Source organism: Diadema antillarum, unplaced genomic scaffold, assembly GCF_040938485.1.
Source record: "Diadema antillarum isolate AM-2024a unplaced genomic scaffold, OU_Dant_1.0 seq00000029_RagTag, whole genome shotgun sequence".
Classification (NCBI taxonomy): Eukaryota; Metazoa; Echinodermata; class Echinoidea; order Diadematoida; family Diadematidae; genus Diadema; species Diadema antillarum.
In genome coordinates this window covers 511030-569582 of record NW_027271145.1, presented here as the reverse complement: position 1 = coordinate 569582, position 58553 = coordinate 511030, and the positions used below count along the sequence as shown (strand labels likewise).

At 38.1% G+C, this 58553-nt stretch overlaps 3 protein-coding genes across 3 annotated transcripts in view; 1 reads left to right on the top strand and 2 right to left on the bottom strand.

Annotated features, from left to right (window-relative positions):
• Positions 1 to 4604: 4604 nt before the first annotated feature.
• LOC139725252 (pancreatic lipase-related protein 2-like) lies at positions 4605 to 23333 on the bottom strand. The gene is made up of 8 exons (XM_071636344.1): positions 23140 to 23333; positions 22154 to 22730; positions 15258 to 15312; positions 11381 to 11676; positions 8423 to 8544; positions 6313 to 6419; positions 5758 to 5888; positions 4605 to 4910 (listed from the first exon to the last, which is right to left on the bottom strand). The coding sequence occupies exons 1-8, from the start codon at positions 23331 to 23333 to the stop codon at positions 4605 to 4607; spliced, it is 1788 nt and encodes a 595-aa protein (XP_071492445.1).
• An 8115-nt stretch (positions 23334 to 31448) lies between these two features.
• Positions 31449 to 50372, bottom strand: LOC139725243 (peroxisomal N(1)-acetyl-spermine/spermidine oxidase-like). Its single transcript, XM_071636337.1, has 6 exons — positions 50034 to 50372; positions 48536 to 49099; positions 47502 to 47791; positions 46233 to 46368; positions 41086 to 41276; positions 31449 to 31935 (listed from the first exon to the last, which is right to left on the bottom strand). The coding sequence occupies exons 1-6, from the start codon at positions 50263 to 50265 to the stop codon at positions 31750 to 31752; spliced, it is 1599 nt and encodes a 532-aa protein (XP_071492438.1). The 5' UTR covers positions 50266 to 50372; the 3' UTR covers positions 31449 to 31749.
• Positions 50373 to 54555: 4183 nt separating this feature from the next.
• LOC139725242 (mitotic checkpoint protein BUB3-like) overlaps positions 54556 to 58553 on the top strand; it is a 17550-nt gene continuing 13552 nt past the window's right edge. Inside the window, exons 1-2 of the mRNA XM_071636336.1 lie at positions 54556 to 54583; positions 57673 to 57910. Coding sequence (XP_071492437.1) covers positions 57713 to 57910 — 198 coding nt within the window. The 5' untranslated portion in view covers positions 54556 to 54583; positions 57673 to 57712. The remainder of the gene's footprint in view (positions 54584 to 57672; positions 57911 to 58553) is intronic.

Genomic DNA, 58553 nt, shown 5'->3' with positions numbered 1-58553 from the left:
CAATATTATTACAGCGACATGCTCATACCCGTGGCTACACTGGCGTCGTAAATAGGTAGTTCATAACTACAATCAAACTGAAGCTTACTAAAGTACTAGTATACCACCCACAAAATCTTGCGATATTCCTCTGAAACTCACAGAACTTGGATTTACTTATGTTACCTCAACCTCGGTATGCGCAGCTTGATTTTCCTCCCTTTGGAGTTGAATGTGGAGGTTTTGTGTTTCTCTGAAGGAAGAAGAGCGTGTTCGAAAGAAAAAAATAATCCGGTAAGTCCATTTTCCTTGAAAATCAATCGATTAATGATTTACACTGTCAATCTGAATATAATCTGTATGTAAAAATAAAAAATAAAAAAAAAACAAACACGTAACTCGGATTATTTTCAGTCTAAAATCATGTTTTGGGGCCAATAGGCCACTTATCATAGGCCTACTATAATGCACCATCTGCATAATGAAAACATCAACGTAACTTTGAAATACAAAAAAAAAAAAAAAATAAATAAATGAATAAATTAGTGCAGGCCGAACTAAAGGCCAAAGAGTGACCTACATATCCTAAGCCCGCCGCACACTATTGGAATACGACTCACGACTATGACTGACCGACTTTGGATTTGAAAAAACAGAACAAAACAAAAAACAACTCGTTTATGCTGAAGCTGCTGTGACTTGTTCAGGACAGGGAGGTGAGAGGATCCAAACTCTGTCAGTCCTATAGTCGTGAGTATGGGATGGGCTTTATTCCATCAAGGAGCTTCAAGCTCTGATTCCATCGTCGACTGTATCATGGAGCTACTGGCACTGTTCTCCACGATTGCGTCATAACGAGGCAGGTTTGTGAAAATGTGTCTTTCCCTCTTCCTCTCTCTCCCTGCAATCTGATCACTCCATCTCTGGCGTGGTTTCTTCTTCCTCTTTTTTTGTGAGTCTGACCCGACTCAAGGTCAATAAACGTTCGATCTATTTCTGTACCCGTGTCAAGACAGGTGGACTGGAACACTCCCTGGTGTCAGTGTGCTTGTGAGTATGTGTGTGTGAGTGTGTGTGTACTGTGTGTGTATGTGAGTGTGTGTATGTGAGTGTGTGTGTGTGTGTGTGTGTGTGTGTTGCTGTTCCAAACGTAAACCAGCGCGAACGGGTATTGCATTCATGCATGCATCTGGTCGGGCTGGGAGCTGGTTGAGGTAATGTCTTCCTTCATGTACAGTACTGAATGAATAGAGAGTTCCCGTCTCCCCGGTAAACCACCTCCCTGGTAAAACGATCGACTGCTGAACAGGGCATGCTAAGGCTGCTTACAAGGTAGATGTCATCTATCTCATAGCAAGTCCGCGTGATAGTCTAGCACTGTGGTGGAGCCTCTAAAATCACGAGAGTTTACCAACATATGAATTCAGACAATATTAAAAATATCTAACTACATTAAAATATCATGTAGGAACTACTGTCTTATTTGGCAGCACAGCAAGTCACTTCTCACCACCGCAGTGTTGTCAAGTTGTGTGCGCGTACAATCTGTATGTATAATCCGTGCTTCGCTGCATAACGAGCCTCGATCTAACCAGGGTGGCCGGTGGTGAGTAAAACGCAGCGCCTAGTAGTATACAAAGTATACTGATGCATATCTGATCGCCTCAAAGTTGCCGCAGCTATACTCGTCTTTTTTTCCCCTCCGGCAGGATTGACCACTGTTTATGGTCTTCGTATTTGTTTTTGTTTCCCTCCTGCAATGGCTGCTCTATGTCAAACCCGTCTTCGTGTACCATACTACTAGTCCTAGTACACACAAGTCGTACATCCTCGCCTCATGTACCATAATCTGTGATCACGCATTGTCGGCACTGTACATACCGCTCGCATGCATGCACGCATTACCGCATCGCACAAACAGCTTCAGAGGAGTGTTAGCGCTGCGGCACTGCCCGGATAACTGGCGGTCACAGAACTCTACACAAGTTCTGTGCTGGCGATCCGGTTCTCACGAGTTACACGCAGAATGATCGTTGAGGGAGCTATATAAAGATTCGAACGATTCGAACGAGCCGTTAGTATTTATTGACGTTGTACAGCGTCGATAATATCCGAAACCATTATTGCGTGATTACTAAGATATGAGAGCACTTTGGGGCGAGTAAGTCTCACTGTGTTGGTTATATGAAAGGTACTTTAACCTGAAACACAAACTAAGACAAGGCAATCTCAGGGAAACTTTGTAAAGGTACCAAAACTTCATATTATCTTTAAAACCGTACAGGTTTCAGGGGCTAATATCAAAGTCGAATACAAAATTCTAGCCTCTTTCTTTTGAATTCATTGTTTGTAACAGTGATGATTCTGATAATGATATCGATATTTATAGATATAAAAATTATTATGAATGATAAGTAATAAAGATGATTATGATGACAATAATAATAATAATAATAATAATAGTAATAATGATAATAATAATAATAATAATAATAATAATAATAATAGTGGTTTTCTTTATCCAGGGTATAGCCTCTTTGGTGTTGCCACTGTGCTTTGCCAGAGGGCCACACCATTATTCATACTGCACAGCGCCATACGATGGAATTGAGTACGTCATAGGAAACCAAAGCAAACAGAAAAAGAAAATTCCACATGCTTTGACTTTTATAGTGTAATGAAAGAGCACTTCACTAATCGCTTTCAGAAACAGGGGAAATAATCACTATCCTGAACATATGTCAGTATCAAGTTGATGGAATGTGTAATTTTCATGAAAATTAGTTTTTGTGGAATTCTCTTATATCATATTGTTGTCCACACATGACGTCCTGAACTCTAGGAGTCTCCTAATCCAGTCATTACAACAGCAAAACTTTAAAAATTAATAACTTTTGCATCGATTGTCTGATTTGCCTCAAACTTTCACTGATGTTGCTGCTTTCACCCAATCCACATTGCTCTTTGGGTTTTGGTTTCTTTTAACGAATTTACTGTAGTGAATTCTATGAATTTTTCATGCATGTGTGATTATTTATTTCATTCATGAAAACATCGAATTTAGATGACAGCTAGTATACTGGAGTATTTACTGGTGGATTTTGAGGATTTTCTTTTGTGCATGACCCACACTGTATAAAGATAACATTGATTAACGAAGTAACAATAATCCATACACGTTTCATCCAGGTTAACTATAAACATGGACACACTGGTTTAGCTCTGTTTTATAGAATATTGGCGTACTAATTTTTATTCTTCTTCTCACCCGGATACCTGTAGGCCAGTTGGCCTGTCAGTTGACAGCCTCCGTATGAGTCCTCGCCAAGTTTGTCTGTCTTGAGCCATGGTTTTGTAACTGTGTTAAAATCCAATTGGCGTACTAATCTTTATTATTATCATTTCTATATCCTTTTGTCCCATGGACATAACTCAGTGGAAATACATACAACTCATGTGCATGGCGTACTAATTTTTATTATTATCATTTCTATATCCTTTTGTCCCATGAACATAACTCAGTGGAAATACATACAACTCATGTGCATGAATGAAATCGATGTTTCTTCAACGGCAACGTATAACAGGAGCAAAACATGCTTAAGTGATAACCAATGTCGCATATCAATTATGTATACAACTACGGCATGTATTAGAAAATCAAAATCATCATTGAGACATGGTATGAAATATCATTCTCACGAGAGTCGAATCCACTAGAATTGATAACGATTTCTGCTACAGGGCATCGAGCTCCACTCATCACGCCATATGATTTGTATTGTTTGCTGCATAATAATACGCTCTATCATTATGTACACGTATATAATTATGTATGATGTTGTGTATGTGTCTGTTTGTCTGTCTGCCAATCTGTCTGTCTGTCTGTAGTCTGTGTTTGAACTGTACAATGTAAGAGTCGCCCTAGTGATACATGTCACACACAGTGTGATAGATTACAATAGGCCTTTAGATGTATAATTATATAAGATTACGGAAAGGTTTTGGCGCGTGAACAGGATATAATCTGACATTGCTGCTTTGATAGAAGATCGTCATCCCCTGATAAGCGGGTCCCTGATCTTAACCTCCCTATTAGTTTTATGTTTTTTTCTTCTCATAGATAATGCATGATTCACTGTCTTCAAAGTTCATCTGGTAGTGTGGACCACATGCGCAAGTAGAATACACTGTAGTTAATTCCAATGTAATGATGTATTCTTATAGCATGCAATGTGACAACTCGATATCTCGGAGGCCAACGATCGACACTGTGCGTTGAGTACTAATTAGTATTATAGATGTCCTCGAGCTCCCGTAACATTTATACTAACTCTAAAACTTGGTGAGTTGTTAGTGCAAATCTTCATACATGTTTTATTCAATCAAAAACTGTACGAACTGTCACTCTTACTCATTTACTCATATCAAACCAATCTGACTAGATTTGGCACACTAGACCATGTATGCATTTACATTCATCGATCCCTGCTAGCTCGATCTTTACTAGAGGTGAGGGGATCAATCCTCAGACATACAATAATAATGATTCCCTACCAAATTTGACTATTCAAATACACTGTATTGATTTTTTCCCGACTGAAACTCAAAATATCCTTTCGTTCTTATTTCATCCGCTGTGTTTGACAATACTCCTCTTTACTGTTGGTAGCAAGGTAAAATGTCCCTGTGGCCTGGCTTTGATCTGCGTTGTAACCCATTTCCGGACAGCCTGCCAACCCGCACTTGGCGCAAAAGCCCAACATGTAGCGGTTCCATGAATCGCATGGGTAAGCAGAGAACTGACAATTACTAGAACGAATGCTTTCCTCGAAGTAATACACGGCGCGGAAATGATCGCAAGTTACGTCGAAGAGGGCGCAACCCGGCATGTCCACACCACCATTCGGGTAGAAATCAACATGGCCAATCTGAGTGAGAAGAAAACGAATTCTGATTTCATAATCTACTCGGTCGAATGTCCTCGCATTTACAAGTACACCCCAGTCCCGGAAATCGACATTAAGATATTCCCAGTATAATAATAATCACGAAACCAATAATTCTGATTATACATTGTATTTTGACGTGATAGTTAGTGAAAGATGCAGCCAAATAACACATAGGCCCCTACATGATTCTTCTTTGTGACCTTACTCTGACGATACATATGATAAAAACATTGGGTATTGTCAATGTTTCCCATTTTCTTGAAACACAAAACAACTGAGGTATCAAATCAATACATTTCCTTCAATTAAAGAAATTGTGCTGTGCACTTAATGTATATAGGGCCTACATGTTCATTTTTATAGAATTTACATATCTTTCTTTTTTTCACGGAAAATGCGAAAATAAAATCAAACATGAACGGAAAACTGAATATATATTATACCCATTCAATTTCCAGCTGACACTGTCGATACCTTTCTAGCAGAAATGCAATATAATTTTACAACATGTGCGAACACAAAATGACTTTGGTCGTGTGCACTTCAACACGTTTGGTTTTCTTTTAGTTTTGGTTGATTCAACTGTACTTTAATGTTGACAATGATAAACAAAGTAGACCCAGACGGATAAATGTTTCTGTAAAGAAAGTGAAAAGACACGATTGCACAGACGGTTCAACAGTTGATTGTCAAAGTGGTTTATGTAGCAAAGTCAAGCAAACAGAGTGAGCTGATGATTATTATGAGGAGACAATTACTTAAAAAGTGATCTATTTAATTTTAGCCTCGAAGACTGTTTAAGATGGCTGTATTTCTCAATAATTACCGGGTCCATGAGTCCCATTCCAACAACGTCATCAGAATCTGTGTGAATGTTGTCAACAAAGAGGGCGTCTGATGGGTCCAGGCTGCATTGCCTCTCAACGCCTCGGAATCCAGGCCCGGCTGGATCTAAACCTGTCAATTGCCACGGTTTGTAGGAAAACGGATGCATGTAGTGACGAAATAATTTTATCAAAGATTTCCTTAAATGTATTACCAATGATTGGTCCAACTTTTTTGATCTATGTTTCACCGTTTCTTCTGTGTCTCAGCATGACGACAATGGTCGTTTATCAAACCTTTTCACTAAAAGACCGTGAGTCAGATACTAGTATACTCTGGGATAAAGACATTTTGCTATAACCACACCACTCCCCGTTATCAATCTGATCAGCAAAGGATCATTGCCATCAAATTTTACTCCAACATGATGCATAAGAGTCCTAAACTATCATAAACAGCACTGAGTGTTTATTCTAGCTTACACGCGTACGCGCTCCACTGTTGCAATTTACCTATTCTGGCACACTAGGTAATTGCTGGAGAGCAGCATTATCACCTGTAATGCGACCAAATCCCGGCTGATAGGCTCCGGCGTAGCCAGCTGTATGCGCTCCCAGGCTGTGACCAATCAAGTGCATATCCTCGTAGGCGGCTCCGGCTTCTCTGTATGACGTCATAAGACAGTCAATACAATGAATTTGTTAGTGTAGAAATCAGAGGGATTCGATCAGCCAGCGGTTACAACATCAAGGAGACCTGGGCTTATAAAAGATGTGATTAAGATTAGCCTCAAGCATCATAAACTTGCAATTGATTTCAACTTGCGATTAATTAAAAATATCCGACTTGATATCTATGCCAAACTCAAGTTGCGATCAACCTATAATAAGACAATTTTACAACACCTATAAATTTGCGATATTTGTTTCATAACACAAACAAGTTATACAAAAAATTGTTATCTTTATACAAGTACAAAACTGAATTCCTATGTTCACCTTGAAATTACCTTAGTGGTTGAGAGTGTTATCACCTTTTCTAATGATGCTTTTTCAGAAGTTTGATGTAAGAAATGACTGATTAATTGAAAATTACATGGCAGTTTAAAATTTGCTATTGATTTAGAACAAATTGCAACATAGGAAAGATTTGCGATCACTTCAGTCTTAAAAGTTGTGATTAATATCAATCGTCACTTATAATCACAAGATAATTATTTTCATGTCAACATCGCTTATACCACATGACGCAATATCCACAGAGCGCATGCAGATTTGCTACACAGGTAATGGCTAGGCCTAATACATGGAATGCGGTTTTATTCACGATGAACAATAATTTTGGAGATTGAGTACCATACGCAGTAATAAAGTAAGCGTACATATAACGAGATGCATTTAGTATGTTAGGTAAATAGATATATGAGAGGGACGGACGGGTTCTCAATATGATAACTCTGTTCGAGAGAAATTATTGAAAAATTTATTCGACTTCATATCGTTTTCAATACTCTTCACTATGTGTATGACAACGTGCATTCTCTTGTATTGTATTTGCATGATTTCGTAAAATGAACGTATCCATAACTTCACATTTGTTAAACTTAAAAATCAGGTTCGACCTGCATAGAGGACATTATGGCTTGATTTATGATGTACTTACGTACAGAATATGGTTATCGTTATTCTACCTTGATCGGGTAAAGCTACTTAGGAGTAATTTCGCTAATACTGTATTGCAAGTACAGGATCAAGACGAATTTGTATTAATGGCGTATTTCACCCATTGGCATTTCTCCCATAGAGAGAAGCGCATGTCGCATGAATTTTCGTCGTTTGTTAAGCTCTATTTTACGAGCGCTACTTAAAGATTGCATAAAATAAAGCAAACAGAATTTCATTTTTTTTGTTTCATAATTCATAAACAATTTCATAGATTCGCACCTAATCCAAGGGAGTTATGAAAGTATTTTAAGACTCACATATTCTCATAAAACAATCGTGTCCGATATATCCAAAGATTCTAATTACATGTGGCGATTATACAGCACTCATACTTTCTCGCTGGTTGTGATCACTAACAAACCCAGGTCTAAAAAAAAATGATAATAGTAAACAAAAGATAAGAAAATAAAAAGAATTTAAAAAGTCTTAACCCTGAGTTACAGCAATTGGATGAAAAGAGTGAAATAAATTCTATTTTAATTCATTCTATTCTCTAATAGTTACTTTTCAGTATACCGGTGGAAGATTTGTGAACAGGTCAATGGGAGACTTGCGAGGCAGTGATAAAATCATCATATTCAAATTGCTTTATACAGTGTATTTGTGATCAATATCACTTCGAAACATTGTATAGGGAAATTACAAATCCAATTCCTTTTCTTCGTTGGTGTTTGAATTCTAAGTTCAATTGTTTGATTTATCAAAGTCAATTTTTAAAGGTGCCCCTCTTAAGAATGTAAATGTGTGCTATGATAGTTTTAGGCTAATCACAATTAAAAAAGAGTAATTGAATTGACTGGCGTAAAAGATTAAGATATGTCGTGATAATTTCTAGCAGTTTGTTATTTGATTATGTTCTTCCCCAACCTCGCTAGGAGATAAATGACCACATACAGGTTTGGTTTCTTTAAGTGGTATAATTTGTAGAAATGAGACATATACCTGTTGAGTAGACGGGCAAGCATTGCAATCTCCCGGCCAACCACACGGATATTTTGGCGACAAAGATTGTAGCCACCCCTCGCTCCAGGCTGCCAGTCCACCATGATAACATTCATGTTGCCCTGTTGAAATTAAGTTTGACATAACCTTCAAACTATGTAGGACCTATCTAACGTTAAATTCTTAAAGGTTTGGTGTTACTTCTCTCCCTCTCTCTCTCTCTCTCCCTCTCTCTCTCTCTCTCTCTCTCTCTCTCCATCTCTATCTTTCATTCGCACCCCTCACTCTCTCACTGGTCTGCTGTCTTTCTTCGATCTCTGTAATGTTCGTTTGATACAAGCAGTGTTAAAATTAGTGTATTAGAATTAGTATCAATATAAGTATTAGTATTAGTATTAGTATTGGTATTAAGTATTAGTACTAATATTAGTATCAGTATTAGTATTTGTATATATTAGTATTAGTATATATTAGTATTAGTACATATAAGTATTAGTATAGTATAGTATTAGTATCAGTATAAATATTAATGGCGGTGATTGAAGTATAACAGGGGATGTGAAGATGTCGTGGGTTGATTGCAATAAAATTAAAGGAGCAACATCAAATTGAGCGGCAAGTGGGTAACAACATTCTCCTAAATCCTAAATGTGAATACCTTCCTGTACAAAATGTGTTCTGTGAGTCAGACTGTGACTCATCAGCGTCACGGAACGTTTTGATCGTGTTTATACTTTCAATTTCAATTTCAATTTCAATTTCAATTTATTTTCATATTTCTCGATGAAAAATTACATCAAATATAACAAAATTAAATGAAATACATGACATACATAGAATATTGCAAATATATATAACATAATAGTGGTCGATCTGTTAAGTTTGGAATCTGTGAATGAATGCTAAAGAAATATGAAGGAACCTACTTAAAAGCGAGCTTGTTGAGCGTAGGTCCCAGTTAAAAACGAGTTTAAGATTGAGAAGGGGAGCACGGGTACAATAATGACCGGAACATAAGAGAAAAACAAAATAAAAAAGTACAATTATACAGTTATATAGCAAATTCTTCTCTAGTGCAGGTTAGGGGTCGGAAAAGCCACATGCTGTAGGCGGATGAACCATTGTCGTTCTGGCAATACAATATGACTTAATATATAATAACATTGATACCGTTTAGACAGTATTAGAAATGTGTACATTGCGTGTATTAAGAAGGGAACACATGCACCTGCAAAGGGAACACATGCACCTACTTGAGTCTCAATCGCCCCTCCCCCTTCGAATGGCAGAATTCGATTACAATTTTTCTTTGTTTTTGTTTTTATTTGTGGAGTGGGGAAATGAGAGAAGCTAAAAGTGGTAGAGCTCGATCGTCTTCTGTCAATTATTCACCAAGATACAAATTGCAAGTTTGAGATTCTGTGTTTTCTGAGCTGACTAGTTAAAAAATGATAATAAAAAATTTACAAAGTTCTATGACAGGTGAACAACACTTTTGTATCTATATATATATATATATATTCCTATATAACAGACAATTTGCGACGGTCACTCGTGCAAGGAAAAAAGTGATGAAAACAATGATGTTGACACAGATAGTTAATATAAATAGTTCTGTCCATTGTTGTGCAACCATTCGATGATAATGAGAAACTTTATTTGAATTACAAGTACAACTTATCAGCGTGTAACCCCAAACCGTCTTTGATTCTTAAACACACACACACACACACACATACACATAACACATTATGCTCTTCTTCTTTTCCTACGATTACAGAATGATTATCATTAGCAGAGGTATTATGGACATTTAAGAATTATCGATTAAGAAGTTAGTGAAAACAGATATGCACTGGAGCTAAACAGAACAACGTAGATTAATGGTAAGAGCTTTGCTTTAAAAAATGGCATAACGCTAAAAAAAAAAGATTGTTTCACATATCAACGTCTATTAAAAAAGGGGGTCATTTATTATGCTCCAATGCTGTATATGGCCCATGATCACCAATACTCATGCAAATCTTTAAAAGAACTCATGTGAAATACATCATGTACATCCATATCCATGGTTCCTCACTACAGCAGTGATATTTCATCTACGTGTAGTATGTTTTACATTCTTCTATAACATTCTTCTATTTTGTTTGAACATTCTTTTCAATGTGGCTGGAAAAGTTACTTGCACACATTGATCAATATTTTAGGACGTAATGCATAGTGCTGCTTTTATATATTGATATTGATATAGATATTGATACTGATATTAACATTGATTATTATGAATCTATATTCCTATGAATTATACTGAAATATAATGGTACTCATAATGATAACGATAGTGTTCATTTTTATATAAACTCATATTAACTACAGCTTTAAATTTGGTTCCATAATTATTCGAAATCTATTGTATACAGTTCAGCAACTGATGACTTAATTTCAAAGTAGTGGTGTTCTGGTGGTGTTTCTTTTTATTGTGTGTGTGTGTGTTTGTGTGTGTGTGTGTTTTTGTGGGTTTTTTCGATAAGGTATTTACTCAAGACTCGACAACAAATATAAATGGATAAAGTAAGTGTTTCTATTTTCACTGACTTCTTGGAAAGGTGGCTAGCGCCACCAACAGTCCAGACGTCGGGCATAATAGGGAAGGTTTAGCACCGCTATTTCGGTTCAGAGTGATGATATAGGAAGAGTTTAGGTACTTCAGTGAGAATAGAATGTTCGTATCTGGTATGCAGACAGTTTATGTGTGTATAATGTGCATGAACATGCATCAAAGACTGATAACTACATAATAAAGCTCATGTAGTAAGGAGACTGAAGACTATCATACATTTATCTCACACAATACGGTGTAAGGAATATGCGAGTGAAAACAGCGACTGTTTTTTCTAGACCAGATTTCACGGATTTAAAAAAAGCAAAAAACAAACAAAAAGTAATAGAGAAACGCACCTCTACTAGAAGCGAATTTTTGATGTCTTGAAAATAGTCGGAGAAGATGGTGTCGGTATACCCGTGGATGATAAACTTAGTGGGAAGACGTCCGTCAAATTCTGAAGCAATGATACTGTTACTATCTAAACGATTTAAAGACTGGTAGGAATCCGGTGAAGAGCCAAGCGGTCGTTTATAGAGGAAGAATCGCGTTCCAATCTGCTCGGGACTTTCGGGTGGAAAACGAAGTGAATGACATGACGAACTGTCGTCAAAACATCCAAGATCGTCATAGCACACCTCGGATCCTAGTGCTGCAGTTGGAAACGGATGGATATCAAAGGGATACAATTATTTTGTTTCCTTTCTTTCTTTCGAAATGAAGTCATTGAATGTAAAAACAGAGCATATTATATTGCCAAAGGTGCAAGGAAAACACGAAACAGCAGACTTACCCAGGTTTACGCTAATTGCCGCCAAAACGGGAAAGAAAAGCATTCCCAACGTCATTTCGTCTCCTGTAAAAGCGTTGCAGGCTTGGTCCCGTAAAGTATGATTGCTTTGTGATGAAACAGGCGTCTGTCTTCGTAAGATGTCTAGCTATCAGGTGATAGAGTGTGAATGCGGGACAGATGCTAACTCGGATTAAATACTATGATTATCTCTTACAGTTAACGCATCTGTAATTCAAATTGTTGCGAGTGTACCTATTTAACCAATGTTTTGGCTTGGAAAAGTAAGCTTCTTGCACTCACTATCTGATAAACATTGATAACTGATAGCTAATCTTACCGCTTCTCCTTCATTAAGATAACCCAGGATATCCTATACGCGCAAAGGCGATTGTCAACAAAGTAATACTTTAGCGGTTTTTGTATACTTGGAAAGCTTGTTTGCACTCTAGTAATATCAAACTTGGATCTGCAGAAGTAACACCGGAAAATGCGGAATATGGATAGAGGAGCTTAGAATTAGGAACAGCAGGCTAATTACGTTCATCGATATAGATCAAAATCAAATATGGCAGATGAGGAAAAGAGAAAAACAAATGGGAACATTTAAGATAAGTTCATTTCAAAAGCGTGACTGGGAATACATACAATGCATAGCATTCTCGAATATCAGTAACCAAAATTATTACAGTGAATGTTAAGATAAACCAGAGAAAGTGTGAATAGGAATTCAGAGGCAGAATATGCTTAACCTATAATAATACCTAATGACCAACTTTATTTGGCTTCGCCTTGTATCCTGAAGCCTACAGGTCTTATTTACTTGAATTTCTTCACACAGTATACCCCCCCCCCCTCCGTCTTGTTTAGTGTTGAATTATAGGCCATTTCCGCTTTTTTTTTCTGCAAATCTTCTGTTTGTTACTTTGTGGTTTGTTTTTCCTGTTTCTCATTCTACAGCTGTAAGAATTGCGGAATGAAAAGCATCCGGGATGTAACCTTTTTTTAGGGTTATCTTTAAAATGTTCCAAAGATTATTTTCCGATTGATTTCTAGCAAGTATCATCAGGAAAAACAAAACAAAACAAAACATAGAGAGCCGACCAGAGCGCCACAGACTTATACACCAGAAACATTGTTCATTTGAGAATTTTACCTATATACATACATTAGTAAAACCAATGTTTCCAATACACAGATAATTTCAAAGTGATTCCATGCAATACGAGCCCTCAGGTAATAAGCTGGGAGCTAGATGAATACATTTGCGCCTCTGCTTACCCAAAATGTACAAAATATGGAAATGATATTACGTGCAGCACGAGATGCAGGATGAGCGATGCCGGAAAGGGACGTTCGTTAGTCGATCAGGGGCCAACGAAAAATTAGGGTTTTTTTGACAATTTAATTTTGTCTATCTCTACGTTATGATTTACTTTAGATAGAACGCGTGTTTTTTATGATTTAAACTGCAACGGAAGCCCTTTTGCGTATTATTATGATACTAGCAAGTGAGTCTTTGTGATTGTATGTATATCAAAACGACCCAAACGTCTCAATAACGCTGATAAGTTTCAGGTTTCATTTAAAAAAAAAAAAAAGATTTAAAAAATCTGGAGGAGCATAGCACCAACAAAGCGCAATAGCAAGTCAAAGAACTGACCAACGCAAACAAAGGCGAACCATCACCATTCTGGTCAAATTAAGACGCAATAAAAGCAAAACAGGACATCCTATAGCTGAAGAAGTGGACAGGATACTGCTCAGAGGAGTAAACTACAGCATTATGACTACGGAGTTACAGGTTTTCAGGAGGTTTTAAAGGATGTGTACAGTTCTGGTTTAGGTGAGGATTTAGCTTTTAACGTTTTGCGAGATATTCAGAAACCACTCTATATAATGAGATGTCAAAGAGCATGCAATTCTAAGGGATGTCAAACGTTTATTTGACGAAAATCGGTTTTGAAATGGCTGAGATATCCAAAAACAAGGTGAGACAAAGAGATCCTAATAAAAGGCGTGGCCTGTCGCCTTTTATTACTATTATCACTTTTTTTTGGGGGGGGGGGATATCTCAGCCATTTGAAAACCGATTTTCATCAAATAAACGTTGAATCCATCTTAAAATTACATGCTCTTTCATATTTCATCAGAGGTTTCTCATTATCTCACTTAGGAATGTTCAAAACACGATTCCCCGCCTCAACCAGTACTGTGTGGTCCCTTTGAATGTCTCCATATATAGTAACAATGGCAGCCATCCTATGGAAGCCACTTTAATCCCTGAAAAGAGAGAACTCAGGAGGGCGAACTACACGTCCTATCGCAGCGAAGGTATAGCATGCAGGGGGAGCCGTTATAAGCGCCTACACTGCATGGTTTACTGCAATAGGATCTGGTAAACATGAACAGGGTAGTGGCTAGTCCCGATGGACTCTCGGGACTCTTTTCTTTTTCTTTTCTGTTCTTTTTTTTTTTTTCATTTCCGCAGATTTGCGCCCTCATTGGCCGATAGCGGAAGCCTTTTAATCGCGACGGTCCACCCACAGAACTCTTACTGTGGGTCCACCACATACCCACCGCCAGTCGACAAACCGCTGCCTCCCGACAAACCGCATTCCTACGACGCCATCAGCTACGAAATATTGGCATTATAATGTATATCAGAGCGAAGACAGTCCAGACTGTGGACGATAGGAAGTGGCTCACGACTTCAACCCACTCCCGCATAATACTCTCCTGAAGATAAGCAGCCAACCTGGCTGCAGACTATGCCAGAATCACCGCACCACCAGTCTCAGCAAACCCCAAAGCTATTAAAAGGCTATGCTGAAGACCCTATACTACATCATCTGAAGTCAAAAGCGGAGGAGACCAACATGATGATAGGCCTACATACCGTGAGAGGCCCCTTCGTGTGTGAGCTTCAAGAAGGCACGCGGACACGTTGTTGCACACAGTGTTTATTTAGATATACCATGAAGCTGTATACCATCATTGTCACAAGCTGATCAGAATGGTACAGAACATCTGCGTGCAGCAATAAAAGCGACTGATTCAGGACTATAGGCTTACAGTCGGATTAAGACAAGGCTGCGTTCTCTTCCAGAAGTTCAACATCATAACTCTTCAGCATCTTCTTGGAACAAAATGGTTTTTGCTCCAGAAGACCAAGGAGGACAGTCCGTATTGACGGCAGAGTTACAAACTCAGATTTGCATACTACTGACACAGACAGCAGGCAAAAGGAAGAAGAAGAAGAAGAAAGATCCAGCAAATTTGGTGAGGTATTAGTATGCCTTGACAAGGACCTATTCAACCTAGGCTATTCATGTTGATCAGTGCATCAGAGAGGCTAAACTGATGACTAAGAACATGAAGGAACATCGACATTGGCATCACGGTTAAGTTTGGAAAGTTTTGAACTGTTAGAGCTTGATCACCGATGAGGGCTCCCAGCCGGAAATACTCCTGAGGCTTGCTCACACCACAATGACGCTAAAATTAAACAAATAAATAAATAGATAAATAAATAAATAAATAAATAAAATAGATATATAAAAATGAAGCAGAAATTAAAAAGTCAGATACAGAATTAAGATACAGGCCATGAAGATAATTTTTTTTTTCACAAACTCGTCTATATTTTCTACTAAGACCATGTAAAAAACGTGGTGGTCAGTGGTGCTAAACAAAATTCTGCGGATCTTCTGGATTAATAATGATCCCCTACCAACAGTGACACGTCACAAACCTTTTTGTTTCGGCAAGTATACATTGTATCATGAGGTCGGTTGGTTTTTTTTTTAATGCGTTTTATTGGAATCAAAAACAAATCAATACATACATGAACATGTAAATTAGAACAATCATCGGGAAAGAGAGAGAGAGAAAAAAAAGGGGGGAAGGAAAAAAAGCAGCACTACCCATGCAATAGCAAATAGGTCTAGGTGTGCTTTAAAGCAGTCACTTTGTGTCATACGAAATATTATCTATGTATAACAAATATGATACGATATATATTCTTAAAGAAAATCAAAAGTAGATAATACAATAATAACATAAATTATATATTTGTGTTACGTGCAATTGATAAGAGGAAAACAATTATAAAGTGCCAAGAAAACCGTGAAACAACACCAACAGGAGGGCACGGGATTGATGTCTATGCACATTTTGTCACAAACTGAACAAATATATTCAAGACATGATTAATTCTAATACATTTGGATATAACTTAAAAAAACCCACAAATCACTGAAAAGGAATCTCAGCCCATACACCCCACGCATGGTGTTCCTTGGTACATCAATTCAAACAAAATAACAAATTGAACGGCGTACCGATTATCATTATACATGTATTCAAAATTCAAATCTCCATTTCCGGAAATGAATAGGGAGCTTATTATTTTTCTTTGCGATACAAAATTCAAGTTCTTTATTGGTCATAATAAAGCATATATATCCTTCGAAGCTTAGTGGTTTGTTTTGAAATTTACATACATAGATATAACATTCAAGTAATAACCCGGATGTTTTGCTAATTAGTCTGTAGCGCGTCTGTGTCCAGACCTAAGGGACCGGGGTTCGATTCCCAAGCTCACTGAGGAGCAATTTGCTGTGAGTAAGCATTCCGTCCCCTCGGGTAAGAGGCAAAACACGTTCATTGCGTGACTTTGTCGGATAGAATATTTTATGGAGATTCGACTCACGCACGTAAAAGATCCCACTTCATTCATTCAGGGGTGCTAACCCGGTGAAGTGGTCAACCTATATACCTACCCACCTTAGAAAACCAGGCACCTTGGGTCATACGTTTCAATGAATAAAAGAATGACTCATATTACTTCTTTTGCGTGCTGCTATGGAAATATTGAATGCTCGTGAGCAAGCGGTCGCGGTATACGCTTTAAACCCCGTTCCGAAGGATCCGGCAGGCAGTGGAGAACAAACAGTGTGACAATGAAAATGCCTTGGCCGAGGGGCACAAACCGCTGCTTCCTAGGGGACTCGACCCGCAGGGAACTGGAGACTAAAGCCCTTTTTACACCTGTGTTTCTTAACCCCGTACTTTCTCTGACCCAGGACTATCGTTAAACCCGTACCAATTTTTTCAGCTTTTTACACTCACCAATAAATCCCGTACTAAGCTCTTGTCCTGTGCTAAAGAGAAACTGATCTTTTACATTCGTATTTCTTAGTCCCGTACTTTCCAAACCACATGAATATTCATGATTACGCTGTGCACTGTACAAGTCATACACGCACGCACCAGCAGCACTTGATAACCTCGTTTCTGATTGGTCAGTGGGGTTCGGACTTCGTCTCCGTCGCTTAGTCCCGGATTATTTCTTCGTTCTGTTCACACTCGCTTGCTTGGCACCGCAAACCCTGCTTTTTTGCCAGATAGTGCGGGATAATCGGCGGGGCTAGCCCACTTTGGCAAAAACAAGTGTAAACAGAAAGTGGGCTAAGGAAAGTCCGGTACCGACGGTGGGGCTAAGCCCCACCGTTGGTACGGGTATGGTAAGTGTAAAAAGCCCTGGTTTCACCGATGCACTGAGCCATAACAGCTCCTCATCGGGGCTTGAGCAGTAATGGGGCATGGGAGAGAGAGAACGGAGATTGACAGATGTCAGAAAGGCGAGAGGAATGGGAAAAGCCGAGTGACGGGTTTTTTGAGGGGCCCAAACACTCTGTGACGATAAGGGATGATAGGAGAAGTGAAAGAACTATTGCCGCTTTCATTAAAAAAAAAAGTAAAAAATAGGCCTGAAAAGAGATTGCCGACGAGAAATAGAGTAAGTAATGAGGAACTCATATCACTCAAGCTAACTAAATGTACTTGAAAGTCTGCATAAAAATCCAATTTTATGAAATGATAAGATTTAAAAAAAAAGCTTCGTATATAGTTGTGAGTTCGTGTTTAGAAATTAATGCTGTTAAATGACTTTTTAACTATCTTGATTGGGCACATCTTTTTAAGTTTCTAAATTAACAAGAAAATAATTGTATCAAAAAACACTGGAACGATATTTGATTTAATACACAGATTCAATTACTGTAATAGCCATCCCATTCTCATCATAATGGCACTGCAGTTTACGATCATTCAAGTTGGCAGTGATGGAAGTTACCTAATTTTTCCAGTTTTGACAAAATAAGATGGATTCTCGTTAGGAGAGTGATCCATGCGATATACGTGATCCACGACGCTGTGCTGTCTCCAATTATGCTGGTGAAGTCTAAATTTAAATCAAAATGAGAAGAAATCGCCAGTATTCACATCAGGGAATCAGGAAGCAATGTACCTTCTCACCGTGTAAATATTTCACCTTACCTTTACTTTCAAGTCTTAGAAAAACATGAAAAATGTAGGTGTGACTGATTACACTTATCATCAACACGAGCAAGCAAATATGGATGAAGTGATGAAGAGGCAATTCTGTTTGATTTTATCTCAAATTTCTCAACAGAAACAGAAAATGTATTTTCATTGTAAGTCATCATGCATTGATTCTGTTAATAATCAAATAATCTTCCGTCATCACGGTATCAAATATCATAGCTACACCAACGGCGTAGCCAGGATTTCATCTTAGGGGGGGGGGGGGCGGTTAGTCTGCGAGGGAGCGAAGCGACCGAGCCCGAGCGAGCGGAGAGAGCGAGGGGGGGGGGGAGGGTGTGGGAGGGGGGTGTCCCCCCTCCCACGGTGAGAACTTTTTGCATTTTGATGTTGTAAATGGTGCAATTTGATGCATGTTTTTGCGCGTTTTATCGACGTGAAACAGTCCCACTTGTTTAAGGTAGCAGTTTATTTTGATGTAGATTATCATTGAACAATTTGCCTATAAAATGCTACAATTTAAATATGCTTCTTGTATTAATTCTTTTCACTGAATATCATGAACGCGACTGAACCCGAGAGAGCGGAGCGAGCGAAGGGGGAGGGGAGGGTGTGGGAGGGGGTGTCCCCCCTCCCACGGTGAGAACTTTTTGCATTTTGATGTTGCAAATGGTGCAATTTGATGCATGTTTTTGCGCGTTTTATCGACGTGAAACAGTCCCACTTGTTTAAGGTAGCAGTTTATTTTGATGTAGATTATTATTGAACAATTTGCCTTTAAAATGGTATAAGTTAAATACACTTCTTGTATTAATTCTTGTCACTGAATATCATGAACGCGACTGAACCCGAGCGAGCGGAGCGAGCGAAGGGGGAGGGGAGGGTGTGGGAGGGGGGTGTCCCCCCTCCCACGGTGAGAACTTTTTGCATTTTGATGTTGCAAATGGTGCAATTTGATGCATGTTTTTGCGTGTTTTAACGAGTTGAAACAGTCCCACTTGTTTAAGGTTGCAGTATATTTTAATGTAGATTATCATTGAACAATTTGCCTATAATATGGTACAATTTAAATACACTTCTTGTATTACTTCTTTTCACTGAATATCATGAACGCGACTGAACCCGAGCGAGCGGAGAGAGCGAGGGGGGAGGGGAGGGTGTGGGAGGAGGTGTCCCCCTCCCACGGTGAGAACTTTTTGCATTTTGATGTTGCAAATGGTGCAGTTAGATGCATGTTTTTGCGCGTTTTATCGACGTGAAACAGTCCCACTTGTTTAAGGTAGCAGTATATTTTAGTGTAGATTATTATTGAACAATTTGCCTGTAAAATGGTATAAGTTAAACACACTTTTGGTATTAATTCTTTTCACTGAATAACATGAACGCGACTGAACCCGAGCGAGCGGAGCGAGTGAAGGGGGAGGGGAGGGTGTGGGAGGGGGTGTCCCCCCTCCCACGGTGAGAACTTTTTGCATTTTGATGTTGCAAATGGTGCAATTTGATGCATGTTTTTGCGTGTTTTAACGAGTTGAAACAGTCCCACTTGTTTAAGGTTGCAGTATATTTTGATGTAGATTATCATTGAACAATTTGCCTATATAATGGTATAATTTAAATACACTTCTTGTATTAATTCTTTTCACTGAATATCATGAACGCGACTGAACCCGGGCGAGCGGAGCGAGCGAGGGGGGAGGGGAGGGGGTGTCCCCCCTCCCACGGTGAGAACTTTTTGCATTTTGATGTTGCAAATGGTGCAATTTGATGCATGTTTTTGCGCGTTTTATCGACGTGAAACAGTCCCACTTGTTTAAGGTAGCAGTATATTTTGATGTAGATTATCATTGAACAATTTGCCTATAAAATGCTATAATTTAAATACGCTTCTTGTATTAATTCTTTTCACTGAATATCATGAACGCGACTGAACCCGAGAGAGCGGACAGAGCGAAGGGGGAGGGGAGAGGGTGGGAGGGGGTGTCTCCCCTCCCACGTGAGAACTGTTTGCATTTTGATGTTGCAAATGGTGCAATTTGATGCATGTTTTTGCGTGTTTTAACGAGTTGAAACAGTCCCACTTGATTAAAGTTGCAGTATATTTTATTGTAGATTATTATTGAACAATTTGCCTATAAAATGGTATCATCTAAATAATCTTCTTGTATTAATTCTTACACTGAATATCATGAGCACTGTCTGTTCAGCAGTCAAACAGAAAAAGCATGCACACGAGGGTGTAGATGGGGGCATATCCCCTCCCACACGAAGGTGATTTGCGTTTTCAGACCTGAAATTCAGCGATCTGTTGCAAATATTTGGTGCAATACTTTTTCATCGAAGTGATAAAATCACGGAATTTAGCTCTTATTCCGAATGTGCACCATCTGTGTGTATGTATAAAGTCTAGTGAGATATAGAGCTTGGGGGAAGGGGGATTCCTCCTCCCGCTCGCGGAGCTTTTGCGTTTTTAGAATTGAAATACAGCGATCTGGGTATAGCCACAGTCTACTTCTCTGCATGGCTGAAGGGGGGGGGGGGGGGGGAGGGGCGGGCGAGCAGGGAGAAGGCGTGGGCGAGTGTTATCCCCACCCTTCCCAACCCTTGGAGCTTTTGCCTTTTTAAGGTTGAAATTGAGATATCTCGTCTACGCATATTTGATGGAATCAACATTTGGGAAATCACACACACACACACACACACACACAAACTGATGGGGGGGCTGAGGGAGGAAAGGGTCGATTAAAAGGGGAAATTCCCCTTATACATGAGGGAACCTTGAGTTTTCGGAATATAAGTGATGAGTCTTGTGCACTCAGAATTATTCATAATTTTTTGTAAATCTAAAAAGTGTACTAAGCTAGGGAAAGAGGCACAGAGGGGGAGGGTTTGGGAGGGGGTATCCCCCTCCCAAGCACGAGAGATTTTGCATATTTTGAATTGAAATTCAACGATTTGGTGCACATTTTGAGTGAAATATTCAAAAAAATATCTTATTTGATGAAAGGTTGCAAAGGAGACCCGCTTCATGTGCATGCATACAGTATACACGCATTTTTTTTTCCGCCTCCCAAATCCCCGGTCCAAATCTTAGGGGGGGGGGGGCGATCGCCCCCATCGCCCCCCCCCCCCCTGGCTACGCCAGTGAGCTACACACAAAGCCAGAATTTTGAGAAAGTAAAGCACTTTTGCTGCCTATGAATATCTACGCAATCTCAGTGACAAAAGTGTCACAGCAACTTTTAACAATGTGTGGTGCACAATGAATAACTTGATGTGTGCCAATAAACTTGATCCGCAAATAAGTATATCTTCAAACCAAGAAGAACTGTCACATATATGTGTACATTGTATATATATATATATATATATGTGATAAAAATAGTACTTACATGTTTTGGTAAAGTAACTTAAATCAAATTCGGGACAAAATACTGTGAAAACTGCAATACCGTAGATATTTCAGGTAAACGCAATGTAAAACAAAATCACTGCCATGAAAAAAAAAAAAACTTTATACAGTACAATTATATAAAGTATTAGGCAGTAACTTGATATGCGTATCAAAGGTTAATTACTCTTTATTTCTTTGCAGGTTCGACCATTACACCAAGTGCAAGATGTGCTTTGCATGACTTGTACGTGATCGTCTTGAATACGAAGAAACGCGACTTTGCTACTCGGGTTTCACTTCCTAATCGTTTTAAATTTCGCTAAAGCAACTGGTCTGATGGCGATAAAATGATGGTAATGAGTAAGAGTATTATCAACAATAAATGATTGGGATTGCTATACACAGGACCAGTGTCGACAAGACGGATAAACATATAGGAAAGAAGTGCAAAATATTTAAACGATATACTCAAGCAAGACATGACTTTACTTTACGTGAGAAATTAACATCTTGAATTTCATTCTTGTGTATCTAAGCAACTAGGCGATTCTGGTACATTTTTTCATAGAATGGCATTTCATATTTAACAAGCTCTTTTACGTCCTCTGTGAGGTTGTCATAAGACGGTAAAACAGAGGGTTGCTTGAAGCTCGTGGTCCGGAGAGCAGCGCCCAGAAAAGCTTCGTTCAAGTGAAGACTTTCTCCAGGAAATACCCATGACTTGACCCCTTCGATGGAGGAGTCCCACTGTAGCAAGGACTCCGAGTAGGGGAAACCCACTGCCTCACAGAATGCTTGCACGATTCTAGCTGGCTGAGAGAGAAGGTCGGATGAATCTATGACTAACGGAGAAGGGTCGACGTTTTCTTGGATATATTTCCATAGGTCATGGTGATATTTGAAGATGGAGCTTGTACGATACTCCTTGGCGTACTCTCGAGCGTCAAAACTGGCTTCGTCTTCGTCGTGTTTCAGCAGGCCAGCCTCTCTGAGCTGTACGAATGCAGCTCTCCTGTACGAAGTGTACACAAGGTATGGATGTCGTAGCAGAAATGCGTGCTTGTAGCCTTTTGGTATGTATTGGCGCCTTTCTGCTGTCGGCATCGATTGGCTGGTGTCCTTCACAAAGACATACTTTGATGTCGACTTTTCTAGGCTGTCTCTGCGCCCTCCGTACCTGTTAAGTGTTAAGCAAACATACAGCATGTGGGCGATTGAACTACATGTATGATCAAATTATAATCGTCATTGCGTGTTTGTTTATTAAATTCATCTAATACATGTTTCACAAATAGTGTAAGGACTCCCGATAATAATGTCATGTGTGAAACATCACTTTAACAACTGCCTTGACACACTAACAAGTTATGTGATAATCAAAGACAGTACATTCCTGCTTTAAATGTGAGAGTGACTTCCAACTCAGAGAAGCCGTCCATCGATATAGATAAGCGTGCAATTTTTCAAAAACATTAAATATTTCATTTAATACGTACGATAATCTATCGGCGTAGAATTCTCCTAACATAATTTTGCCCAGTCTCTCTCTTGCTAGTTGAAAGTCCGACTCGTGACCTTGGCTATACATGGGAATATTGGTTATCCCAGCTCTCTCCATTTCAGTGGCAGCCAAGTTGCAGAAGGCGAAAGGCTCGAACCATATTGTGCAGTCGGTGATCCCACTCATGCACTTCGTGAAGGCAGTCGAGGTCGACCTCGGCGTCACCCACAGTATAGCCTTCGCCGAAAAAGTGTCCCTATCTGTAGCAAGGGCGGCCATTTCTAATGTGTCAATGTGGCAACAGCAACGGACTTCAAAGTCCCTTATAGCCTTTGTGAAGTCTTCGTCGGTGAACTACGGGCAAGCTGAGATATAGCGGAGTGATACGTACGGAAAGCCAAGCTTCCAACGTTGGACCAGGGAGGTGAGTTTTGTCTCACCTCCCTGGTTGGACCAATCCCAGCGAGGTGACGGACTCTTTTTCTGCTCGATAACGGTGCAGTGATATTGCGTCTTTGCATGAGATGGAGGTGCATGCCAACTACTAAGCACATGCAAAGAAGCATTCCCAGTTCACTATGTATTTGTATTCAGTCGCGGGTAGTATTCAAAGGTCAAATGTCGGTTCAGAAGGTTAAAAAAATATTCTTGTATTACTGGCTACAAGGAAATCATAATGCCGAGCGACCTAAAAGATTACTTCCAACAGATATCCTTACATGCAGGTGGGGTTGGATGGGTTGAGCAATAACACCGTTAATTGCGGACAAAAAAAGGAGGAATATACTAAATTACGAATATATTACTCACATTTGCAGGGTTTGTAAGAATTCTCATTCCTCAAAATGTAAAGCTATGATATGCTTCATCAAAGTGGAAAGCGAACAGCGTACTCTCCTTCCATCATGTCTATTATATCCAGTAAGGTCATACAGACTGAAGGAGCTAGGAGCGTTCAGGAAGATGAGAAAATACATCGTTGTGAACCGGAAACGCAGCTGTCGCCGCCCACCTGGGTAGGACCCTATACATTGTATTCCATGACGAAGATTATCAAGTTCAGTTTTGTACAGTTATGTATGTCAATTCGGCTGCCGTTATAATGGTAATGATAATAACTATATGGAACATTTTTTATACAGGGCCTTTGCCCAAAACGTTTCTAAGCGCTTTATGATTAACAAGAGGAACAAACATAAAAATAGACAAGTATGAATAATCCATAAATTACGTAATCATCGGTATTATTCTTGAATTAAGTGGTTCTTGAGTCTTGAGAAAATGTCAGTGGAGGTAGAGTATATACTGAATAGCAGGAGGTTGTTACAGAGAAGGGGGCACAAACGGGAAAGGCGCAATCACCGTGTAACTTAAGGTGGTGGGTGCGAGGACCAAGACAGTGTAAGCTGAGGTGTGTAGATAAGGATCTGAGATTACGAGTAGCCGAATTGGGTTTAGATGAGATAAGCGGTTATGGATGATTTTGTAGGTGATCGGAGAAAGATCTTGACGTTGAGGGATTAACAGCCAGGGAAGATTCCGGATGACAGGAGTGTTGTGATCATACTTTCCATTATCTATTTACTGCAATAATCCACATGAGGGCATAAACAAGTCATTTAGTAGAAATCTGGTTGTTATTCCCGGATTCCCCAAATCTTATAAATACCGGAAGAAGCAGCCTGGCGCACCTTGTTCATGTACATGTACTCCCTTATACATCCAACGTGACGTCAACAATAACGCAGAGATCTCTGGCATATTTTGAACGCACTTATGACGGCTCGGTCAATGTAGAGATTGACAAACCCCTTCCGTATACATTTTGTGACGAGATGTGGATGACTTCTGTTTTTTCATGTTGTTGCCTCTAGCCCTATAGCCTTTATGTCCGAACACAGTCTTCCATAGATGAAAGACTACCAGCCCGGTGATCTACGCTGTTTACAACTGGGTATCATCCGGATATAACATGTGGCTCAATTTTGTATATAAATAGATTATTATATCTTTATGAGCCGCAGTGACCTCACTCAGAGGGCCAGTATACAAGACAAATGCCAATAGTCCCATAACAGAGCCTACGGTGTACACTAGGGATGCTACTTACGTGGAAATTAAAAACAAAATGAAATAAAATAAAATACAAAATACAAATCTTCAATATCTCAAAACCCTTAAGGATGTATAGAGTTGCATCAACAATATTCAGATTCAGCATTCACTGGAGAAGGATAAAACCACAATTTCTTGTTGATTTATTTACCATAGGAAATACTTAAATCAGAATGTCAATTTTTGGCTGCCATCTTGGATTCTGAGAACCCTTCATCGATACAGGAGGGCATCAACCAGATTCGATTTTAGCAGCCTCGAAATATAAAAACCTTCAATTTATTTTCAATTTTCACAATTCATACGGAAATACTTAAATTGAAATTTCAATTTTGGCGGTCATTTTAGATATTTCAAAACCCTCAGGGATACTGAAGTTGCTTCGTCTATATTCGGAATCAGCACCATCGAGTTAAGTCAAAACTATCAAATCTATTAAACTTTTCATAATTCAAAAGGAAATGTATGGGAATTTCAATATTTGGCGGCCCTCTCGAATTTGACTTTTTCAATCAGAGCAACAAACTTTTCTGTCGAAACGTAACTGAAGGACGATGAACTTACAACTTCCTGTCTTTGTTCTCGTCACCCTTCGTGATTCTGCTGAATTTTTGAGAAAAATATGAAACTCAGTGCATGGGTCTATAGCGCTCTCCATCGAGCAACCTGTAAGAACGTTGCAAACTTGGGGGGGGGGGGGGGGGCTCCAAGGTTCATGTTGTCCATTAATTTGTACATTATCACATACACTGGTGATAATACCTGCCTCTAAGTAAATTTTTAGAGGCAGCAACTCCAAATATTCCTTAGTTAATTGAAGTCACTTCATGACAGTGACACAGTGATGTTTGATCTAATACCCATGCAGTGTCTCCCTATATATCGTTCTCTATTGGTCTGACTCGTTAATCATTAACCTCTCGTAATGGCCCTGTCACACCTTTCCGGGCAAGCTTTGCGTGCGACTTGTGTAAATCATCCTGCGCGCTGGAAAATCCCTACTCGCAACAAGACCACGAAAGGTGTGACGAATGAAGGGAATTTGGGTTTGCTGATTACAGAGTACGTGCAGTTTTATGTTTTTGGTTTGTGTGTGTGTGTGTGTTCGTTTGTTTGTTTGTTTTGTGTTTTTGTTTTTTGTTTTGCTTTGTTTTTTGCTGTTAGAAATGTCTTCGTGTCACTGCCGTGAACTGATGACTTTAGTGGTAGTGATGGCACCGCCCGTAATCATGAGGTAGCGCAGGTTCAAATCCCAGGCTAGTTCCTTCTTTTTCACTTGGTGTGCATAATACAACCCTTTGATACAGATTGAGCAGACGATCTCATTCAAGGAGAGTTACAAAACAACAATCTTTGTAATTATACTCTATCTGCATTGGCAGTACGTCTTGCATCACAAAGACAGCAAAAAACGTGGGAAAAGTGATACTGTCAGAGAGCACCCATGAACCCCACCTAGATCAGTCTTAACATACGCACATAAACACACACACACACACACACACACACACAACATTTTGTGGTATTCCAGAGAATCAATGTGTGTAGGGGCGGATCCAGGAATTCCGGAAAGAGGGTGTGCCTTTTCAAATCTGAAGGGGGCGCGCGCACCCTACCCAATTTTTTTTTTCTCTTGTTTTAACAAAAAATAAATGGGGACCCCAACCTTGCGCTCCCCCCTGGATCCGCCACTGGTGTGCAATTTTTTTGTCGGATTTGTAATAGTGACAGGATCACATACACTCTTCCATGCTACTTTGATTATTTTCCCACACTCTCAGGTATAGGAAAATATAGGTTTTCCCGGTCAATTTCATACTTTTGTCATTCAAGTTCCTATTCCGAGCATTCAGTTTCACGCATTCCACGCTCGAAGCACTGAATCAGCAATCAAATTCAAAGTCCGGTCATTCGAATTCACTATCGGAGCATTCAAATTTAAGAGAGGAGCACGCATTTCAGCAATGAGCATTCAAATTCATATCAAGCTGGCGACGGAATCTCGTCGGTCATTCAAATTTGTAAATAGGCAACCAAGTTCCAAATAGCTGCAATCAATTTAAAAGAAGGCCGGAATGCAGTTAATTTAGGGCCGTGTATGTGTGTCCTTTTCATTTAGCTTTGAATATATCGGGATTTATGATGAATATTATTCATTTTGCAGTAGAAGTCCACCTGTTCATTGACAAATATGAACTCGGGCTTCACGAAAAGGAATACACAGGTGCATGTCGCTCTGATGGGACGTAAAATGGAGGTCCCATGTGTGACAGAGTCACAACTCATGCACGCAAAAGATCCCACTTCTTTATCATCTTCATTTATCGCAAAGAGCAGAGTGTTTAACCCGGTGAGGTGGTCCCACCTGATATCCAACTAGACATACCCAATAGAAGACCAGTTATTTTCTTAGATGCAAAATGACACAAAAAACAAACAAACGCTAGGCACTGTATATGTCTACAGACGAGCATGATATATGGAAGGTTGGTTGACAAGAAGAAGCAATTTCGACTAGACCTATATTGAAATTGATAACATGACCATCGTAAACGTCTTATTTGTTTATTGTTATCTTATCAGTTTACTTTTGCGGGACTATGTGAGGTCATTAGTGTGTCACTTTGTCTTTAAATTACCATTATGTGGTTATAGTGTTTGGGCGGTTGTCAGCATGCATGCAGTATCATCAAGAAATATGATTAGATTGTCGTGTGATGCTTGGACGCACTGCTGATTGGACCTTACAATTTAGAATTTTTAGATGAAAAACAAAGTATACATGAACAGAGAACAATGTAGAACCTTTAAACAACAATAATTACACTATATGCTAGCATTCATTGGTTGTGTATGCCATTTCTCCTTTCTTTTAAAAAAAAATCTACTTTATTTTCCTCGTTAAATTGATCTTACGAAGTATAGGAACTTGATCGCCTGAAAATGAAATTGAACGCTCCAAACAAGCTCATCGGGACTAGGCCTATCACATGACTATCGCGTGAATTTAAATGCACGAGTAGGAAATGCGATGCTCGCATTTAGAAATTGAACGCCCAATCGTGAATTTGATTTCACGAAACGAATTAGAACGCCCATTAATGAAATTGATCGCTCGAATTCTGAATTTAAACGCCCGAATATTTCCACGTGCGTGCGCTATGTGAATTTGAATGCACGTCATATGAATTTGAATGATCAAAGTATGAAATTGACCAGGAAAACCTATACATGTACTTTAATTGCCATAACCTTATACCTGTAAAGCATTTTGAAGAGGGATCTATTTCTTTCTTCTTCTTTTTTATCAAAACTGATTGGAGCTCTGTACAATGTGCCACTGATATGGCAATAGAGTTCATTAAGATTTCTCGGCATTTTGAATGGATTATAATTCACATAAATCATTCATAAAATCAACACTATTCATAGCTACAAGTGAAATGTTAAAACCCCACAGATTTCCCGAAACAATGTTTGTTCAAATCTAATATGATAACATAGCGAAGTATAAATCACTGAAATCACAGACAGTCTCATACTTTACTTTTATTATATTCTTATTGGGTCAAGTTCGGGCTTACAAGAATTGTGGGATATCAAGAACATAATACAGTTGTATGCACATAACCTAGAAGTAACAAGTTTGTTTTATACGCAGTCAAAAAGAATGTTTAAAAATCTGGAAAGAAGACACACAAAAAATCATCTAAACAAAGGGCTTGTCATAATTCACGTTATAATTTATTGATAGCATTTGTTTTTCAACACAGAAGAGTTGGAAAAACTTGTTACTGCACCTAAAACGTCTACAGAATATACGTCCCTGGTCCTGACTAAATCCCACTATGACATTAGCAGTGGTGCCTCATGTTGTGTATACAGTGTAGTTTCCTTTAATGGACTGCTATGATTAACGTCTTCATATTCTAAGAATTATCAATCCGTGAATGTCAAACAGTCATGATATATGATCACATTTCATTGTTTATCGTATTTGGAAATTGTCTCTGTACAATTAAGGCATGCAAGGTAGAGAGTGTCAGAAATGTTTCTTTTCAAGGTTGTTCCCTTTTTAACAAAGAAGTATTATATGAATTACAATATACATACTTTTGCAACATTTTCTTTTACTCAAAACAGCAGTTCTCTTTGGAACACAGGACACTCCAAGACCAAACTCATTTCAGTGGCTCTGCACTAGGGTAATACTGAAAGCATTGCATGTGTTCTGCCCACAGGTCTGTCGGGAATGTAAAAAAAAAGTGTAGGGAATGTAATAAGAAGTGATTTAAAGTACTTTGGTACAGAGGCTAAATACAGGGTCAAAATTAAAGGCTCTGATCAATGAAATCCACCTATTATTATGTATAACCACCAGATATTCTAATCAATGATGGAATGTAGAAATCACTTCAGAAGTCTGAGGCTTTCCAGACTGTCACATTTCTCTAGTTTAAGATACGAATGATGCATGAATAATATTAATGCAATTGATTATATCTAATAAAAGAGCATAAGACTAAGCTAATCCTAGCACATCACCGAATACAGAGGACTCATGTTATGAACAACACTATGAACAAATTTCTAATAACAAGTAGGTTGACTGGTCCCAAAGTTCAAGTGGATTTTGTATTTGATTTATTTTTTACTGTGATATAAGTTCACAATATAACACACAAATGCTTTTATCCTTGTCCCAAGAAGTGTGTCATAGCAAAATTCTAACGTATCATAAGTGTAATTATGTTGTCCAATGGATACCCCAACATGTTATGCTCCTGAATATACACATTGTACAGTCAAATGGAAGATTCGAGAGCTAAAGTTATTTTCATTAGACTACAATAGAGAACAATAGTAAAAACAACAAAAGACATTTATGAAGAATTCAAATATTCACTCTGGCAAAATATACTTTCCTTCATCACAACTCAGGGGCAAGACATGAGCAACTCAATTTACTAGGCTAATATTCTTGATCATATGACTGCAAGATAATTCTGACCACAGTTCAGATGATTGCATAGAACACATTTTATGGAAGGGTCATCACAAAATATATAAACTGTTCTCAATGGCTAATGGTCTGAATGTCATCTGGTTTCATTGTCAGACTTACATTAGTATCAAAAATATTTTCATTGCTGCACACTACTGTGTATTGATTGCATGTATTCAGTCAATTGGCACTTAAAATAATCACCTGCAATTACAAGCATGTATTGTATGGTCTAGCTTTCTATTAGTAAAATCACTTTAAAACAAGAAGCTAAGCAGGTGCACTATGGTTGGTTATATCACAGGAAAGATGAATAAATGATACATCAAATCATGTTCTATTTTCTGATATAGGCCCTATGACTGCTGACAAATAATGTTACATTTAAAGCACAAATAAGTATCAAGAAATTAAATTATATCACAACTATAATTTGACATGGGCAAATTGGCAAAATAATCTGGAATGAATAATCAAGGATGGTAATTCTCTCTTATCAAAGATTGTAAGAGAATACTATTTGATGCAACACTTTTTCCTCTGCCTAACAAAATATAAAAATAATGCATCAGGTGCCTTATATAATCAAAGTACTGTAGGCAATCCTCGACTTACCACCTAAGAACTATGCCCTCTGTTGAATTACCCAATAACTAAAGTAAGTACAATGTACATTACGCACATACATCCTCATTCTGAAGAGACTTTTACTCAGTAACAGTTTGGAAGATCGCAAGAAAAGCACTGTAAAGTGCAGAAGCATTTTCTGAATTCCTACAGTATACATGTATATGAAGGAAGACCTCTAAAATATCTACAATGTATGCAATTGATGTTTATACAGGTGACCTCCATTATAACATAATAAAGTCCTAAGAAGCGGCAATTCTCTTGTGTGACATTGACATTTCGTTATAGCGGAACAATAAAGTACAGATATAAAGATATATAGATAATAATTTTAGGACCTGAAATTTACTTTGTTGTAATGAGAGTTTCAATATAACCATGTCAGTTACAATGGGAGTGCGCACTGCGCAAGAACTGACAAAATCCTACACCAGTTAGGTCATTTTGACTTTACATCCTAGGTAGGAATATTTGTAACTGTGATAGAGCCTTTATACGCTGTAATGACAAAATCTTTCACATAGATATCAAGATGAAATAAATACAAAACCAAGAGAAAACATTCAAATGTTACAATAATTTTACAAAATCATGGCGTGTATAAGGCAAGCAGTATCTGTAGCCATACAACATAAACACTCATTTATATGCATAATTAACTTCTCTACTTCATCACAGTTTAACCCAAAATAAAAATTTGCAAGGTATCCTATTTACCTCTCGTGTGAATATATCATACTCTAATTAATTATGTTTTACAGAAGACAAGTCCATGTATTCTTCATAAAATTTTCATATAGCCTGCAGTTGGTACAAAAAGTATACGGAAAATATGCCAAGGGATATCATCAAACAGAACATGGTATATAATGGTGTTATCTCTTGGAGCCAAATATTCCAACAATCTCAATTGTCATGACTGCATAACTGTCATCACCTATGACCTTACTCCACATTCTCTCTCTGCTGAGTTTCACTTCGTATCCTGCCGTCGTCTTCACTAATTCTGAGCTTGGAGCTCTGGAGACAGATATCACTGATGATTCTCTCCGCCTCTCGCTGTCCTGACAACATTGCACCATGAGTTGTGGAGTAGAACGTACGATGGGTCGCCTCTCCTGCAAAGCAGATCTGGATGACAACAGGTAGAAGCATTGAGGAGCAAGCTACTTAATTATACGCAGAGCAACATGATTTCAGAATATTAACTGTCCTAGATGGGAAAGCGTATGAAATGTAATGAAAGAACACTTGGTGTATCTCTTTCAAGAAGCAGGAGGAATATCATTAATCTTCATCAAGTTAGAAAAGAGTCAAAGAAATGTGTACTATTCACTAAAAAGGAAATCTTGTGGAATTCTCCTTTGATATATTTTTCTAAATCTTTGTCCTGCAGTGATGTCACAATATGTTGGAGTTTTCTCATCTAGAACTGGCAGCACCAACACTGACAAAATTCTGAAACATATTGACAGATTTCCCTAAAACTAATGTTTTCTCCTTATAATGCTCACATTCACTCTATCCAAAAATACATTTTCGCGTTATTTTTCCCTTTATTTTCCCTTAATGTAAAGTTTTGAGTAGTGTTCATTTTTGTTTTGTTTGTTTGCATACAAATATTTTTGCAAGTGAGGTCAGAGAAATTTACGCAAGATGTTACACTGTTTGTGATTAGCAATATTAGCAATATTCGCGGAAATTAAACCCCTGTGAAATACACTGTAACAACTTATGTAGTACCTATAATTGAAACTAAACTGCTAAACCAACGCTGCACACTGGCACTGCTCCAACAGTCCCTGACCAGTAAAAATCAGCATCGGACCAGTAACTTTCTCAGGAATAGACCGGTAAAAAATGGAAAAACTGGGTACCTATACTGGTCGGACAGACAGGTCGGGTTAATGTGCAGGCCTGGCTAAAATATGGCAAGATTTGAGAATAATGTCTTACAGTCACACGTCCAAATGGATCTACTCTTATTATCTTACTAATGGGGAAACAGGTCAAGGAACACAACTAAATTATAAGTACGATTTTACAATGTTCCTTGACAATAAGTTCTGTGGGATTTAGTGGTGTATTGACATGCTTTCTCCCATTTACCTGCCATAGAGCTGGGGTTCAAAATTGATAATTGCATAATGTCTGCATAAATTTGAATGGAGTCTAGTATTCAGGACAGTAGGGCCTACAATTAATCTATCAATGAGATGAATGATATCACTACCTTCAAGTGAACATCAAAACCACATTCCTCTCAGTTGATAACTGGCCCTACATCCTGCCATGGGGGATATTAGGGCTCAAAACATTCCAAGGTTGTCCCCACTCTAAATTTGATTTTCAAGACTTCATTACAGAATTATTGGGAATTGAATTCACACATGACCAAGACTGTGCCCCTATTGTAGTGTCCCACCAAACATGTCAATTGCTTGTGTTTGATCTCTTCTGTCACTTGAGCTAGATGTTAGATAAAATGCAGTGATATTAAGTTATCTCCCATATGTAGGTCTACCGGTAGATCAGCAATGACATATCAACAACACAATCCTTGGAACATGAACCCATTGAATCTTACAAACCACTGTGGCTGATGCTGTACGGATCTTTTTATACCTTTATCCAGCGCTTGACACTAACGGTGGCCCGGTGGCCCAGGGCCACCAAAAACGCACATGAGGCCACCAAAATTTCAGAAATGAACAATTTGGTGGCCTGATCGGGCCACCAAAAAAGGTAGGATGTTTGCCTTTCGGCCACCAAAAATAAAAGTTAAGTGTGGAACCCTGCTTTATCATTCATTGTTAGCACATACATTTCATACAGTAGAATAAAAACTCTTTTTTCCCCTTTATTTGGGCAATAAATATTTTGGTTATGAATTATTGTCTTGTCAGGCGGAGGGTTATCAAATGCCTCAAAATCCCTTTTTTATACCTACTCCTTATGGTGGCCGCAGAGTTTAGGTCAAAGTCGATGTTTATGTCTCATACTGGCTTTTTTTTTGGAGGGGGGGGGTTCCAGATCTAGGGCAGATTTGATGAATTAAATCAGTTCCATGTGATCTTCATGCAGCATTGGACACACAGTAAAATTAAGAGTTGCACATTTGATGAGGATGTGATGATGACATGTGCAGCAAAATTTCCCCAGTACATAATGAGTTCAAGGAAAAATTGTATGGCTGCCACATTCCTCCTTCCATTTTAAATACTGTACAGATAAATGCAATGATTCATATTATCCTAAAACATACCCTCACTCGATAACCTTCACTTTAACAGTGCACCGGTAATTGCAATTATTGCTCTCTGCTCCATACATGTATATCACTACAAATGGCGAAGGCCTAGCAACAATTAACATGATGCCTTTCCACATTTGCAAGCAGAGATTCAATATTCAGAACTAATATCTGATATGAGAATCTTTTATCACTCGTGGATAGATATCAAACATGAATGGCCTTGGAGTTTGTCATTATGCTACACTACCTATGTACCAGCACGTAACATAGCAATGTTAACATTATGTCTAGCCAAGCAACATTTGGACAGCTTCAAAATCCTTGGCAGATAATAAATGAAAATGGTAGTACCGTACAGTCAAACCTGTCTATCGCGGCCACCCAAGGGAAACAACAAAAGTGGCCGCTATAGACAGGTGGCCGTTATAGACAGGTTGGCGGCCGTTTTGAATTTCATTACTTGCATTTTATAATAGCCGAAAATACCGCATGTTATTCTCTTTAAAAAAAAAATCAAAAACAACTAACATATAAGTTTGCATGTGCAGCAGCTCTGCTATTATGGGGATTTTTGTTGTACAATTCACTCCATTTCTTTCTTTTTTTTTGATCATTGCCTCCTTCTATTCTTTTGATGTTAAAGGGTGTGTACAGTTCTGGTCAAGGTGAGGATTCAGCATTTCATAACGTTTTGCGAGATATTCAGAAACCACTCTATGAGATATCAAAGAGCATGCAATTCTAAGGGGTATCAAAAGTTTATCTGATGAAAATTGGTTTTGACATGGCTGAGATATCCCAAAACAAGGTGAAACAAAGAGATTCTAATAAAAGACGTGGCCTGTAGTCTTTTATTATTATCACTTTTTTGGATATCTCAGCCATTTGAAAACCAATTTTCATCGAATACACGTTGAATCCTTCTTAGAATTACATGCGCTGTCATATTTCATAAGAGGTTTCTCAGTATCTCACTTAGGAATGTTCGAAATATGAATCCCCACCTCTACCAGTACTGTACAGTCCCTTTAAAAATAATATTTCGGGCCTGAGAAGTGCTCTGGTTCATCCCTACCAGTTGGCATGAACGGGGTTCACGAGAGCTGAGTTCGAAGGAGGATTGATAATGTGTAAAATTTACGTAAACTATAGAAACAATACCCAGACAAGTACCATGTTGTCCTTATTCAAAGGGACTTAAACACTAATTAGTCTGCATTTCGGTAACAGTCTAAGTTGTTCTTAGGAGTTGCCTTTGCCTTTGTAGCATCTATTCAGGGCTGCATTACTGAAGCCTAGATCTAATCTAGTCAAGTTAGTGGTAAGACGGATTTTCGTGGCAAAGAGCTGCATTAATTTTGTCAACCATGCCCGTGTGATTGTGACTGAGCAAGGACTCGGTAGAAATCACGCATTGAACGTAAAAGACATCATACTCATTGCTGATTTAATGGATCAACTCAATTTTTATGGCTGCTATACGCAGGTTGATATTCACCACGGGAGACAAAATGAGTGGCCGCTGGCCGCGTTAGGCAGGTGGCCGCTATATAAAGGGTCTATAATACAGCAATTGCGTTCGGGGGATTTTTCAGTGGCCGTTATAAGCAGGTGGCTGCTATAGAGAGGTGGCCGCTAAGACAGATTGGACTGTAGTTGGTAGGCCAATATGTTTTTATGTTTCAATATCAAAACTTATTCTACCCTGCTTTTGGAAAATTAAAAGTAATAATTAATTGTGTATCATCGAAAGCAAATTCATCAAACATGTCCTGGACAGAATTACCAGAGAATCTTGTTCATAGTAACTATTTTATACCAGATGCGCTGGAACAGTCACATAATAGACTTTGTCTATTTCCGAAAATGATTTTGTATAAAAACACAGAAAAATAATCAAATTACGGTTTCTCAACTTGAAATGAAGTCTTGATTTTGGGATCACTGTGGTCCACGTAGCAGATCAGAGTCAAAAGTAAAAACACAGCAGTTGTAAAGGCCGCGATACATGCAACCAGCTAGTCAGTTAACGTTGCAGTACTAGAAGGCAGCGCAGCGCAAGCACGTACACTGTTAATTTGCTGGCGCTTTGCTACGGGTGTGAGCTGTGTGCATTAGTTTAGTACCTTCGTCAATAGGCATGCCTATTGTTGGCTGTCACTCTCAATGAGTATAGGTATTTTCTGTCAGTGACATGCTTGGCCAATCAGAATTCGACATCATTCTGAGGTGTTGTATAAAAAGTAATAATTAATTGTGTATCATCAAAGCAAATTCATCAAACATGTCTGGACAGAATTACCTCTTGTTCATAGTAACTATTTTCCAGATGCGCTGGAACAGTCACATAATAGATTTGTGTTCTGTCAGCACTAGAAGAAAAACATTTAGCATCTGTGTAATTTGGTCTGCAGCCTGTTTGTGTATAACTGTCAGCAAGCTGCACTACTCTCCCTCACAGCTACAGCCCATAAGATGCTCTGACCCAATCCTTTAGGTTTTGATGGCTTTGACCCACCTACACTTTGTCATGTTCATCTTTTCCCATGGGCTCTATAAGCCTACTCTATCAGTGGCTCAGTCAGTTACTTATGCCTCCCCTGTAAATAACAGGCTAATACATAACATATGATTGAAAGCCCCAAGTTAGTATAAGAGAGACCAAAAGAAATAATTCTTGTTATTCAAAACAGCTTCTGTGATAGCATCTTGGTACCAGGTTGTAGTGAGTCCCCTAAATCTTGTTTATAAGACAAGCCTTTTATAGGCTACCTGATGGCCTCTTATTCCACCACAATCTAAATTCATTTGTATTGTGTTTATCTTCAGTTTTGTTTGAAGAGCATCTGCATTTATGCTATTTTAGTTCATGCAAATGCCATTTTGTCTGTTTGTCTGAACCTCATTTAATTTCACTTCATTTTCATTTTAACTAATGGAAATCAATGAATTCATGTCTGTTTGTTTGTTTTTTCTTATATCATAGTCAACAATTCAAAATACAGACCTCAAATCAGGGCATGATGCAATTCCTACAATATGAGTTCAAGGATTCCTTGCATCTGAACACAACTTGACCAACTTCAATTGTGAAATCTTCAAGGGTCTTTGGCTTAAACTCTATTGAAAGCTTACTCATTGGCAAAATCTATCACAGCTATTGAATTTACTGAGCCTTAAGACTGATCTTTCATTGATTTATTCTTCAGGAAATTTATTGTTAATTTTGAACTTGGACTTATTTCATTCAGCTCAAACATAAAGTTGTAAAGACATACAGTTGTGTTATCATAGGAGTAGGATGCCAACAGAAAAATAATCTAGATGCCTACATGTATTTAAAAGCCCACAAGATGCCTAGCTAAAGCAATGGTCAAGCCGCACTGTAACTGTGAAAGCAGTGGATGATTCACTGATACCTTGCATGATATATGTGACAGGAAATAATTTGGTTTCTTTAACATCCTCACAATCCAGAAAGTTGACATATGATCACATGATTGTGCAAATGTGTGTTCTGTATGTGCCTCTTATAGCTTTGAGTAGGAAAGCAGGTGGTATGCATAAAAATGTTCATGAACATTCACAACACACTCTCTAATCATCAACCAATAACACACAAGGAAAAAGTACAAATATTTTGAAAACACCTTATACTGTACTATCATTTGAACTCATCTGAAGTTCATTATATCATTTGTTATCATCATTCCAACCTGTAAAAACACAGAAGAAAAATCAAAATACAATGTACCATGATTTGGAGCATCATGCTTTTTGCAATCACAATCATCATTATGTTTCCATCCTCTTCTGAAATCATATTGAATTCTCTTTTCTTCTTCTGATTTCACGAAGAGCAAAACTTCTGAAGCTATATCAGTTAAAGATACACCACCTTAATTAATACAATGAAAGTAATGTGCTGCCTTGTTAAAGATTGCCCTTCCCTTTTGCATTCCTTCCCAAATAGCACAGAACATGATATATTCCACCAGAATGACGAGACTATTGTAAATCTATAACATTTCTGTGATATTTTAAGGTTGTTAGCCGTTAAAATTCAAATAATGCACCAAACGCTCACCATAACGTATTCTGTGTACCGTACTAGGCACAGGTGCATACATTAATCCTCCTGTGGTTGTGATAATTATACTTCGAACAACAGATATACATGTTAAAACTGTCAGAAAAGAAGACTTCACTAGCTTCTCTTACTTTGTTATCAATGACAAATAACAACACACCACTTACATGAACTACATGTACAAGAAAGTGCATCACACAGGTCTTCAAAACTACACTAGTATTTAGATTTGTAATTTTCCATACTTATTCAAATCTTAACGGTCAATTTAACTAAACAAATAAAGACCCTCTTGAGTTCAAAATTTACAGGTTTCCAAATAGTGTTTTCTTCAATACCTAAGTGTTCTCACCAATTTTTCTAAAATTTGCATGCAAAAGGGATTGGCTGTCTTTCAAGGTACTGGTAACTGAAATAGTTTTTGTGTCTTTTGTCAGTTTGTTTGTTATGCAACCCCTTTGTTTACTCATAGACTGCTATTGTTCACATCAGTGAGTCATGTGAATAACACAAAGTTCACATAACTTTGTCAAGAGCAATAGCAATGTGATGTAATTTCATATGGTCATAGATACTTCTATTAATATAAACTGGAAATAAGCCATTTCAAAGGGCAGTTGGAAGTGGTTCATGATGATAAAAGAAATGATTGTTACAGACAGCAGACATGCAATGAATTTGGAGGGACTACCCTTTCTCAGCTAAAAACATCTCTAAAGTCTACTTAATTGAAAATCACTGTCTGAGCAACTTATACATCTTGCACACCATGCAAAAGGTGCAAGAGCTCTTTACGAAAGTGGTACATGTACACATGTACATAAAGTGCATAGGAAGTAAAGTTTTATGGTAGTGTCTTCAATTATTCAGAATTTATCCTTCGAAGTGAAGAATTGGAATTTGTAAAATTTTCATGCCATAACAGTTCACATTTGTTTCAATATGAAACCTGATATAATGGATGGATATAATGCAGGTGAAAATTGACTAAAATTGCTTTATATATTTTGTTATTTGAATTTGTGATTCTGACAAAAAAAAAAAAGATATGCACAGATCCCTGCAAAATAACATGTCACAAAAAGCTGAATAACTCCAAAGTTCGGTTCATTTCGACTCATTTTCCCCTACAGGCCTACAAAATTTTTACCTTTAACTAGTCAAAGTGCACTGCTGGTTGAAGGACAAGAAAAGCCCACATGACGATGCTAAAGATTAGCTGGAAAATTGATTTGTTTATCTCAGATTACATTACTTGTGTCACTGTTAGTATTCCCTACTGCCTACCATTCATACATTACTTGAATTAATCCAATTCAACGTGTAATGGCAGTTAAAACCTACGAAAATGCCTTCATTACGATGATTACGATCATGATTTAAGTTCATCAAAGACTGCTCCCATTCAAGCTTACTTTACTCAAATCGATGTGACAATTTAGAAAAAAAAACACAAACAAAGCCCAAGTATAAATGTGGATTGCGTGAAAGCCACAATATTAGTAGAATGTATCACGGTAAGTTTGAGGAAAATCAGACAATCTGTTCAATAGTTATGAATCTCTAAAGTTTTTGTGCCGTCATTGCTGGACAAGGAGACTATACACTTCATAACATCATTCTTGACAATACAATGATAGTATAAAGAAAATTTAACATTCTGCATTTCCACTATTCTTGCACATGAGAGGGCACTTGTCTTACTTGTTCTAGAAAGCAAGGGGAATGATATTTCCCTCAACAGATGTCAGTAATAAGTCAATGAAAAGTGTATTATTCGGGAAAAATGAAATTCTGTGGAATTCTCATTATACTTTCTTTATATCGTTGTCCAAAATGCTGTCATGAAGTGTCAGTATATAGTAGTCTTCTTATCCAGTAATGACACAATACGACTACAGAAACTACACAAACTATTGAAGGTTATCTGTTTTTACATCACTATCAGTTTTTTTTTTGTGTTTTTTGTTTTTTTGGACACTGGTCTGGATCCTGCTTCACAGACATAGAAGTGGGACACATGATTGTACAATTTGATTAATTGTGTACACCCCAACCTAAAAGGCAAGTGCTTCCCTGCACTGATAGCTGATCACATTTAAACTACATGTATTCACCCCTTAACTGAAATGTAAACCTATCCCAAGATATGCTGAATTACGCCACAACTGTCATCATGAAAAATTCTAACTATTTACTTCTATCAGTGTCTGATCATACTACAACTGAGCTGTACTACATTTGCGGTTGGAAAGTTTAATCTTCAAGGTTTGTACACTTGTAGTTTTCAGTCCACTGCCAAACTCCTGGGTTCCCCACTCTGGGGCCACCAGTACAATTTGAAAGATTTACGTGGTATAGTCTTTGCCCCACTACTTGATTAATGTCAGATTTGATGAAAATCAGATGAGGCATTTTAAGAGAGAATATTGAAAAAATAAATCAATCAATCAATTGACAGCATTAGACCCCATTCTAGCCTATGTTACACCTATTAATGCCTAATCAAACCACCAAAAAAAAAAAATTGAAATATGACGCTTAGTGCAAGCAAATTAAGAAAATTCATTCCAGAGATGGGGTCAAAATATTCTGACAAGCTAAATGGTAATTTCACCAAAGTTGGTATGTTTACCACATATAGTATTAAACTTACAAAAGTTTACAAAGTGAAATTCTATGCAGTTGCACTGTTTTACTTTGATTCATGTAATTTAGTAAATTAGACATTATCATCATCATGATATTAATGATAATAACAATAATAACGCAGGGTACTTATAATGACCATGCAGGCTGCTATCTTCTGGTGGTATTTTTTTTCTTTTTTAGATGAATGGGTTCTTCATCTTTAACAGGCATTTTCTTTCTCACTGGAGGTAAGATGCAACAAACTAATCAAAACAAGCTGATAGTCGAAGCACTTTGTACTTACAATAGGCTGAGTGTGTCCATCAGCCTTTGTCATGCACACAGGTTCAGCTAGGGAGTCAATGTCAGCACCAGAAGAGCCAGCTGCCACATAGGAATATGAGCCTCGTACATATGGGTTGCTGTACCACTGAGACTTGAGGATACTTGTTGGGGCTGGAATGGCAGGGTTGTTGAGGAACTGACGCAGGATACCTGTACACCATTCACATGTAGATAATTACCTGGTATAACAACATAATAATGTTTCCATGTTTTGTTAAGATTCCTCACTATTGAATGGAAATCAGTCTTCTCCACATCAAATTGATTTTGTTAAGAAAAGTCAGTTTAGGTTTTGTTTTAATAATTAATTTATGAAATAAGTATTCATATTATGAGAATTCAAAATTAAAAATTTCAAGAACAACTATAATGGTCTCAGGTACCATCCTACATGCAAACTGGATTTAAGGAAATGTATATTATGTTACCGTCTCACCACTTTCTGTTTGTTTTACTGTACATACTTTTTGAAATCATTGTTTGGGAGGACAATGTATAGCAATTACTGTTACAGTTATTACAGCAGTACCCTTCAATCATTACAAGACATGGTAATCATTCAGTCCTTTTGATTTAATTTCAGAACACAGATATTTGGTGAGGATTTGTGTGCAAATCAATGGCAAATTGTGAGGTGCTGATATCAGCGTTACATCTGCTTTGCATATATACAGTCAACAACAAAATTATTCATACCCCTGGGAAATTTTTTGTTTTGAGCACAATTCTTACATGTAAATGATGGAGTGATGGTGATTGGGTGTTATATCTCAACATTTCTATTGTTATATGCAAATGAGGTGAAACTGGAATTAATGTCAATTTACAGAGGACAAATAAGAGTAAAAAGTTAACACCCAATCACCATGACTCCATCCTTCACTTGTAAGAAAGCTGCTCAAAACTAATAATTCCTCAGGGGTATGAATAATTTTGTTGTTAACTGTATATAATGCCCTTGTGACAACATCACTCTTTTGTGGTATGCAAGCATGTGGTATTCTATTTACACTGTAGTTTCCTATTACAGATTTCAATGGGACATGTGCAAATTGTTTTGCTTAGTCCCGTAGAGCCATCCCACAAACTATCGGTCACCCTGGTACCCTTATGGAGCCACAGATAATTATCAAAGACAAGAAAGTCACACACACACACACAAAAGGTAATTCACCTGAAGTTTGACATTTGTTCATAATAACATTAAGATAACTTAACTGACTGTCAAATATCTCAGACATTTCAAACCTGATTTTCATCAAATAAACTTCTAATTGTTCTTATAGAATTGCATTCTCTTGAACATTTTCATATAGTTTCTAATCATCTCGCAAAAAGATACAACCTGAATCCCTATATCAACCAGAACTACCAGTATACCATAAAAAATATATCATAATTAAGCACAATGCACGCATGTTTATGACAACATAGTGAATGTTCATGGACCCCAAGATGTACAGCTTATTATTGGAGTAACAGATGTGCAAATACAACTTGATTGGTATATTGCTGATGTGGCACAGTTGTATGTCTTTGTTAAACTTGTACCACAGCCTGTATGTATATGGCCACGATATACAAAAGTACCCATGAACCATTATTTACATAAGATGTACCCCGTAACGTTGCTGATAACGTCCAAACATCATCAGCAGGGAAGCCCTGTACAAGGACATGTTTTGATCTATTGAGCTGATTTAGGGCACAATAAACCACAATGGTGAAAAACTTAGGTTGCACTTTCAAAAGTGTGCATACACAGGAAACATGCCATTTCACACACACGTCATGATAAAAAGGGGGCCATTAAAGGTAGTCTATTGTGCATTAATCCCATGCAGTAAAACGGTATTTCAGTTGTTCTTACATTTTGTAGCACAATTCATATTAACTTCATATGATAGCCACTACAGTGCACTCCCGTTATAACGAACACGGTTATAACGAAATTTCGTTATAACGAAGTAAATCTTCTGGTCCCAAAATTATCACCATTAAAGTCTATGGTACAAAATTTGCTTATAACGAACACGGTTATAGCGAAATTTCCATTATAACGAAGTCTTTTCCGAGCGCCACAGACAAAGAAAAACAAAAGAAATGTGCTCCGTTATAACGAAATGCGAATTGCTTTCGAAAATTCGTAGCGGAACAAGCATTTATAGCGTCTCTGCATGGGTGAACGCTTCACACCACTGTGTGTTCGCTCTTTGTGTCACGCACAATTTCTGAGGGGAACTTGCATTTATTATTGTGATACAGTTATTCCATCACATTTCACATACAAGGTAGCTTTCCAGTGTATGATGAGTATTCAGCAAACAGAATATGATATATATACGTGGTTTTCTTGTTTTCGTTATATGTTGTATTTGTTCGGTTATAACGAAATTTCGTTATAACGAAAGAAAACTGCCGGTCCCGAGCATTTCGTTATAACAGGAGTGCACTGTATATCATCAATTACTTTCATGAAAGTTTTGCTATTTTAACAAAAGTCACCAGATACTGCCTAAACCAAGGCTGTATCACACACTTGAAATACCGTACCTACATAAAACCCATGATGTCCCATTCATTTGCCTGTACATAGTCTGTTGTATTGATATTTGTCATGAGTTTTGTGGTGTTCTTTTTTCACCCCTGCTTCTCTTCTGTCTCCACCTCATATCAATCTATACAATGCACACTGTCTTTGTTTGTTTCAAATATTCTTCACCTTTACTGTAAAATGCCACAGCCCTTTCCATTCTGTCTCCTACAGATAGTACATGACACTGCAGCATCATTTCATCATCAATTCAAGGATTACAAGTGATGTACCGTACCATACTGCAATGTACTAATGTCAATCATTCAACCCAAGGACCCCTGTACAGCTCACTACCAGCATCATTAACACCATGTGACAATGGAGATATCAATGACAATCAAGAGACTGGCAGTTCATATACACAACTATTCACAACATCATTATCATTACATGCCACCAGGTATAGGAACACACACACACACACACATACACACACACACACACACACACACATACACAAATGCACACATGTAAAGAGTTTGAATGCAAAAACAGATGAACATTGTTTTTGAAGTTTTGTAAGTACACGTACACGTTTGTATATAGGTTATCATCAAATAGAAACAAATTTGATTTTTTTTTTCAAAGATACTGCATGTTCACTACATTATAACAAGGAGTATTTTTAGGATATTTCAATTTTTTTCAAAATTTCAATTTCTTTCTCGTTTTAGCTTCAATTTTAAATATTTCTGGCTAATGAAAATGGATCTGTTTTTGCATGTAAACTCTTTGAATATACACATCAAATATTACGGGGGAAAAACGAAAATACTTGTAGCATATACCATATCAACATTCAATGGTAATTTAAAAACAACAACACACACAATAGTGGTATGAATAGATTCATCGAATCATGCACTTTCTGTGGCTTCTGGAATTGGAATGTGTTTGCGTTTCGTTTCGGATGTAACAAGAAATAAAACCCACAAATTCAGTCCAATCATTATTCTCTTGTATAGTTTACTGACTGTGATTAGAAAAATTAGTCATGGAATGGGCAATAACACAGTAATGCATGACTAGCTTTGAATTCTATTCTTTGAGTGTGTATAATGCAGAGTTTGATGTTACCACCTCACAGTGATTATTAACAATATCTTTTTTCCTATTGTACGAATGATAGTCAACAAGATCTCTAATCAAATCCCCCCTCTATAAAGTGGAGAAATATTTGATACTGTATTCAGAGACCCGTGGTAGAGTAAATAAGACTTGTAATACAGAAGGTCAGATTTGGATAGCGATGCAAATCTTGAGGTTTTTGCCTGTGTGAACATAAAGATCGCATTAAATAATGCGATCTGCATCACAAACAAAATATCAAGGTAGGGCCAATCGCTTATTTTGGAATGTTTGCAATAATTTGCATGGCAGCATGTGCGTGAACACCAGAGAAAACAAACACCAAAAAAAATATTTTTGCTCCTTCATTTAAAATACACATCACGACTGGGCAAGAACACAAGGGCAAGAGTCACTATTTCTGTAGATTTGGGGCAAATGCAGTTTGGTCAATAAATTTAATCTTAATCTGCAATTCGGGGGATATTCCTGTCCATCTGAAATATATCTCAGTATATGAATCAGGATCATTATCCCGCTTTTCTTTTTGTGTGAAAACGTGGATTTCACTGCTTTGCCTGAAAAGACATGAAATTGGTGTATAAATCTGTACACTGATGGAAAAAGACATAGTACTTGTATACAAGATTGTAAAAATGGCAGAAGCAGTAAATAAACTTTTCTCTTTGAGAAACTTGAGAAGAAAGAGAACAACATCATTTTGAGGTCAAATGAATCAGCACTTGACAATAAGAAATGGTACAAAAAGTACATCTCAACTGATGTTTATGTTACCCCATGGAGGATGGGCTGATTTTGCCGCAACACACATTTCCTATAGACACCTGCAAGAGTATACTCCGAACTATAGTCTTCAATGGCAAAATTTTGAAACTACACGTGTATATAGGGACTTACATGTAAAACTTGAAGTACACCTACGTAGTTTTGGTTCAAAACATGAAGGTAATGTAACACAACATATAGGTATTTACATTAATATGAGATGTAGTCTGTCCATCCCTCCCACTTTGCCTTGCACATTGCACACAAATATAAATCATAAAATATCCTCACCAAATACACTCACAAATGTACAATATTTGTCTGCTAGCAAAGTGGAGTATAACATAGGACTGACAATGTCTTCACACATTAACTAGTTCAGTCATCTGTTTATATTCTGTGGCTATAAGACTCAGCCCACCAAATTTCATCTCACAAATCATTAAAAACAACATCAAACCTTGAGGGGAAAGTTTTCTTGAATTTTGTCTCCCTCTACAAATGAAATTTGTAAGATTGCAACTCCTGACCTAAAATTCAGCAGTTGTGATCTTACAAAATTCATTTGTAGAGGGAGACAAGTTACCAAGGAGACTCACACCTCAACCTTCACCTCTCTGCTTCATAATCCCTTGCTTTCAAAAATCAAACCTTACCAGTCAAGGTGTCTGCTACGCAGGTGTTGTCCAATGTTTCAATGTATTTTGCTGCCTTGCCACAAGTCCAAACCCTTAGCAGCCTGGGATTGCTGGCAACTCTTTCGATGTCAGTTATATACATGTACCACTCCTCCTGCAACAACAACAGAAAAATGCAAAAACATTTGGATACCCTAACAACAAACTCCTGTGGTATTTCCTGTGGTAAATGTGTACCAGTTGGTACCACACAATATACCACACAAATATACAGTGTACATGAATGTAATTACCACAGGTACTGTGTGGTAATATCACAAGCTCATGTGGTAATGTAAATAGCTGGCTGTGGTATTCATGGGGTACCCTATCACCTGTGTTTATGTCCTGTGGTATTCTGTGCGGTATGTGGTGGTAACACACAAAACCACCATTTCACAGTGAGAGCTGAAAAAGTCAAATGGCATCTGACCTTGAGAAATTTTGCCAGGTACTACAAAGTTAATTATCATTTTTTGTTATTGCAATAGGGAGTGGGCTGGACAGATCACCATGGACAGACAAACAACAGACAATATAATGTTTCTAGCACCCTCCAGGCCAAGGTAGAGGTAAAAAATTCTTGCTACAAAAATGTGTGACCTTTTCTAAAATAACTCATGAGGTACGCTTCCTCCACAGAGCACTCGAACGCTCCAAAACTGGCACAATTCGGTAGAGTACGCTTTGGTTCAGTTCGCTTTGGTTCGCTTTAGAGTGCTCAAACGCACCCTAAGAAAACATGCTCGATTCACAGTGAAGACGAAATTTACAGACAATTATGAAAAGAGAAATTTTATGGGAAACAGAATGGTGACAGTTTCATTGATAGCAAATGAGAAGCACAAAAGTTATGGAATTCTACAGAGTTTTTTCAAGGTTTTAATAAAACAAAAATATTGGTCAAAAGTATAAATTCACATCAAATGAGCTGATGGCCATCAAGTTTGACAGCTCCATCTGTAATTCATCTGTACAGACACACACATACAAAACAATTCAGTACCAGTCCCACACATGGACAATCATACACATTATAACTAGTCTTTAGAAAAGTGATTTCTCCAGCACTTGAGATTCAATCAAAAAATGGAATTAGGCCATTGTTTAAGGCTTGTGTATTCTAATGGAAAACTAGCAGAATTGCTGATTCGAGCATTATGCTCCACATAAGACCTACAATATGTATCATATATTGTATTGGAGAAAACCTTCACACAAGTGCAAAGAAGGCCCTTTTTTTCAAACCTTTTTGAAGTCATCTTTCATGATATCTGATGGCTCCTTGTCCCATACAAGACAAAGTCCACCCCAGTCCTTGGTCCAAAATGGTGTCTTGTATTCTAGCCAGATCTTGCCTGCTGTTCCAAAACCCATTCTAGTAATGAGGTCAAGTTTGGAGGCTGGAAGTGGGGGTGCAAACATGTGAGTGGCATGTTCCTTGAGGTAGCCAAGAGATGATGTCACCACAACATAATCTGCCTCATATTCTTCCCCATCGTCACAGGTGATGAGAATGGGCATTTCTTGGCAATACTCTGTGGCAAAATAAAAATGTATGACATACCATACTCAATAGTAAGGGAGGTACAATTGTAGGCTCAATCATTGACTCTACAGCATCTAATTAACCTCCATCAGTGGTGAAACCTACACTGCTGGTCAAAGGTCATAGGGACACAAAGGTCAGAAATAAGTTTATTTCCCAATGACTCAAGAATGGATGAATGGATTTTCACCAAACTTGCACAGTATGCTAACAATGATGAAAGAAATTATCAAATTTGGGGTTATGAGGTGAAAGATCAAATATACGAGTCATAAAGGATATAAAATAAAGTTTAATCTCCCAATAACTCAATGACAGATGTTCAGATTTTCATCCGTATGTATTGTAACCAATGAAGGTAAAGTCTTGATGAAGGCCAAAACATTCTTGTGAGTGTGTGCACCTAATGGTGGCTGCCCCTCTAAGAAGCTCCAAATTGATGCACCATTTTTGTCATTCTGCATTTGCAAATCATCGTCAAAATATGTGTAACGTTACAACTTTGCTAGTTTCACATTTACCTGTAATATTTATCGAAAATGAGTATTCTGCACTCTTTTGGACATATTTCTGTTCCTTTTACCTCATTTATTTAATACAAACTGAATTGATAACAATTATTTATATTCTATTGATGCAATATTGAATTGTACTTGTTTCGTATGAGCTTGTTTGTTATCTTGATCATGTAATTTTACACTCCTAGTTCTAGAAACAGACAAGAACCTTTTACCTTTTTTCTCTGAATTCCAGTTAACTGTCTGCACTGGCTTGTTGAAGATGATAGTCTCTGAGGGTATATTCTTCAGAAACGTGTCCAGAAATTCTTTGTAGCCATTGGCAAACTTCATGTTCCCAAGTATCTCCTTGTACTCGCCAAAATCTGCTAGCATGAGGTCATGAAGATTGTTACAGGCACTATAGCAACATTCCCTGATCACCAGTTTTCTGAAAATGTTGGCTTTGGTCCGCTTTTCTTTCGGACTGCCACCAGTAGCACGGAAATATTTCTGGAAGAAGCGCATCATGAAGGCTCCCACTGTCTCATCTCCACAATTCCTGCGTTCTTCACGGTGTGATTCAGCCTGTGTACGGAAGAGGACCTCACTGTACATGTCACTGACCTCGGATATGAGACTGCTGGGTACTCGCTTGCTGTCCTGCTGATGAATGTTGTAATGGCTAAATCCTGGAACACAGTTGATGAGCTTGAGCTTGTTTGCTTTAGCTCGATGGTAAACAGCATTGCCCTCACATCCATGTATGTACTGTGCTCCTCCCTCGACGATGCCTCCAGCTGATGTTGTTGTTGTTGTCATTTGTTTTTGAAGGGGTGATATGTAGGAAGAGACAGCATACAAGAAGGAATCAAGTTGACAATGGACAATGGTTTTCATGTTTCTGTTTTTCTCACATTTAATCATTTGATAATCATTTCCATTGCCACCCAGTTAACTTTAATACATTCATTTGACATGCATCAACCTCTACTGTCTGTCAAGTAAATATGTTCAACTTGTTTGGAATCCACAAAAGACACACTTTTCCTGACAATAGGCCTACGTACTCTTCAACAAAACATTTTAGCCCTTCATTTTTCCCTCATTCGTATATTGATTTTACATGAAATTGTGAAAGAAGATACAACATTGCCTCTTCACAGAGCCGAAAACATTAACATAATAAACATAAATTTATATTGCTCACAGTTCAAAGACTGTTTCCTTACAGCTGCTGCAAGAGACCACATTGGTTGTTGCAATTAACTCAACCATGCATACTTATGTCTATGACACAAGACTGCATTGCAAATCACATAATGGCAGACCAAGAAGAGGACTTGCTTGCACTTTCAGCACAGCAGAGGACCAGAGCCATAGTAACCAATGACTTGATATTACTAATGTAAATAGAACTACCGGTACTTTCCTTTTCCTGTCAAAAAAAAAAAAAAAGTGCATTCTGGATTCTAACTCTGGAAGTCCTGGGTTTTAGGATCAGTGGCGGATCCAGGGAGGACCGCAACCGGCGCACGCCCCCCCCCCCCCCCTTTATTTTTTGTTGAAACAAAAGAAATAAAAAGAAAAAAATGGGGAAGGGGTGCGTGCGCCCCCCCCCCCTTTAATTTTGTAAACGCGCCCCCTCTTTACGGAATTCCTGGATCCGCCCCTGAGGATTGCCCTAACACTACAAGAATCCCTTTTCCCCTGGCAGAGATAAGTTTTGCATACCGAAAGGGAGAGTGACTGCTCGTCCACCCGGTCGCTCCGTTGCTTCAAGAACAGTAACTTGCACGTCGATATCGCCAACTCCACCGCTCCATAACAGCAAGTTCTCGGCCGCACTCAACCCGGCCAGCCCAGCCCCGATGACGCACACACGAAATGTTCTCCTGATCCTGTCGGGTTTCAGATCATTCTGCTCTAGACCTGTTTGCCGTGATATTATTTCTGATTCTTCCATAATCTGTTCTAAAATGAGCTCTGTTTTCTCAAGAGAAACCTGTTACCAATTGTTGCTCTAACAATTTCTGGGATTAGAAGCACACCAGTAGTGAACGGAGAGTTCGATCATAGCGGGGAATTTTCACCGCGTACAGCCTGCAGCTCGTGTTCTCCTGTGCTGTGCGGGGTCGCGAATGTAGCCATACACGTCCGTGCATGCATTACAGATAATATGTGTGGTAAAGGACGATTGTTTACAACCGCAGACGGAAGTTGCGCAATATGCATTGAGCGTTCTTTTCCATCAATGATCATACTAATTCCCAGAAGTGCCGTTACGACCTTTTTCTAGTCTTGACCACAGAACTGTGGTCTTGACCGGTTCGCGTTGCCAGATGGTGATAGGCTACGGTCACCAAAAAGGGTGGGCAGCCTAAGGGTGAGATTTGGTGATTTTTGGAATCCCTTGGTGACAAATAATTCATCCTGGTAACCAAATCAGTATTTGGTGATTTTTTTTTTTATTTTTTTTTTTTTTTTTTGGGGGGGGGGTGATTTCGAGGCCTATGAAAAAGAAAATGCATTTTCTCCAAACACATTCTTTTTAATTTATCTATATAATTTCATACATTTAACGACTCCCAACATTCTTCTTTTAGTAATTTTCCCTTCACAAAAACTTTCATCACTTATTTGAGGAATATCCTTACAAAAAAAATTCCTCTCCTTTATCACCACACATTTCCGGTATAATTGTTTTCTCTTTATTGGACTTGAGCAACTGCTCAAAATACTGTTTATTCTGTTCACCCTCTTCATATTCCGAACCACTCTTGACCTCTTCAATCTAACAAATTTCAACAAATTAGCGTGCGTCTTCAACGCACACACACACACGGCACACACACGGCACACACACAACACACACACACACACACACACACACACACACACACACACATGCTGAGTATTATCCATAAACATTTGGTGTGTGCGTGACTACGTGATGTGCAATATCGTGGAATGCAATCTTACCTAGTGTTTACAGAGGTTTATTGACATGATCGGTCATGAAAATAAAGTGTGGGTCCCACACTTATAAGCACTCTTTTTTGGATATCTCAGCCATTTCAAAACCAATTTTCATCAAATAAACGTTGAATTCCTTATAGAATTACATGCTCTTCATATTTCATAAGAGGTCTCTCATTATCTCATCAAAAAATGTTAGAAACCTGAAATTAGGTCTCAACCAAAACTGTACGATCCCTTTAATCGATTTGTGTTTGTCTTGAAGCCCAAACTACACTTTTCCAAATTTGATGATTTTTTTTTTTCGGTGATTTTGTTCTGTTTGGACCTGGCAAACGAATAGGGCTAGGGGAGAGTGGGTGAACTGAGACGCAGGAGAAGTGCGGAACACCACCCACATCTCGAAAAGTTTTGAACTAATCATCCCCTTTGATTTGGCAAACACAAACACAGGTACAGTTCCGTAAAAACTCTGCTGGAAAGTTTGGTTTTGATTTTTTTTTAATTACATTTTTTGCAGCTTTTTGCATTCAGTGTGAAGTGCTGTCTCAATTCATTGTCTAGATGTAGCAGGTACTTGATGCCATATAGCCAATAGGCCTTATGAGTTTCAATATTTGCAAAGGCCCCCATTTTAAATCTTTTGCGTGCCCAAAATGGGGTTGAATGGGACATCACTGTCGTACTTCTCCGATCAGTCCCACTTCTGGGTGGCCCAATAATTGGGCCACCCACTGTATTCACCCCGTTCATAAGTTTTGTTTTGTTATAATTACACAAATATGAGACTTGATAAGAATGTGCAACCATCATAATTATGTGGCCTGTAGCATCGGTAGTCTTTGGATCCGAGACATGAGTGCCCCATTCTGAACTTAGTACGAGAAAGATCATTAAATCACTTTACGTTGTCCTGTATACAGTTGAACCTCTCGTATCCGGACAGGTCACACACGTACTGATGTAGCCCATTGTAGTACCACAGGTAGTAATGTGTATACTGCAACCTTTTCATTGTTACATTTGGGGATGTTTGGGGATGTTAAAATGTCTGAAGGTAAGCAATTTGGAAGGAAATTTAATGTAATGTATGTTAATCATGTTGGAAGTAATATGTAATTCATGTGTGTTTGTGTAGGAGTTCTCAAGGAGTTGGGAATCCCCCTTTCCTCCCGTAATCATTAAAAAAAAAAATCACGGCGAGATTGCGTCCGTATAATAGAGAGATCCGGATAAAGGGAGGCCGGATAAGAGAGGTTCAACTGTACTTCACCCCACTCTCCCTTGAATTGAATGCGGTTCAAGGTATAGGGACCAGCATACAGATCTCTCGTATGACCGCTGAATTTTGCGCATAGGGACAGTTGATTGCTTAGATTGCTCATCACAGTTACTATGGATGACTTCATTTGAAATTACGAAAGTGAATATCAGATACAAAATGTACCGAAAATGTCGTCATAAAAAGTTATGTCATTTTCCAAATAGATAGCCTAATTCGAACATTAGAGTCAAACATGCCAACATTCTGATACAGTTGAAATTAAATTTTTTTGATCGAAAATGTACTCTTCTATACTAGTATAGTGCTAGTGATTGCTTTACAGAGCTTCACGTGATTACCGAGGCTTCTTAAAGGACAAGTTCACCTTCATAGACATGTGGGTTGAGTGAACGCAGCAATATTAGTAGAACACACCAATGAGAGTTTGAGGAAAATCGGACAATCCGTTCAAAAGTTATGAATTTTTAAAGTTTCTGCTCAGTCACGGCTGTATGAGAAGACTACCATAGCTTCTGATGTCATATGAGTACAACTATATAAAGAAAGTATAAAGAAAATTCAAGATATTCTCACTTTTCTCACATAATAATTAAAGAACACTCGATTTCTCTCTTTCAGAAGTCAGGGGGAATAATATTACCCCTAACATAAGTCAGTAACAAGTCGAGGAAATGTGCACTTTATCAAAAAAGTCAAGTTTTGTGAAATTCTCTTTTTATTTTCCTTATATTGTTGTACGCATGTGACATCATACACTGTAGTAGTCTTCTCCTCCAGCAGTGATTGTACAGATATTTTAAAAATTCATAACCTTTGAACGGATTGTCGGATTTTCCCCGAACTTTCACTGATGTGTTCTACTATTTCTTGCCTTCACTCAATCCACATGTATATGAAGGTGAACTTGTCCTTTAAGCAAAACATTTATAATTATACTTTGCCTGGAGAGTTTCTGTGGTTAAACACCTTCGTTGTTCATCGCCATAGGATTGTGTGTTAAATTTGTGCACATTTTTGACTCATTGGCACAGAAAGGGCTAACAGGCAGATATGACTCAAAATATTGCGAGGTATATTGAGCCCATAGTTTTAAACAGAACTTGAAATTAGGTGGAGAACTTGGTTCCAATATTTGTTTTATAATAATATTTGAATAAAAGATGTAAACAAACGGTATGCCATGGACTGTCAGATATGCTAATGAGTTGAAAAATTTTATTTAGGCCTAATAATCATAACCAGGGGGGTGTTTCATCAACGTTTGTCGGCGCTGACAACTTGAATCACCATAGTATCAGTCGGTGACCAGAGCATATCTCAGCCAATCAAAACCAAGGATTTTGCTGAAATTGGTCAGTGCCGACAGTTGCAATTGTCGGCGCTGACAAGCCGCGAGCGTTGATGAAACACCCCCAGGCCTTGCTCTCTTCCGGCGTGTTTGTTTTTAGACGGCACAGATTGGGGACCCTAACCCTAACCCTAACCCTAACCCTAAACCCTAAACCCTAACCCAACGTGTTTCCCATAGGTTTAATACGCGCCATGCCCCAATCTGTGCCGTCTAAAAAAAACGCTTAGCGGTGGCAGCACATGCGACAATAGCTCCCGTCTTTATCTTCTCCACTTGACTTAGGGTTAGGGTTGTGATAGGGTTGTAGGTTTAGTTTGATCGAGGATTTATTAGAATTAGGGTTAGGATTATGGTTGTGGGTATGTTTGGCTTAGCGTGCAGATATAGGTCATGGGAGCAATAAATATTGTCGCAGGAGCAAATATTATTATGTCTTGGAACCCTCCCACCCCTTCGTTTGAACATGGACCTAGTTAGGTCCATGGTTTGAACGAGAGCGAGCGATCCACTGATCTCACGAGGGGATCAGAGATCATCAGTGGAGTGATCACACAGAAATTGCGATCGACAAGCGCGCCTCTTGACGCGGAGGGCGGTCTTCAAAATCACTAAACTCGAAAAACAAGTTTTGTACGGGCATCGGAAAGACGAACGTTTCGAGGGATAACGGTAATTAGCCAATTTATTGTCTTTTGCTGGGTCAACGGCTTGGAACGCATTGTTTCATGTGTATTCATGGGATTGCATGGTAGCCTATCATAGTAGTAATACTAGTACTGGCCGTAGTACTTTTTCGAAAGACACGAGTTTTTGGAAAATTATATTTTATCACAGCTGCCGCACGCACCGGCGCATTGCCAGAACACGACATGTCGAGATGCCGTCCCGAAGCGCATCGGCGTTGGGGATGGCCGTTGTGCATTGGTGTGGCCGGTATCGCATGTACATAGTTTATGCAGTCGAGTCCATAAACCTAGCCGCGGATTTCAAACAAGCGAGGCTTAACCATTAATCATATCCTAGAATTCATGAAGTTTGTTGCTTGTGGTACATCTTCAATGTCTATATTTTGTCTGTACAAATCCTATGGCATTCCTGCATGGCATACCGCCAGTGCGCCACTCGGGGAACAAACTTTTTGAGTCCAAATCCAAAGTCAAAGAAGAGATCAATGATCTAGGCCTAGGGCGTACAGGGGCCACACGGAGAGACTGATCTGATGTCCTACTCCTAGTTAGGATAGACTCCATGTGCTACAACAGGTGGTACAATGTTCTTCCCTTTCTACACGAAGAAACTGTTTTGCACTTGGTATTTTCCAAGTCTTTAATTGTTGTTTGTATTAACTGTGACGCTCTTATTAATAAACTCCTCAAAATAAGTTCTGCAATTAAAGGGATCGTATAGTTTTGGTTGAGACTTAACTTCAGGTTTTTATCATTTTTTGGTGAGATTGTGAGAAAGCTCTTATGAAATATGAAAGAGCATATAATTCCATGAGGATTTCAATGTTTATTTGATGAAAATTGATTTTGAAATGGCTGAGATATCCAAAACAGAGCGATCCTAATTAAAGTGTGGGACCCACATTTTATTACGATCGTTTTGCTTTACTTTGTTTTTGGATGTTTCAGCTATTCCAAACCCGATTTTCATCAAGTAAACTTTGAATTCCTCTTAAAATGGTATGCTCTGTACTATTCATAACTGTTTTCTTGGTATCTCACAAAAAAAGTTAAAGCCCAATTTTCATCTCCACCAATACTGTACCATCCCTTTAAAGTTTGATATAATATTTCGCTTAGAGTCTTACACCCGCATTATCTTCATTAAATATGACATCATAAGAAAGCCTGGTTAATTATCTTTAAATGACAACTCACTTGCTATGATTGGGTATTTCTGGAATGCACAGTATGACTGAGTATGAGGAAAGGTCAAATTTGAAATGTTGCAAAATAGAGCAAACATGTTATATAAACAGCATGTGCTTGAAAAGAATGCATTGTGAGATTATCAGTAGATTCCAGGCTTCATCCATGAATTAAAAACTGAAGTACACTAGTATCTGCAGATTAAAATTCTTCTTCTTCTGTAATCTTCAAAGGGCTATTTGCAGCCTATAACGAAGATGAGTACAACTTGTGTGCGCAATGAGAGGAGGGGTGTGGGCTTAATCACAAGATGTGATTTTAAGGTGGGTCATAAAATTAAAAATAAAGGTTGACCAAACAGTCATCTATAACTGTCTAGGAAATAGGAGTTTTTGACAGTGCTGTCATTTTAGCATTGCGTATTCCACTTATCCAGAGGCCTTTTTTCATCAAAACTTTACATTATCAATTTAGCAGAATTGTTGCCACTTTTCACTTTTGATCTGTCCCCATACTCGGCTGTTTTGCACATTCCAAGAACACCCAATCGTAGCAAGTGAGGTGTCATTTTAAAGATGATTGACCAGGCTTTCGTATGATGTCATATTTTATGAAGATAATGTGGGTATAAGAGAAATATGATATATTAAACATTAGTTGCAGAACTTATTTTGCGGAGTTTATTAGCAATTATATATTTGTTCATCTGTCTCCGCCGGCTCACTACTTTGTCCTTTCATCATCTTTCATCTTTCGTCATCTCTCCTCTTGTACACATGTTTCCTTTTTCTCAGTTGTAAATCTTGTTTATAAATAGTACTTATAACATGCCTGATGTATTTAAATGATTTCTTACTTTTTGTTTCATTGACAATTATGATAAATCAAATTTGATGTTATGAACATGGAGTGACATATTAGGGCTCATAATGCATCCTGGTTATGGTACAGAATTTTACTTATTGCGAGCCCACGCTCATGTGTCTCTCCCTTAGGCCCTACATTTTATAGATGTACAGTACCCCTGTATGTATGTTACTGTAAAACATGATATTCGCGGCACGAAATTTTCGCGAATTGGAGCCGACGGCCTTTTTCGTGGCACGAAATTTTCGCGATTTGCCAGTGGCATGCAATGCATAGTGTTTTAATTTCGCGAATCTTGGCGCTCGCGAAATTAAAATGCACGTGAACATTCCTCGTTTTACAGTATATTGCAATTGTATTGCCAAATTAATAATTATAATGATAATGAATATTAATAGAAATTATAATGATTATGATAATAATAATGATAATAATAATAATACATGTAATATTAATGTCATCTAACAGCTGATCCTCGGCGATTAAAACAGGTTAGCCAATTACATTTCCTTCATCATGTTCATTGGTTTCCATGGGTAGAGCACCCCTACAGAATTTGATAGGGCCCAGGCCAGGACGGGGGAGAGAGACGTCGGTCTAAAAAGAAGAGGGATTACAAGTGTATGTGATATTAGGCGTAGTCACCATGGAACATATCCCTGATGATGCATATTTACAGCTGTACCCTGTAGACTGATTATTCAGTCAATACAGTGCACTCCCGTTACAACGAACACGGTTATAACGAAATTTCGTTATAACGAAGTAAAACTTCTGGTCCCAAAATTATCGCCATGAGAGTCTACATGTATGGTACAAAGTTCGCTCATAACGAACACGGTCAGGGACCTATAGCGAATCTGAACTAATATTTCAAGATAAATTTCAAAATTCTGCTTTGTTTCTAATGTAAGTATGTTTAAGGAAAGAAAATCTTATCCTGGTCGAATGTGAATATGTACAATTGTCACATTACAATTGATAATTTCTGTCTTCTGCCTTGTTTTTGCATGAAAGATTGTATTATCAGTATATAAAGACGAAACAAGGTATCAACATGACTGAATCAGTGAACGAGTTCAAGTTGAACCAGCCTCCAGAGGATTGTATATCTGCTGTTACATTCGGCCCCAACACCTCACAGTTTCTGCTAGTATCTTCATGGGATGACACGGTGCGTCTGTATGACATCCAAGCCAATGCCATGAGGGCTCAGTACCGGCATGATAGACCTGTTCTGGATTGCTGCTTCTATGTAAGTCACATTCAATTTCTATGCCAGTCATCTATTTTCTTCTTTATTCTGTAGAGATCAAGTAAGCAGCATCAGAGTTTCAGAAATCCTTCTTGATCAGTAGACCTGCTTATCTAGGGGAGGCATGTACTGCCATTTTGTGAGAAATTCTGTAAAGTACTTTTTTAAGTTAGCCTAATTTTGTGTGTATCATTTTTCTCTCATCTGCTTACAAAATAATTTCATGTGTGAAGTGCAATGTTACTGGGAGACTGTAATAAATGAATGATATACCAAAGGTATGACAAGAGTCTTACATGTAGTAGAGCCTCATTATAAAAAATCTGTGAATTTTATAAAAGGAGTTACATGTGGAATTTCACAGTTCGAATGAATATGTTTTTCACAAAACAGTGATCTTACTATTGTAAAAACCATTACATCTAACCCTCCGTTACAAAACCTGCAAAGAGTTACAAAGGATGATTTTCTGCTAGACCTGAAATTAATCTAGGCATTTCAGTCACTTTTATACATTTCCATATGTTCAAGCACAAAATCATTAAGTTGTTAATTCAGCAATTGCAAATCCTACCTTTCTGACAATCACCATCTGTGGGTAATTATAGCACTTGATATAACATAACTTGGAACTTACAAGAAT

Coding starts and splice junctions, on each gene's coding strand:
- LOC139725252 (XM_071636344.1), bottom strand. CDS start 23,333: ATGGCCGCCCTTGCTACAGATAGGGACACTTTTTCGGCGAAGGCTATA. Junction 5,889..6,312: donor GGGATTTGGTCGCATTACAG/GTGATAATGCTG, acceptor GGCAATTGACAG/GTTTAGATCCAGCCGGGCCT. Junction 4,911..5,757: donor GAATGGGACTCATGGACCCG/GTAATTATTGAG, acceptor CTTCTCACTCAG/ATTGGCCATGTTGATTTCTA.
- LOC139725243 (XM_071636337.1), bottom strand. CDS start 50,265: ATGGAAGAATCAGAAATAATATCACGGCAAACAGGTCTAGAGCAGAAT. Junction 49,100..50,033: donor AGCAGTCACTCTCCCTTTCG/GTATGCAAAACT, acceptor CAACAACATCAG/CTGGAGGCATCGTCGAGGGA. Junction 47,792..48,535: donor CTGGAATTCAGAGAAAAAAG/GTAAAAGGTTCT, acceptor ATTTTGCCACAG/AGTATTGCCAAGAAATGCCC.